The sequence below is a fragment of the Pempheris klunzingeri genome, chromosome 1, assembly GCF_042242105.1.
Source record: "Pempheris klunzingeri isolate RE-2024b chromosome 1, fPemKlu1.hap1, whole genome shotgun sequence".
Lineage (NCBI taxonomy): Eukaryota > Metazoa > Chordata > Actinopteri > Acropomatiformes > Pempheridae > Pempheris > Pempheris klunzingeri.
The window spans coordinates 9,179,841-9,251,929 of record NC_092012.1 but is presented as its reverse complement, the minus strand read 5'-3'; the positions used below and the strand labels follow the sequence as shown (position 1 = coordinate 9,251,929).

General features: G+C 40.4%; 3 protein-coding genes across 3 annotated transcripts in view; 2 read left to right on the top strand and 1 right to left on the bottom strand.

The window, feature by feature from the left end:
• Positions 1–2,240, top strand: part of LOC139199567 (uncharacterized) — a 5,747-nt gene extending 3,507 nt beyond the window's left edge. Inside the window, exon 7 of the mRNA XM_070828620.1 lies at positions 1,206–2,240. Coding sequence (XP_070684721.1) covers positions 1,206–1,424 — 219 coding nt within the window. The 3' untranslated portion in view covers positions 1,425–2,240. The remainder of the gene's footprint in view (positions 1–1,205) is intronic.
• Positions 2,241–3,099: 859 nt separating this feature from the next.
• On the bottom strand, positions 3,100–14,473 carry ace2 (angiotensin I converting enzyme 2). The gene is made up of 18 exons (XM_070834101.1): positions 14,184–14,473; positions 13,918–14,076; positions 13,610–13,703; positions 12,339–12,482; positions 12,057–12,172; positions 11,838–11,943; positions 10,645–10,742; positions 10,338–10,510; positions 8,769–8,995; positions 7,917–8,061; positions 7,639–7,737; positions 6,924–7,046; positions 6,555–6,733; positions 5,253–5,311; positions 5,033–5,130; positions 4,799–4,915; positions 3,755–3,949; positions 3,100–3,661 (listed from the first exon to the last, which is right to left on the bottom strand). The coding sequence occupies exons 1-18, from the start codon at positions 14,370–14,372 to the stop codon at positions 3,559–3,561; spliced, it is 2,424 nt and encodes an 807-aa protein (XP_070690202.1). The 5' UTR covers positions 14,373–14,473; the 3' UTR covers positions 3,100–3,558.
• A 6,424-nt stretch (positions 14,474–20,897) lies between these two features.
• On the top strand, positions 20,898–68,107 carry nhsb (Nance-Horan syndrome b (congenital cataracts and dental anomalies)). The gene is made up of 13 exons (XM_070834090.1): positions 20,898–21,177; positions 60,294–60,446; positions 60,540–60,676; positions 61,079–61,126; positions 61,371–61,430; positions 61,531–61,575; positions 61,866–61,928; positions 62,166–62,358; positions 62,599–62,730; positions 63,236–63,388; positions 63,766–66,945; positions 67,172–67,295; positions 67,486–68,107. The coding sequence occupies exons 1-13, from the start codon at positions 20,898–20,900 to the stop codon at positions 68,105–68,107; spliced, it is 5,190 nt and encodes a 1,729-aa protein (XP_070690191.1).
• The last annotated feature ends 3,982 nt before the right edge of the window (positions 68,108–72,089 follow it).

Genomic DNA, 72,089 nt, shown 5'->3' with positions numbered 1-72,089 from the left:
ATTAAACCATTTGGTACAGCCATTCATGGTCCCCAGGAGAGGAATCCTTATGACTTTGGTGATCCTACAACTGTCCCTTTGGTGCCACAATGACGTTGACATTTGTGATTTTGAGTGAAACGTCTCGACAACTATTGAAAGCGGTGCTACTGCAGATGAGGTTCCTGTGGATCCTGGTCCTCGTCCTGGTCCTGGTCCTGCTGATGTGGTTCTCTGCTTCATGAATCACTGCTGCGGATCCTTGGCCACTCGTCATGTTTTTCAATAATATCATACTGCTAATCTTTTAGTCACATTCCTATTGTCAGTGCTATAGTCACTGCTAGTACGTTGGTTGCTGTTTGTGTTGTCTCTCTCCCTCTCTGTCTCTCTCTCTGTCCAACCTCCACCCAACGTGGACCCCTACAGAAGCCGCCCACATTGAGCCTGGGTCTGTTCGAGGTTTCTTCCCGTTAAAGGGGAGTTCTTCCTGCCACTGTTGCTCAATATAATATCTGATGCTTGCTCATGTGGGAATTCTTGAATCCTTAATTTTGAATTCCTGAATCGTTGCGTCTCTCTCTAATTAAAGAGTTTGGTCTAGACCTGCTCTTTATGTAAAGCGTCTTGAGATAACGCTGTTGTGAATTGGCGCTCTATAAATAAAGATTGATTGATTGATTGAAAAGTCACCAAAGTCTGTTCGGTTAGTCCTCATGACACCATGAATGTAATTTAAAGGGCAATCCATCTAAAAGTTGTTTAGATATTCCAGTCTGGACTCTAACACTAATGACGGGAAACTTCATCACTTGAAAGATTCTGTCCTGTCTGCAAACTGAAGTGGAAAAATCTTTATTAACTGAGCAGCATATTCACATAGATGGCACATATATTCAGTATCCATTTAGCCTGTGCAGTTGAAGGTTTAACTTAGTACTGCACAGATTAAATCTTCAATCTAATGATGGCACTAGAGGAAGTGGATCACCAAAGTCAGTTGGATAATATATCGGGAAACTATGTGTAGTGCCTCAATCCAAAATTTTACTCCATCACAAGGTTTGTTGAGGTATATCAGTCTGGACCAAAGTGATGGACCAATATCCATCCTCGCTATTATTGTGTGTTATAAAGAATTTTTTTAAACTGCGAGTGTTACAGAGAGTAAATGATTGTGATGATTGCAAGCAAAGTAATGGATATTCACACGGTTGTTGTTGCAGACATGTGAAAAGCAGAGGCTGAAGCAGATCTCCAAGAAAGATGAGAGCACCATGTCCTTCATCTTCTACATGAAGGCTGATCGGTCAAAACAGCGGACGTTTGAGTCAGCTGTGCACCGTGGCTGGTTCATCCACACTGTCAACACAGACTCAGTGGGAATGGGAACCCTGGATGAAGGGAAGGAAGATCAATCATTCCTCTTCATCATTCGGAAGTGATGGAGAGTCACTTTCTTCAGGCGTATTTCCCGGTTCTCAGTCAAGTCAGCTTAACATTTAAAATTCTTTCGTGGACTTTATTTGGGACTTAAAGGTGATATTCAACAAAAGAAAAAACATGAGAGAAGCTCTTTTGTTTGAGCCACCCCACGTCACTGTGTCAAATTCTGCTATTGCAGAAGTGCGTAGATATGTATCATACAATTATATACAATTAAAAAATATTTTGTGTGTGTGTGTATATGTGTGTGATCCAGACTTAGATATGTGACAGCATCTTTGGTTATCAATTTTGTTGTTTAAAGTGAACTTTAAGGCTAATGGATTTTTACAAGTGTGAATATTTTGTGTTCCAGATACTTTATTTCAAAAAAATCATATTCAAAATAATTTTGAGAAAAACCAAGGTGATGAAACATGTGATGACTTTTAACTTTTTCTACTGTACGTTAATAAGAGATAATCAAAACTGCATATGGTATAAACTATAACTATAAACAATAGCACAAACATTTAGTTCTTAATGACTGGTTATATTATGTTTTATGTACTGTATACATGTAAACTGTCATACAAGGGATATTTGTAAAATTCTTTTGATAATACAGACTTTGAGCCTTTGATCATGTAATGCCAACATGTATAAATGTATTACTCTTCTATTAGCACATTGTGATCTTTGGCCACCTAAAATGTACACACACATATTTTAATTGAGTAATACATACTAGCATCGGTAAACCATGTATTCTACACATTCTATACAACAAGATTTTTGAAAATGCAACATTTTAGTAATATACATGAAATATTTTCAACAAATTTAATGTGATATTTCAAAATAAAAGTATCAAATAGCATTACAAAAATGTCTCACCATCAAAGCCTTTTACAGAATGTTAAATATCAAAAAGTAATATGGACGTGATTCTTGTTCATTTGATCAACTATTTTAAATGTGAGCTGTATGACACAGAGTCCACATCACAATAGTAAGATCAAAGGTAGGATATTATGAATGAGGCAAATGTAATAATCTGCAAATCAATAAATAGGGAAAATCGGAAATCAACATTAGAAAAATACTTTAGCCCTCTGAAAGGACCTGTACTGGAAATAAAGCTTGAAACTAATAAAATTAAATCACATTTTCAGGGGTGGTTTTTAAATGTACAGTGAATGTAGTAATATATTTTAATTGTACTCAAAAGTGTGGAGTGATTACTACACTTTTATTACTGTTATCCTTGGTCAAAGCAATCATACTAAAAATAACTTTATGATCCTGTTGAATGTTGTTGTGATATCATGTTATAGTACGCATTAGCTGCTAGTGGATTACTGTGGCTGCAATTAATGAAAGAAAATGACACTATGTGGAGAAAATAATAAATGCTGTATTACAGTTAAAAAACATCATCTACAGCAGTTATAGCAACTAGAGCGGTACAGGGGATATGACATCATTGACAAGCGATCAAATGAAACGGGCCGTTACCTGAAGTGAATTATTGACACATTTGAAATAAGTGTACAATAAGTACACAACTAAATTAAATATAAAACATAGGTCTAATCATTTTTAGACATTTTAATGTTACATATTACAACTTAAGTGCACCTGACTTCTCAGACACCATTAAGTCATGATAATGGTTAATGGACACACATATTAATTAATTAATTTGTCCAAAAACATCAGTTGATATAATTTAAGTATACACAAAGGACAAGATGAATTTCCATCATTATTCCAAAAAAACATATACTTAAATACACTTAATTACAACTTAATGGAGTCTCAAAATAGCCAAGTGAACTTGTTGAGTATGTTAAGTTGTACTACGTATATACTGTTAAAACATTAGTTAAAATAGCAGCACACTTTGAATACATTCACAAGAAAGTACATTTAGTATACTACAGCTAAGTGTGCTTCTCACAAAGGTGTTCACTAAACAATGACTATCTGTGAGGGTCAAAATCCTTGACAACAAACTTTCACACATTTACACGTTTACAGTTATGTTTGATAGGAGGCCTTACAACACTGGTGAAAGAAGGAAAGGCCGTACAAGAGCAAGTCTGATGTAGATAAGCACCGAGGACACCTTCCCTCTACTCTTCAGTGAGCTCAGAATCCAGTTTGTTCATCGTCACTGTCCTCGAAGGCTTTGTTAATTTGTTCATCGGTGTTTGATTCGTAGGGATTCTCCACACCTGCGTTGGCAGATTTCCTACAAACACAAAAAAAGGAACATAACATGTCTCACATGCGTGCAAATATCTGGTTTAACATAGCAAGAGATGGGTCTCAGTCTCAAACTCACTTTTTGCGCTCAATGACACCAGAGATGACAAGGTAGGCGCCCGCTATCACCACAACTCCCATGACCACCCCAAATACCACCAGCCACACCTCCACCGGCTGCTTCACGGGAGGGGCCAGTGTGGGTAGGATACCGACAAACTCCAGGGTCCAGTCATCCAGCTGGAAGGCATCGTTGATTCGGCCTCGACATAACCTGGGATCAATATCCAAATGGGTTTATTATTACTGACATCTATTAAATGTCTCCAGGGAAATGTCACACAGAGTTGATTAGATACATTAGAGCAGGAAGCAATTTAACTGTAATCATTGTGTTAGAGGTTAAAAAATGCTAGACTATGAGCCTGCAGCTCAGCTCTGTGAGGTTGTGCCATAAACACTGCAGTGCTTTGAGGTAAACGCTAGAATTGGCATATTAATGTGCTCACAATGACATCCTGATGTGTAGCAGGTAAAATATTTACCATGTTCACTATGCTAGTTTATCATGTTGACATGCTAACTCTTGTTAATTACCACTGAAGTATAGCTGAGGCTGATGGGAATGTTTGCAGGAATTGGCCATTAGCCAAGATGCTGTTTAAACTAAAAAAATTCCCCTGATGATGATGGTGTTAACAAAGTTAACAAATAAATGATTGCAGTTCAGCCTGAGGAGGACATGAACCAAAATAGTTGTCATGGTGATTCATTGTCTGGGACCTGTGTCAATCCATCTAGTAGCTGTTGAAGCAGCTGATTGAAAAGAAAAGTCAGAGCATCACCAAAGGTAACAGGATTTATCCTCCATGAATGTCTGAACAAAATGTCACGGCAATCCATCCCGTAGTTGTTGAGATATTTAAGTGTGGACCAAAGTGGTGGCCCGACCGACCAACATTGCGTTCCCTAGTGCTAATTTAATTAAAAATAAATGTAATTAGCTCAGCTAGTACAGTTGTTTAGGGGGTCTGTGAAACGTTAAGAGTAAAACAAAACAAGTATATTGCACACGTTGTTTTGGAATATTCTGTATGTATCAAAATTGAAGCGAGTGCCTCACCGTATGGCAGCCTCCACAACCGCCTTTGGAATATATATGGAGGGACTCGCTGGGCTGGTGACAACAACGTAGAAGGAGACTCTGGAGGTCTCCTCATACGTGAGGACATTCTCTGATCTGCAGGTGCAAAACGAGAAAAGCAACGCTCTCAAATAAACGTGGTAACAATAGATTGTTGGAGGAAAACAAAGCATACAGTATTTCTATATTTCTGGTTTAGCAGTTGATACTGACGTGAAGGAAATGTTCTGGTTCTTTTGGCTGTAGTATTGCCTCAGGGCATACGCAATGTTGGCCTTGAACAGGAACATCTCGTTGCTGTTCCAGGAATACTGAAACACATTTTAGTTCATACTTAACACCATAATATCAAATATCAGAATTCATCTCTAATGTAGTCAGATATTGTAACCTTTATACAGTTATAACACTGATAATCAATAATAATACTCACAGCGTGATTGCCCATGGCAGCTTTCAAACTTACTCTCACTTTTATGCCATACTTGGAATCTGTAAACAAATCAAATCATTAATTCAGTGATATAAGTTGGACATTTTTCCTTTCCTATTCTCCATATTTCATCCAATCCTCACCAAACGTGGTACTTCACATATTTTATTTTTACACAACTCACTCATTTGTTTTCAGAAATCCTCAAATGTTATGTCTATAATTTTCTAACAGAATGTTATTGATGTGGCCAAATACACACGGACTGCCAGAACTCTGATTGCAACATATTTATGGTAACCTGTACAGCAGCTACAGCTTGCAGCAATCACAGACCTTCAAGCAAGCAATCAACCATCTTCAGGAAATGTGCATTCTAGTAAATTATTGTGGCTTGATCATGAAAACACCAGTGACTAATGTCTGTGCTTTTTGTACTTCCCTGTAAATGTCCTCAGGGATTTTTTAAAACTTCAGTGCCTTTTCGTTAAGCACCACAGCAAAAGTTTCAACAGACGTAACATCAGGGTATTTTTTTTTTTTACTCACAGTTATTACGTAATGGTGAGACAGTTGTTTGTCAAGTCTAGATGAGTAAATTGTGTGTACTGTGGATAAACACGATGTGGCTCTGAAATCTCAACTCTAAAACTGTAATTTACACTTTATATCTCTATTGTTTAATGCATACAAAGACCAAGTGATGACAACACTTCAGGATATTACTGGTATGGGATAATGAACAATGAGCAAAATGAACCCCCACAGGGTGATGCAGGACGTTATCCTGCTTATTAAACAGCTTCCTACTAAAGAAATCAACAGTTTGAGACAAGATACGGACTTAAAAATTGTCTTCTTCATAGAAAAATGATTTCATGGCTTTTGTTATCAGAACGGCATCCATAGCAAGAGTCTGTCATAGAGAAATAACAGGCCGTAGAATGCTGTGATTGACCAATCAGAATCAAGTATTCAACAACACAGTATAATAAATATAGATATATAGTCCCCCCATGTTTATTCTATCATTTAATTTTTTTGTACAGATTTCACAAACAAGATATATTGTGTTTTTTTAATGAGCTTAGAGGTGATATATTGAGCCAGGCTAGCTGTTTCCCCCGTTTGTGCTAAGCTAAACTAACCAGCTGTAGCAGCTTTCATCACATTTATCTTCTCTTTTAACTCTCAGCGTCAAAAAGCAAATACGCTTGTTACTTCAAATGTCAAACTATTCCTTTAAGAACTTTGATTGTTATTTTAGCAGTAATCCTCAATCAGAGCAATTGTTGTACTCACATGGATCTACTTCTGTCTCCCAGCCTACGGTCCTGTTGTTTTTCTGATTCTCCTCCTTCAGCCAGACATGAAGTTTTTGGAAATAGTCCAACAGTGGTTGAGCGTCCATCCGAATATCACCAGATATTGTACGCAAAGCCCTGGTCCAGGACTGGGACCTTCCCAGCTCTAACATATTCCTAACAGAAAGCATTGACGATGATGGATGAGAAATTACTGCTGCATTTATACATGTGAACCACACTACTGTCATTTTCAATGCTACAGAAAAGATGCTACAAAATGCTCTCTTTTGATTTTAAATGGTTAGATTGAAGGAATAACTACAATAACTTCATCTGATTCCGTCACAGGACCCGTCTCCCATACCTCAACTTAGTTCCTGCCTCGGTAGAATTAGTGATGTCACATGTAGACAGGGCACCAGTATGGTTAGCTGCATCGCAGAGCGCTTTATGGAACTGAAACTGGTAGATGGTTCTTGTGAAGTACCTGTATTCACAAACAACACAAGTGATGTCAGATGAGATTAGGAGAAATAGTTTTCAGTCTGGATTGCATTTAAAGTGGCTTTCACACTGCCGCACAGAAACTCTCCACCTCCTGTCATTTCAATGAGGGGATGGTGGCAGAGGGCATAAAGTGATTGTCGGCCATGTGATTGCACACAGATTTTGCTCTGCTGCCTGGTAGCCACATGGCTTTGGCCAATAAAAATTTATGAGGCGAGCACTGAGGGTCAAAGAGGAGTGATGGAGGAGTTGATAATACATTCAAGCAAGAAAAATTTAATCTAGATCAACATAAAGTACATACAGGAGCTCACCCACCAGAAAATGGCAAAAAACTTTAAAAATGCTTGATTGTGAAATGTTGAGTATTGAGGAAACGGCTCTGCATCAAAAATCCATTTTTTGTTCCTCGACTTTCCATCAGTTTATACTGAAATACGTTAACAGGCTTTTGAAATATCCTGCCAACTCAAACACAAACACAACCCTCTTGGCAAAGCTGATCCAGGTTCAAAGAAGCAGGAGTTATGCTTTCATTTTCCCAAAATGCAGCTTTACAGCAGGAGTGTTACCTTATGAAAGAATAATCTCCAGATACATGGAACAGAGCAGGCGGGTCGCAGTAGGTCTCATCTCTTGGCACGGGCTCCACCACCCCTACCAGCTCCCTCCTGTTATGACAGGATAGAGAGTCAGGCCTGATGCAGCCACACATCTGCAGCGAAGCAGCTGTTGAGGTTACACAACACGAGAAGCCGCAGTACTTGTCTGCAACACGTCCACTTTTGATGTCATGACCATTCACATTAACTGGATTATTTACAGATGCTTCATCTAACTCTCTGCTTACTTCATCTCCCACCACTGCTTCATCCACTCATCCTTGGTGATGTCCCCTGCAAACACCTGCCACCTCCATTTCTCCAGCATGTAGGTGAACGGCAATGTGGACACGATAGTGAGCGCCTGTTTCAGCAGGAAGTTGATTTCCGTTTCTGCAAGGCAAAAAAACAGTTAATGATAAAGAAAACTTCCAACCAACCTATTAGAAATTATGCTCAGACCTCTTGTCTAGAAAGGGCACTGAAGCATCATTTTTACAGTGGAAAGTTAATTCTTTTTTGGGACATTTCAATGAGTTTACAGCAGTTTACAGAAGTGTTTAGCATTCTGAATTTGATATGACACCTATGTCAGACACTGTAAGTAAATGACAGGTTGTATAACAGTTAGCAGAGAGCCCCAGGTCATGTTATGCTTTATGCGTTAAAGGACAACTAAGCACAAAAACTTTTGGAATTAGTCCAATAGTAGACAATACCTGATCAAAGTATATCCACTAAAAGTGCTTGTTTTGGCCACTGTTTGTTTGACCAGAAATAGCTGTTACAGCGCTTGGTTCAAAGCCACCAGACTCCTTTGACAGAAACTGTAATATTTATGTGGCACACAACGACACAAACCAACTGACGGATACAGCATTAGACCAGCCACTCCCACGTTCTGTGAGGTAAAATTACTGTTTTTGTCAATGGAGTCCAGTGGGCTTGAAAAACTTCTCTCTCACTCATAGTTCATAAACATGATTCATGACAGTCATTTCATCCATTGTTAATTTAAACTATAATAGCAGCTATAATGTTCTGCTGAATCCATATTTCTTTGTTTTATTAACTGTCATTGTTATCTACATCAACAGTACCATTATCATAAATGAAGTCAACAGGCAGGAGGTCTAGGCTCTGCAGGTGTTTCGGCGTTGCGGCAGAGAGGGACATGATCTCTCCGACGGCCTCGTGGAAGCCCTCGTTGGCGCCGTCCCTCAGGAGGTAGGACAGCTCACGGTAAGCCATCTGGTACTGGTTGTGACCCATCTCATGGTGCACTGTGAGGAAGTCGTCCATGGTGACCTCGGTGCACATTTTGATCCTGAAGAAAGTGTTGGTGTCAGCATGTGTGACACAGACACGGCACGAGGCCATATTAGTTATACTGTACCAATAAAACAGTCAGCGCAATAACATGTTTCTGATAAGTCAGATGTAACAAACACTGAAGGCCACAGTCAATAAAATAAATGATTATAAAAGATAGAGGAGGAGGTTTCAGTCGTTTTAATCCAAACGGACACTGGAGGAGCAATAGAGTTATATTTTGCATGAGGACAAATGCTGCTGCTGGACACACTCAAACGTCCAACACAGTTAATGCTGAGGCAGCTATATGGATTAATATTTGACAACATAAAGACTTTTGGTTATCTTTATCAGCGGGAAAGAATGACTCAGAGATTAATTAACATCATGGTTCCAGAAAGTTCATATTTATGGCTCTCGTGTACTACAAATAGATTACTGATTTTTCAAAACAGCACAAGAAAACCCACATAAATCATCGCTTCTGGAAATAATTTTTTTTTTTTTTTTGGAGAATTTCTCATTCCATTTTAGAGTCCAAAATTTCAACATCTGAGACTTGTAGCAACATTTAGCTCTGTTTCTGAGACTTGTTCCAAACTGGCAGCATACACTACTCACAAGAAGTTAGAGATATTCGGCTTTCGGGTGAAATTTCAGGATGAACCTAAAATGCATTCTAACCTTTCCAGGTGAACTTAATGTGACCTTCTCTAAACCTTTGAATGCACATGTCCAACTGTTCAGTGTTTCAGTACTTTTTGCACAAGTTGCTGTTCTCTAACAAGAAGCTTAACAGCAACATTCACAACAGGTTTGATCCATGAATCCACCAATACATTTCCTGCTTCAGTTAGAATTGGTATTTAAACAGTCCTCCTCATCCTGCTGTTCACATTCTGACATCATGAGACCAAGACGACACCTAACAGTTGATCAGCAGCACCTCGCCATTGCGAGGCTTCAAACAGGAAGTCCTCAGACGGAGGTGTTCACTGAGCTTAGAGGGTCACAGAGTGTCATCAGGAGGTTGTAACAGCGATACAGAGTGACTGGAAGAGTCACAGAAAGGAGAGGAGTGGACGTCCTTTGGCCACATCCCAATTTATTGAGACACCGAAAATTTTTTGTTGTGGTATACCTACCACTGTTGTTAGCTTTTCTTTCAATAAATTGTTTAAAATGAAGAAACTACCATTGCATGCTGATACTTAAATGCCCTACTTTCATGATATAATATCACTGTCGCATTAACTTTTTCCATTTTCCATAAATTTCACCTGAAAGTCGAATATCCCTAACTTTTTGTGAGTAGTGTATGTATGTGTGTGAGAATGTCTGTGGATTTATCCTACCTAAAGTCCTCTCTGTTCCCCATGTCCCAGGCTGTGGGGTGACAGACCACCTTGCGTCCATCATCAGGCTTCACCCGCATGGAGTCATTCCAGAAGCCTGGAAACATCTCGTACAGGCCAATACTCATGAAGAACTGCTCTGCTTCTTTGAAAAACCTAAGCTCAGTCCAACCCTGAAATTCAAGTTGACATTTGTTTTCAGTGCCAATATGGAAAAATGGGTTTTAAATATCTCTTTTTCGTTTCATTGATATTAATATGATAATATTGACATACAAACAGAATAACAGAATCAACTGCATTGTACCTTCTCCACCATAGTTTTGCTGACATCAATATCTGGTCTGTCAGGATAGGGGATTGACAGAGGGTACAGGTTGGTCCAGAATCGTCCCCACATGTCACCTTAACAATCAACAGGAACGATAATTATTCTTCACTTTAAGTCCTCTAAGTACTCTGAGATGTTTTTCCTACAGTAGACCTCAGTCACATGTATGTAGTTTCTTTCTTTTTCCAATGTAACAATATTGATCTGTATTGTTGCCTTTAAACAACCAAAAAACTCACTAAATAGCATTTAAAGATGAGCATTATGTCTTTATTAGATCTAACAAGTGCACAAGACTTTTAATGCTTCAAAATACATATGTAAAGCTCAGTTCACAAGATGACTGGAATTAAAACTGTCATGAACGTTCAGATCTTACAAGTCTACCTGTTCTGAAAGTGCACTCTTTAAACTGAGACATTAACATATATGTGTTTTATCTGCAGTACTGTGATGTACTTTTATGCACTGATTATTTTGTAAAGCAATTCATGATGATATCATACCAGTGCGAATTGCTGTCACATGTTGGACTTGCTCTACTGCACAATGGACTGTTTTTGTACAATTTTGCCATTTTGACACTACCTATTGTTACCTAACAACACACAGGCGATTTAACGTGAACAGACAAGGCACAACCTACTTAAATTGAAACAAGCATTACATCAGAGGATAGGACGGGGGTTGATATGGTGCAAAGATTCACGTTTAGACATGGTGTGTGTGGCACTAAGGCCTCACTCCACCTGATGAAGTGATTTTACAAATAAAGAAAGGACATACCTAGTATGTTCATCAACAATGACTCTAATAAAGAAAGTATTCCCATTAAATAAATAATACTATTTTTATATTTAGCAAAGAAATTTTTGTTCCCCTTCTCCGCTTGTGTCCTCCATTTCTAACTTCCTCTTTTACAGTTGAGTTATTTTTATTCTTTGGATGATAATTAAAGAGGACGGCAAGTTTGTCTATACATGACAATAAAGCTCTGAATCTTTCATTATGATAAATCTCATGATGCTGTTGACTATGTCATGTTTGCTTTGCGACTATAAGGACTTTCTGCCCCAAACTCATACTTATAATATCAGTCAGGTTAATATTTGCAAGGGGATGCTTCTGACGGGACTAATTGACACTCGTGGATGAAATCCTCAACATACCCAGCAGGTGGGCTGGCAGAGGTCCTTCTGGATCAATGCCTTCTTTGTAGACCTTCATGAGTCTGGCTCTCACGTAGGCATGCAGCTCTTTATATAAGGGCAGGATCTGTGAAAAAAATGACCGAGGTTAATTACTTCACACAATCAGTAACAAACTGTACATTCTTACTCTCGTTAATGTAGATTCTCTGAAACATGAAACAATCAAAAGACCTGTACCTGGTTGTATATAGAATCGACGTCTTTCATCAGCTGATCTCCGGTGTACTTGAGCTGAGGGTCCTCTTCAATGGTCTCATAGTTATATCTCCAATAAGCTCCATAGTCTTGAAAACCTTTAAGCGTACATAAATCAGAGAGGTTTAGGGGTAAACTATCAGTTCCTTGATACACTTATGGTCAAAGTATGTCCATTATATTAATTGGATGTGTTAAGCTCCTCGTAATAATACGCTAAAGCATCACTACATCACGCAGCATCTTTTCTTTGAGATGCATCACCGTTTAGTTTGGAGGCTTCATTCTTCAGATCCACGTAGTCTTCGTACAGAGGCCTCATCCTCTTCCCCACCTCTCTCCTCCAGCCCTCCCACACGTGCAGACGCTCGGAGTAGTTTCGGCTGTTGGCCATTACGTGCTCCAGGCCTGCAAACAGAGGAACGCTTCTCAGATAAATGTTGGTCTTTTAATCAAATCAGTAAAAACAAAAAACAAAAAAACTGCAAGGAGGAAGTTTGTACTAAAACAACATTATAGCAGTGGTGGGATGTAAGTGAGTACATTTGCTCAACTCTACTGCACTTGTACTCTAATTTTAATAAGTAGTAATGACAGTTCTTCTTACTTCTTTAGTCCACTACAGTGATCACACAGTTATAGTTACCAGTTCCTTTGACAACATTAAAATGCTGCTTACATATACACATTAGTATTAATATTTCAATTATATACATGATCAATATGATAATTTGATCTGAGTCATGTTGCATAATTAGTACTTTTACGTTTGATACTTAAAGTACATTGTTCTACAAAGCATGTAAGTGTGAGGAGTTTTACTTGTGATATTGCTACTTTTACTGAAGTAAAGGGTCTCAGTACTTCTTCTACCACTGTCTGATAGTGTGTACAAGCACCCAACACTGATTTTAAAAAAATCCTAAAAAAAGTAGCATAAAATGTATCAAAGTATTAAAATTAAAAGTACTTGTTCTGCAGCAAAATGCCCTATGTTTGATATATACTTTATATGAAATAATTAGTTTGTTAATTCTAATGCATAAATCTATAAACAGGATTTTACTGCTGTAGCTGGTCGAGGTGGAACTGACTACTTAACTACTTTACATACATTCGGGTAGTTTAGTCCACTGGTTTCCAACCAGGACAGGTGATGAGATGATTAACAGGGCAGGCCAGAATAAAAGCTGTAATTTCTATAATCGTAACTCTTTGACCTTGTGAGTGAATAGTGAATAGTAGAATATTTCACTTTAAAATGTGGTGGAGTAGTTTTATCAAGTAGCATCAAATCTAAAGACCTCAAAATTGTTGAGTATAACCACCGGAAACATGCAGGTACTTCATTTTCTTTGTGTCAAAGTTCAAACATTATACAAGTTTTCACAACTTAAGTCCCATACTGGATTACTGTATCTTGGTAAATCCTCTGTTCAAAAACGTACTGTTAATTATAAACTACTTTATCTGACTCTGGCTGACAGTAGCAGGCAAGCGCGTCGACATGACTGCTCGTTACAAACAGAGTTTACCTGGCTCCAAAGTCTGGCAGTTAAAGGAGTCGTCAATGAGACACACTGTCGCTGTGCTGTAGATTGTGTTCATCTCACTCATGACCTTACTCAGCTACAAGTGGATTTAAAAGAAAACACAAGGATAAAGCATTATGGTTAGCGTGTGAACTCAAACCCACTGCAGCTGCAAAGCAATTAGGAAGTAGTCCAGAAGATGAAACGTGTGCCGTTGCAGCTTTTACAAAGATAGAAATAATATATTTTAAGACATATCCGAACACATATCTATAACAGAATGAAATCTAACAATTGAGCAAGTGTCTTACATGTGCAGCGTCATCCGGCTTAAGGGCACCAGAGCCTTTGTCTTGTAGGGAGATGAGCTGTAATTTAATTTCTGGATCCTTTATCTGGTCAACGGGGAATCTCTGGGACTCATCTGACATTTTGGTGTAGAAAGTGCTCCAATTTTTCCCCGCTTCTAACTGGGTAGAATGAAAACAGGTCACATTATATTAACCAGTAACTAACACCACAAGCGTTTTTGTGTCATTTAACTCGTGTGCACTGATCATGAATTTTAAATGTTTACCAGATTGTCTGAGTTCTCCTTTGTGATGTTTGTGTTGTAGGCCCATGATGCCAGCGAGTACTGGTAGATCTCTTTAGTTGCCTCCTCGTCGAAAACCTGCAGGAACTCCACAGCCTGGTTCTCCAAATCTGACTGAGCAGAGACAGCGCAGATCACAGCCAGCAGTGCTACAAGAATCCTAGCAGACATCTTGGGCTACTTCAGCTCCATCCACACACTCAAATAAACTCTGGCAAGGAAGGGCACCGTACTCTGTTATACAGTTTCAATAACCTTCTGTGCTGCCTTGGCCTTTGGACAGCTAAGCCATAACTGAGGGTGTATCTGAGTTTTCATTTACAGATTGGATGTTTCACACAGAAAGGTGGGGGTCAAGTCACACTTTGATATATTAGCCTATTAGAGGAAAAATACACATAATTTCTCTTGAGATGTGTGTAGTTGTATTTGTGTGTAGTCTCTGTTTTGTCTATCAGCCTGTCAAACACACAAATCAAAATCTTTTGGTATAAAATTAAATGCCTGCCGTTATGAGCAAGGCAATGAGATGGCCAATATATAAATTATAATAGATACAATGTGTCGGCACAAGTGAATGAAGAGAAAATTATACATGACAGCAATCTGATGAACATCCTGCACTTTAAAGAGCATAAAAACTACCAAAAAAAGAGAGACAAGCATGGAAGAAACTGTTTCCATTGACTGTTCTTTCAAACTATAAAATATATTGTCTTAAATCTCTTTAAACTATTTTTTATTTTTATTTTTTTCTCAGCTGATTTCTCAACTGACATTTTCTTTTTGACTGTTTGTAATTATTCAGTCTTGTTTTATTTGTTATATTATGGAAGAATTACTTTGATTTTTTTTATGTCTTAAACTGGAAACAATAGCATTAGACCAGCCTCCAACCATTGTACCTGGTGATGGTGGACTTCCCAGCAGATAAAATGCAAGTCAAGCACTGTTAAGCCCTAAATGCTGATAAGAAATCAGCCACGAGGGGCAAGGTTTATGATGATGATTTATTGCCAACACCAAAAGATTATTTCATACTATCTTTTTCTCTGTGACAAATCAACAGTCCTCTAAAACACCAGTAAAATAAAATAAAGCCATTCAAATGAATTAGAATTGTTATTGTATCCAAAGCAGCAACATAAAATCAGAATTCTCTCAATACTCTGGCTTCAGTTACCATTTTATTTGTGAGGTTGACACTCAGACGTAGGCTTGTTTTGGGATTTTATCCATTTATGTATTTGTGCTTTTGATTGTGCCATTACGCTAACTGATAATGTTTTGATCAGATCAGCAAATACACTCCAATGCAGTGGATCTGTTTTACACCTGCTTTACATCCGTCAGCAGGGAGAGTGCAGGGCAACAGGGAAAGGACACAAATGCAGACAGCCGCGTCGGACAGCAGCAGTTCAGGGATTTGTTGAAGAGGTGGAGATACATACAGTGGGTTCACTGGCAAGTCCAAACAGAAGTTGTCTTGAATCCACAGGATAGCAGGTAAAAATGTACAGAAAGGCAGACGTCGGCATGTAGCTACAGGGCACAGGATTCAAGGGCTTGAAAGCAAAGGCACAATGCAACACTGACAACCTGGCTGGGAATGAGCTGGTTATAGAATACATTGCAAGGATGATGAGGGCAAGTGGAAACAGGTGAGCAAGGGGGCCGGGAAGCTGATGTGACAGGGCAGGAGGGAGTGGCTGGATGTGAGAGTCAGGTGACTAACAGGTGGAAAAGTCTGAGGGCGTCTGGTGGTGGTAGAGGCTGGCAGTTAAGAGGTCTGGGAAGTGGAAAGGTGACCTCCGTGTGGCGTATGCTGTTAAGTAATACTGAAGACTGAGGGGAAGTGAATGAGGGGAGGAGGAAGTACTAATGAAAATCAGTGTCAACATCCCTGGGAACACAAACTTGATGCAACAGTGCCCTCCTGTGGACATTGTTGGTATTACCATGCTCATCAAAGGATAGGTTCACATTTTTTCAAGTCCGTCTAACTATTAAACAATACTTACGTCCATATGGACACTGAAATCCTTATTGGTTGCTGTAATTGTTCCCTCTGTCCATAAGAGCTGTGAAGCGATCTCCTCTTAATGTGTTTCCCAATGTAAGTGACAAAATAGTAATAATGCTGTCTAAAGTTCAGCCAAAACGAGTGAGGCTGAATTAGTCTAACTGAGTATCTTTTCTTTTCCTTTCTTTCTTTCTTTTATCATCTCATGACCCCTCAGGTTTATCTTGAGCCCTTTTAGGGGGAGCATGAACCCAAAGGTTGGGAACCACAGTACCGTCCAACTATAAATACTATAATCTACTATGAAGTAGTTCAAATGAGCTCCATGTCGACCAGCTACAACAGTAAAATGTATGCATGCAGTGTTGACAACCTAGTAACGTCCTATCTAACAATATATCAGTCACATGGGACATTTTTGAGTCCTTTTACTTTTGATAATTAAAGTAAATTTAGCTGTTAGTATTTCACTGTTATAAGACTTTGATTGCAGGAATGGGGAATTTTTTACATTGTTCTATTGCTACTTTTACTTAAGTAAAAGATCTGAATACATCTTCCACCGCTGAAGGACATATACACTTATAAACACATTACATCACCACTTTTAGTTCCAATATTTAAGAAATCAGTAAAACCCAAACCCATCCACAAGTAGGCCCTTTACAATCATTAAAATATAATGGAACTGTCAGCTTTACTAATGCATGATTCTGTTGTGTTATTGTTTTCACTAAATAATGAATATGTTAGAAGCTCCTGTTTATGAGAACTAATGTGTAAAATAGGAAACCACTGTGAATGGATTGTATTTGTTGCTAATCAGTCGGAGGCTAACCAGCAATTTGGCGCTCCGTATTTTGTCTATACGTGGACATGTGGACATACGGACTGCAGGAGACGGAATTCGATGCGGTGATCTTTGGATTAGTGGAGAACCCACTCTACCACTGATCCACAGCCACCTCATGTAACTGCTCCTGTAGCTGTGCCATAAAATAAAAGAAAAAAGTAGCAAAATGATGGTGTTAAAATATTCTGCCACAGCATGCAACAAGTAAAAAAGTGTAACAAAATAAATATACTTAATGTACTAATGTATAAGTATGCAGCCAATCAGTGTTGTGTCTTCATATATTATTGAGGTATATGATAGATAGATTATTTTTTCACTTATATTACCTGATTAGACCTCTGCAGGACTGTGCACAGACTGACATCTCCCTCACCTTTCTGTTGATTTTGTTGTACCTCATGACAGCGTGACAGTAAGCCAGCATGCACAAAACCAGCACCCTGAAACTGAAGCAGCTAAATGGAATTCAGCTATCATATATTTATTTGCTTATGCTTTTATTATCTTTTACATGCAGTTTTAATGTTTCTGTGTCTTGTTTTATGTCCCTGGAAAGCACTTTGAATTGCTTTGTGTCTGAATGGTGCTATAAAGAAATAAATTTGCCTTGCCTATTATTGTTTTGTTATTTACAGCTGTGCTTTTCCTACTGTGAAATGGCAAAATCTCTTCTGTGAAAAAGGCCGATTAGGGTACAACCAAAATGAGTAATTCGTAGAAATTAAAGCAATGGTCACCATGCCACACATACATGATGAAGGGGAAAGAGAGTGGAAATGTTCAAATTACGGAAACTTCTTTCGGTATAAATATCTAATAATGTTGTTAATTGCCATTAACTCCAGTTTTCCTGGCTTGTCATGAATTATCAGTGTATGGTTTTATTGTTTGCTGGGATGCAGACATGGAACATTTTATAATTTCTAGCATGCTTGTCTTCTTGTCAGCTCAGAATGAGGCCCGTGATAGGTTACTGTCAATCTCCGCTGCCTCAAATTTGCTGCAACAGCAAGTTTATTGCGGACATGTCTATATACAGACTGAGCCTAGAGGCTATAGGCTAATCACTGTGAATGAAACACACAACAGCCAGGCTTAGCATGCTGGAAACTCACATTCAGCAAAAAAAACTATTCTCTGGACATCGTTCAGCTACAGTATAGGCCCCCGCTGCGGATCAACTTTTTTGGAGAAGTTTACAATTTAGCAATATAGCGCCTCAGTGACCAGGCAGATATGCACTGGTACTAACTGCATCTATACTGAAATATCCCACCTGATGGGACAGGTCTATTTTTCATTGAGTTTTGAATGCATGCTGAATTGTTAATGGTCTTGAGATGTTTATCATTGCTGGGTGTTTAACAGCACCTGTCAGCAAGTTTAGCTCCTTCGTCGCTTGTTTCTGTGTCTGATGATAAAAGCCAACATACATTTCAAAAAGACAAAACGAACAAATACATAACGAAACTGGGAATGGTGCACTAGCTTAAGTCACGTTACTAGCTTTTATATATATATATATATATATATATATATATATATATATATATATATATATATATATATATATATATATATATATATATATATATATATATGCACACTGTTGCCCATAAAGTTGGAATAATTGTTCAATACCCCCAATTTTGTTAAAGCCTGAATACACAGTTTGCAAAGGTTAATTGTGGTTTAAGTTTCACTGTGAAATGTTTGGAAGAGTTTGATCAATAAAGTTGAGAAGATATACACTTTATTTATCAAGAATAAATCACAGTGTCACAATCATTTCATGAGAGGAGGTAAAAAACATTTTATTCCAACTTTATGGGCAACATTGTATATATATATTTATATGTATATGTATGTGTGTGTGTGTGTGTGTGTATATATATATATATATATATATATATATATATATATATATATATATATATAATTTATTATATATAATTTCCTCAATACAGTAGGAAATACAGTGTGTGAGCAAGTGCACACAAAATGAGATCGTAGAAATCACTGTGAGTAACATAAAATATCACTTCCTTCATAAAGTCTCTGTTAACTGGACATTCCCAAGAACAGACACATAATGTCTCTCTTTCCTCCATATTTAATGCAGTTGTCCGGGATATTTGGATTGAAAATATACTTGCAGAGGGTAAAATATAGATTCTCATTATCAATTTATGTTTAAAAATGTGGAGTACAGTAACGTTAACAGACTGCAATCAAAAGGGGGTTCCAATCTGTCTTTACTATTTATTCTCCAGAGTAATTACTCCAAGCTTCAGCTTTCAAATGAATCAAGGGAATGGAAAAGTAACAATGTATAAAGAATATATGCTATAAAAATTAGCTTTCAATAATGCATGATTTTCCTGCAGCACATACATGTAGGAATTCATTTTGAACCCATGAATTAAAAAAACATATACTGATAACTATTGTAGTTCATTAGTGAAAGCCTTAAGAAACATTAGCAGAGATGCTGTGTGTGTAAAATAACGCAACATCAATTTTTTTCCTTCCTTTTTTCTGACCACAAACTGAGCTTACACATTTGATGAAGGTGACAAAATGAAGAAATTACCATAAAGCATTGTTATTACACCAAATTAGGAATTATTTCTTGTTTTATGAACTTTTAGTTTTCCACAAAGCCATTCACTGATGTGAAGTAGAGTTTGTACTCCAACATATTGACGTTTGATTTGGTTTAATAGGTTTAATATGCACTCAACAATTAGAAAAAGTTGTGAAGTATCGAGGTGTTAAAACAACCCTTTTTGAGCTGGTGTGACACTGTATTTGGTCCATTAGATTCTGTGTCCTTCCCTGAAGTACACACTAAAACCTGACCCTCATCACCTCGTACTTAACCAATCTGATGGGTCACCAAATAAGTTGTAACACCAGTGAAGAACACCTTCTCCCCAAAGTTTTAATATCAGCAATGAACCTATTTTTCACTATTTTTCTCAGTGTTACCTGATCATCCACATCAGGATCACATGACAAAGTCTGATCAAACTCTTATCTTTCTATTAAACGCTCCTGTGTCAGTGATTCTTGGCGTTATGACAAACTTGTAGCTGTGACTATTCCCTGTACGCACACATCCACATCTCCGGGTTTTACCTGTGTCTCCTCTCTCATCCTCTCAGCCTGCTCACTGTTCATGCCACCGAGCCAGGCTGCATCAATTCCCCGAAACTCAACCACAACGGGACCGGAAAGGCAAGGACAGACCTAAAAAATAAAAGCCTACGACGTGCACACTGGGTATGACTATATTTTTGTATTTAAAGACAGGCCTTTTCAAGATACTCTGCATGGTGTTTTTTTTTTAAACAGTTTTATCAACGCTTATGTTTTGTGTATTTCATAGCAAGTTTCGCACCCTATCACTCATCATACTATATGTCTACTTGACCTCAGGTTCTTATTTTGAAAGTTTTGAGCGGCATTTCCTCTTCGTTCTGGCTGACTTGACGGCAACCCATGATCGCAGACTCAACACGCATCCTCACACCACTGACCTGAGCTTAGCTGTGTCCTGCATGTGTGTGCATGTGTGTGCGTGTGTGAGCGGGAGTGTGAGTGATCCCCAGAAACCAGCAGCAGGATGGAGGATCTCAAGGAGAATCTGGGAACTTTGGATTGACGCCCGGGGATAACGCGCGGTCGGCCTGAACCTCATCGGGTTTCTCGTGGATTTATATATTTGGATGTTGTCTGTTCCCCCCTTTTCCCTTTTTCTTCAAGGCAGTGGGAATTTACACTTGGCTTACAACTATTATTTCTGGCGTGCAAAATGCCATTCGCCAAAAGGATTGTGGAGCCGCAGCTTCTGTGCAGGCACCAGATCCCCAACGATGAAGGTCTGCTTTTCGAGGACCTGTGTGCCATCAGTAACGTGGTTCTGTCCCGGACCTTGCGACAGCTGTCCGACCTGGCCCGGCACGCCTGCTCCTTATTTCAGGAGCTGGAAAACGACATCATTACGACCAACCAGCGGGTCTGGGTCCTCCAGAACAAAATAGGCCAGATACAGCAGACTGCCAGTGCCCTAGACCCTAAAAAGGAGGCAGTGCGTAAGTAGACCACCACAAGTGCACGTACCCCCTATGAAAAAACAAATCACCCCATGTTTTACCCCTGAGTAACGCGTGATTTTATTCATTCATGTCTTACATGTGTGCCTTCATGCTTCGAAGGGCGCCCACCTTAAAATTATTTTTACCCAGCTGCACGCACGCACGCCCGCGGCCGCGCTCTCATCTCCCCCATTGAAATGTGTCACACGCTTGCTTTTGCACATTTGACCATCCAGCAGCGTCGAGATGCATTTTCACAGCGCAGGATGTGTTGACTGCTCATTGATTTGGCGGTCCAGACTTGGATGTGTGTGTCCGTCGACGAGGGGGGGGGGGGGGGATCGGTGTGTGTGTGTGCGTGTGTGTGTGTGTGTGTGTGCTCACTGGCAGGCAGCGCGGAGCGGAGCGGAGGGGCGTGTGTTGCCGCTGCATTGGCTCAGCATCGCAGCCTCGTTACTGCGGGTAGCGCACACCTGAAGCATGTTCAGGCGGTGTTTTCGGGGCCAGGAAGGGGGTCTCGTTCATGCAGCATGTGAATATATGAAGTTCAGGATTGGGATTCTGTTAAAAAAGGGTTTGAGGTGTGCGCGCGTGTGTGTGTGTGTGTGTGTGTGTTGGGGTTTTCACAGGCGACTCCCCGTGCGCCAAACCCACCCTTTCCACATGCAGCGGCACCAACACAGCATCAATAATGAATCCAGCTGTCCATGTTGCGGGGTAAATATGAACTGATCGTGGCTGGATAGTCAGGTGTCGCCATAAACTGCAGTGCAAGCGGTTGTGGACGGATCACATTAAAAAAAAGCCTGATTGGCATCAATGAGGACTCTGCAATTCAATGTAACAGCGCGTTCTGCACAGCAGCTTCATATTATTTATGTCCTCTGCAGTCCCTTCAGTATAAGGGTTCTGATTTTAGACGATCCATTTGATGATTTTAGTCCAATTCATTGCAGCAGGATTCACCCCTGCTGTAGGTGATCATAATCTGTGACAATCAAAGAACATTTTAGGGCCTAAAGCTACTGTAGGCTCATGAACTCCCTCTTTAGATTCTCCCTCCAACCCCCAACCACACACACACACACACACACACACACATCCAAGCATATGTGTCAGTGAGGATGTCTTCATTACATAAAACGGCCTCACTGTATTGCTCTGTTTACTCTCGTTTGCTGTGGATCTGGACGAATGGCTCTGATGTGCGTAAGATTGTTTGCATTTTGTCCAGCAGAAATGGACCGTATGTATATTTTGCGGGTGTTAATCCTTGTACAGTGCAACACTTCAAAGTGTCTCCGCACAAACACGCAGCAGCACACTCACTTGTCACTATTCTGAGCTCAAACCTGCCAGCAACACTAAACCCAGAAACCTGTCTGTCTGTTACACCTGTTGTGCTCAGAAAACCCTGAAATATTGATTTGTTGAGTGGATAGTGCGTCTGTATCCCTGCAGCCAGGCAAGACATGCAAGATAAGTATCACTTAGCACACGCTTCTCAAAGAGTTTTGAGAATTTCAAATCCAAGAACGCCATAGTGGGCTCATGCAATCATTTAAGACTCCTTTCAGGTGAGTGCTGTCCTGTAGAGCAGTGGTTCCCAATCAAGCTGTTAGAAACCCAACAAGGGCTAGTGAGATCAATCTAATGTGTTCTACAGATGGGAAATGAAAATGAAAATTCATAAAACAAAAACAAAAAACAGAATTTCCAGAATTTTCTAAATATTGTTCAATTGAAACAATGTGAGAGGTTAAAAATCATCCTTCACATTGCAGGATTTTGGGTGGACCCAGACCAAAGTTAACACTCCTGAGTGAAATGTGGTGAAATCTTTGGTTTTTCCGTTAAAAATGTGGTCATACTGTTGGCCAATTTACAGTTTTGTTGACCCATAGCCTGCTTTGAAATTAAAAACTCCCTTTTAAAAATAGGAATGTTATGTCCCCTCCCATGCTTCCTGTTCTGAGTTTTTTTTTTGATGGATTGAAGTGCCAGCGCTACATGGGTAAAAAAAAAAAACTGGCAAAGCAGTTTCCCAAAATTTATCATACTGTCTGCATAGATTGTGACCAAGACTTTATCATTACACAGTTACCCTATTGGCACCTTTAAAGATTACTGCCATTGTTTGAATGTGTTGTCTTTTGTTTTTACAGTGAATTATGGTACTTCATATATGTTCTTAGAAGTCAAGTTACTAGCTTTATAATTGCCATAGAATTTATAATGATATTCAATGGTAATTTGGTCAACAGATATTTCATTCAGCACATTTTGGAGGGGAAAATGATGCAAAATTACTGAAAATACTGTGGCAGTCTATGTGGGACTTCAACTTGGTTGCAGTGAGAGTTTGAGTTCTCTGTAGACCAACACTAATACTTGGATGCCCACCAAAGTTTTGCTATTTTTATTCAGCTTTCAAAAAGGCTATTATGTTCTCTCTTGCTCTCTAATGGCAGCAATAACCCCGAGGAGCTGAATATCTCTGTGTGTACACACAGACTGAGACTGAATATCACTGACAACAGAGTTTCCTCACTTCATTGTAGAGTGTATCAAGATCCCAGGCAGTCAATATGGAGCTAACTTGGATTGATCCTGAACATGGCAGTAGGCAGTGTTCAGATGGTGTTGAGACAGTTTGTGTCTGTCACATTCATGGAAAACAATGTGCTGTGTTGGACATTCATCAAAACTTGTTCAAACAGCCTGTTCTAGTGGCAACAGCAGTAGTAGGAACACTAGCTATCTATTGACACATGGCAGTAACTGTCAAAAAGTCAACTATGGTTCAACTTTCAGCTTGTCCAACAATTTGTTTTAACATTTTTCCTGCACTCTGTCCTGTGGTGCAGAGAAATATAAGTGGTTCCTCGTATGCAAAGTTTTACAGCTACCTCGGAGGGAAATTATCATTTATTTTATGATACCTGGCTCATTTTAGGTCATCTGAACTTAATTTTGGACCCATTACTTAAAGGTAAAACAAACATCCCATATCACAAAACCAACTCAAATGAAATGTATTGATATCTGGATTGTGCCTGTATATACATTTCCTTTAGGGCTGCAGCTGGTGATTCATTATCATTAATTAATATTATTATTAAATCAGTTTCTAGGATGTCAGAGGCTATAGTGAGGAATGCTCCTTTGGGTGTCAAAGGCCCAAAGATAAGAGTTTGTTATCACAGTGAATGTTGATACCGGGGGCCTGAAGCTTAAGGGGCCAATCAGACAGAGACATGTCACTAGAAATGTATCTCCAGCAAAATCATTGTTTTCCTACAGTACAGTGCGCCTGGCGTGCACTCCTCTCTTGCACTGGGAGTTGCATTTTCTAGACGCAGTTTTTAGATGCGCATAAAAATTTAAATATTCTCAACTTTTCAGTATAAGCCGCCCTACTCATCAATGTCACACTTGGCCCAGGCAGCCTATCAAATCAAGGAAGAGGCAGGCCTTATTATTTTACCACTTCCACTGTGCTACCATTACTTCTCCATTTATTTAATGTCATTTCATCTTATTTTATTTTATTAAGTGATATGGTGCGGTTATAGCAATTATAAGCGAAAGCTGGTATAAATTACTACACAGTAAAAAACAAACTAACAAAAAAACTGTATGCAATAAGTATCTAATCCCACGCATTTTCATGAATACTTCTTGGCACCACAGCCATTGAGAGAAGCCTGTGTCTTGTGTTATGTTTCAGAAAAAATGACTAAGAAATAAGCTTGTATGTTACGATTCGCCCCACCTCGCCAACGCGCCAACTGAGCAATTAGCTAATGAAGAGTCACCGCCAAGGCATCAGTTTAAGTCCGTCACTAAGACACTCTCATTTGTGGAGGAACACCACACCCCACCCATCCAACTGAGACCAGGGTCTAAGATGTTATGTTATACATTAAGGTTGGGCTTGGAGTCAAGGTTGGGTGATAGTGAGTTGTAGCAAAATCTTCACATCTTCAAAGCTCCACCAATCACTATGTTTTCAATCACATGACTGTGTGTAATGTGAGAGGGTGTCGCTCGCTGCTCACATGAACCCATGGAGAATTATCAGCTGGCTCCAAGCAACTTTTTAGCGTCTTTTAGCTCTTTTGTCCAAAAATGATTCTATGCATGGTTCAGTCTTACTGCTCTCATCAGTCCTGTTTCCAGCAAAAAAAAAAAAGAGAAGAAAAAGCTCTGATAAACTGCCTCTGTACACAATTTTATCAAATTTGTTTTGTGTGTGTCACCCAGACAGCGGTGAGTCTTACTCCTGGTCTTGGTATCATGCAAACGGCACAGTTACAGTTTCCATAGTGTGTTGAGACTTAACATGAAGAATATTCTGGCTCTGTGCTACTCACGCATATTTGGTGTTTTCACGGCCATTGTACAGATTTTAGAGACGTCTACTTCAGGAGGACAAAAATTGCTGCAGTCATTGGACCCATCTGCTGTTGGTCAACTCCAAAAAGCCGGTCCCTAAACCGGAGATTTGTTTGGTTTTTCACTATGAGTTACTTTAAGTACACAAGACACAGCGGTGGTCCCTTGAGTTTTCCTTTTTGCGCCACTGTGAAATATCTTGACAACTATTGTATAGGTTGCCATGATTTGGTGGAGCCATTCATGTCCTCCAGATGATAAATTGTGCAAACTTTGATCTGCTGATCTTTCATCTAATGCCATCATGAGGTCCAAATTTGAATAACAAATTTAGGCGAAATTTTCCTCACATCTGTGGTGACTATGATGCTACAAATAGGTGTAACCAACTTGGAATAATGCATGAAAGCTCCCAAATCAGAAAAACAGAAGGTTTACAAAGCATCCGTGGGTTTAGGTACTTGGGCTTGTTATTTATTCTTATTATATCATTATATTTTGTTGCATAAATTAGGCTACAACTTGGATAACACTCACAGTAGGGTGACAGGTTTATGTTCAGGAGTAGAACCACACATGCACCAGCCCTCCTGGCGGTGAACACATACAGACGCACACACATACACACAAAAGGTGGAAAGGGTTTTAATATGAAAATATTGGTCTGTGGCAAATATATTGTACTGCTCTGGCAACACTGGTTTCTTCCCGGTATGCCATTAAAGCAAATTTGACTTTGAATTTGAATTTGAGAGAGTATGGCCTGTGGCAGCGGGGGACTGCTCTCTCTCGCTAGTCTGCATAGTAACAGGAGAGAGAGGGAGGCCTGCTTTAACCTTTCAGCTGAGTCAATCTCTCTCTCTCTTGCTGGTCATACCTTTTTACTTGCTATTTTTATAGTGTAACTAGCATCAATTTTGCAGTACACGTCATATTGTTGAGCCAGGTATGGACAAAATTAGAAAAAAGAAGGATAGAAAGAGCTAACAGTACAGTATGTGAGCCTCAGTGGTCTGGAAGTAAGTGTGCTTTTATTCTGTCTCACACTTGCAAACACACGAAAACTCCAACATTGAAAGGAGAAATAAAGACATATTGACCGACTTTATATTGTGCGACTGGCCAACAGGCTTATTCTGTTCAGTGTGTGTTTCTGTGTGTGGTTCAGGGATACTATTTCAACCACACGAGGCAGGTTAGAATACACTCTGTCCGGGCACATCTTGTCTGTCTCACACCTAACCACAGACACCTCTCACTCCATGCGCATCAGTTCAGATGTTTCCAGAATCCAATTTGTGTGATGATTTATGTGCTTTTGTGTCTCTCTCACGGCTTCGTCAGTGTGTCTGTCTCTGCCTCCATCTGTCTTTCCCTCCATCTTTGCATATCTGTGTCCATTCTCCTCCTCCTCCTCCTCTCCATCCTTACCTCTTCCCTCACTGCCCTACTTTCCCCATCATCACCAGCATGGAGAGACTTCTGCCTCTTGACAGCATATTTAATGTTTAATGCACTTTGATTTCCACCCAGACACTTACAAGCTCGAGAGGAAAGGAGAGGAGAGGAGAGGAGAGGAGGAAGAAAGTTTGATAACAGAGTGAAAAGGAGAGACAGAAAGATAAGGGAAGGCCAGGCTAGCACAGGGCTTTTGATGTGAAAGGAGATTTAATTCTGAAAATGGTAAAAACACTCGTTTAGAACATGCTCGCTTCACATGTTCAAACAACACCTAGTCTACAGCCATGTTAGCAGCTTTGTGAGGCTGCAGTGCTTTAAGCTAAATGCTAACGTCAGCATGCTAACATGCTGCTGTGTATATGTTGAACATATTCCCACCATTCGCTGGTTGGTGCTAAACACAAAGTACAGCTGGGATTGATGGGAATGTTAAACTACAGGTCACAAACTACAGCTTATGGACGTATAATTAGGTGTTGATATCGCCAACTATATGAACCAAAAATGTTCCTGTTTCTTAGATTAGTTTCATGTTTTACGGCACAGCGCACATGTGCAATAGTGTTTCTGTCCCTGGCCCCGCCTGCTCAGCCACACTCGGCCCATTATATTCCATTATTTTTGGGATGGCGAATAAAAAAGAATGATTTTCTTGGCTCTTTAAATTTAAATCTTCAAGGTTAAAAATTTCATCATACAAAAACCGATCTTGTTTGCACTCCCTTTCAGGACTGCAGTGAATTTTCTTTTTGTTGCAATACCCAGAGTGGCCACTGGGACATATTGGCAACAAGACTAAGTGGCTCGCTTAATACATTCTGCCATGGCCCAACAGTGAATGACAGATGCTACATAGACATGACATAAACAGTTTCTGTCAAGTCACTATCACTGACTGAGTTAACATAATGGTGGTTTAGCCTGTCGCTCACTGATGAAAACCCTTGCATTTGCAGTGTTCTTTGGTATTACGAACTGGGAGTCGAGTCGGCATTCCAGGTAAAAATCACAAACTGCATCCATCACCCAGCAGTGGTTGGCCCGCCCCAGAGTGTAGGTGGAGTAACGCACTACTAGTGAAACTCAGTATGGCTTGCCTGCAGTATCTGATTGGTTTGATTGCATAGCTGTATCTTAGAGGAAATCCTGGGCTACTGGTCAGGAGGACCACAAATGAAGTATTGTCGTTCACAGTGCTCACGCTGATGGAGCCAGAAGGACCAGTCAAATGATTCACTTGCATTTGCATTATACAGTTTTTTACAAAAAATTTACAAAATACGTATTTTGTAAGTAAATACACATTTTAAATAGATTTAATTGAAATGCCGCCATATCTGGTCTATGGATGTGTTGGCCGCCATCTAAGCTGCAGGGTCATGTGATGTCCAGATTTAAAAATGACTCGTTTTCACAATTAGATCCATGAGACCACATAGATATTTGAAAGAGACCATTCATTCATGTGGGCAGTCTGCCACTCACAGCTAGTGAAAGACACTGATCTGTGTGTGCACTGGGTGACCAGCTTCAATTGAAATGAACAGGCCACCTCTTATAACGTTTAATACATGCATGGGAGTATCCAAGTGGCTCATCCTCTGGTGAGAATGAATGCCCTCGTGTACTGCGTTTTAATGATTGCACTAACACAGAACATTAGTATTGATAAATTTGTGTAAAAGGGGTACATTGAGACAAAAATCCAAATCAGATATTTTCACCATCAATGTGAAGACAGCAGGTCCAAATAAAGAGGCTGAGCACAGCAGGAGAGAGGTTCAGGGAGGGAAGGCCATAAATCATATATCATATTCTAAATTATTATCTTTATTATATTTTAATCAATAGGAATACAGTTGTACAGTCTGTCCTATTGCCGTCTTTCTTTCGCCTGGATTGTGTCTTTTTGTCGGGGTGATGTTTGTGTATGAGAGAAAGTAAGAGGCACACATGAACGGCCGCAGCTAAATCAAAGCATATGGTCAGCATATGTCCGCTTCTGTTACCACAGAAACATGTGGGCATGACATGTGGGGAGGTCACGAGAGAGTGATGCGATGGCATTGCGTGCGCAGGGATGTAAACTAACGCTGTCACACACTTTGTTAGTATGTGCACAAGACAACAGAGGGCCCAGCTGCAGGTCTGCTTAACTTACGCACACACAGAGTTTATTTTATTCAGCTCCTCATCATCTCTTATGTCATGGAGAGTAAAAATCATCACTGCACATTTTCTGTTCTCATGGCCCAATTACCTCTATGCTAATTTTGGCTAAAGTGATCCCACTGCCTCAAATACAGTAACACACACACACACGCACAGAGTTGACAGTGCTTTCAGATCAGCCTTCCCATACCAGCAAATAAACACTCACATACCACCTCACACAAACATAAACACACTTGCACAGGAAAATACACACACACACACGTGTACACACGTGCACACACACACACAAGCACAGGCTTCACAGGCGCACACCACAGGCACACACAACCCGCTGAACTCTTTCCAGCCTCTTTTTTTCTGTCTCTCATGTTATCATTTGAAATTCTGCTTTAAGTGCCCCTGTCTCTGTTGCTGCTGCAGCCTGCAATAAAACATGCATGCAGAACTTCTTGGTCTGTACATCACAGCACTCGGCCGGCTGGTTGGCTGGTATGTTCTCTTTCTAGAGATCATCCCTTGTCTGTGCAAGCTGGCCTCTGGCTTTTTCATGCTATACTTCTGCTATAGCTGGGCAGCTATGCCAAATATAAACAAAACTACCACAAAATTTGGCTCACATGATCAAAGAGAGAATATTGGCTCTGAAAGGACAGACTGAAGCAAATAGTTGCTCACAGCTCTAATGCAGGTAGTTAAATACACTGAGGTGGAAACATACATTGGAACCAAAGAATTATGAATTTATCATTATTCATATGTTGAAATTTCATCATAATGACTTCAATAATGAATAATGTTTAGTGCAGGTCTTCTAATAATTACTCAAATATGTTCTTGATCCCTTTAAGACGGAGTGTAGTTCCTATTTCTTTAATCTTTGCTTTAGTGACAGGGATACATATTCAAACATTGTGATTGGTTGTGGGTAATAGAGTGGGTAAAAGTAAACAGTTCTGTTTCCTGGTCAAATTTGATACTACAGCTCAGTGGGATGCTCCTTTTGGTGTGTGCTTGTGTGTATCCAATATGTCTGTCCATGCATAAATGCCTCTTTGCTCTGTGTGTGTGTGCACATTTGTGTGCCTCCTGTGACATGCCAAACTGAACTGTCCTGAACTGCTGTCATCTCTGTCTGGAGACCCCATCATCATCACCATTCCCCCAAAAAACCTTTGACAGATGGCTGGGGACCAAAATAATGGACATACTCAGCAATCTCTCTGGGTTAGTGTGTGTGTGTTTTTGTGTGTCCACTCGGTGCACAGACAGTGAAGTGGACACGCACTGCAATTTTACCTTGCAGAGCCTGGGAGCGGCTGGTCCTTTGCTGCCATGATCCGTTAGCTTGTCCGTGTGATTGTGTGTCACAAATATTGAATGGCATCAGACTTAACCCTTTAAAATGCTTATTTTACACAATAGCGCAAACAAACGAACTGATCGAGACAGCAGTGGACCACCAACTACAGTGTAAAATTACTATTTTTATCTGGTGGCTTTGACCTGAATGATATATTTTGTGGTTAAACAAAAAGGATCTTGCAGATCTATCTCTGTCGAGATCCTTTCTGTAATGTTGTCAGACACTTAGAATAACAACCTGAGCCAAACACAAGCACTTTTAATGGACATTCTTTGATCTGGAGCAATCCATTGTAGCTTGTTTGCCTCCATCCTCAGCTGCCTGCTGAGGAGATCGATTGGACCAATTCCAAAAGTTTTTGTACCTCCTAATATATGGAATATATATATATATATATATATATATATATAAAAAATATGAAAATCCTGTAATCCTGATTAAAATTCAAATTTGTTGACGGCTAATCACTTTGACATTACACAGAAACAGTTTGTTGCTTGTTTACCTTTAAACCAAACTGTTAATTTTCATAATTAACTCCAGTTGAAAGCTTAGACATAATTCATTCAAAATATTTCTTTCAGTTACCTTCATACCCCTTTTCTGTATAAAAAGTACATTGTGTTTGAATTGAGATTCATTTCCAGCATTTTGGAGGGCCAAACAGTTACAATGCATTCTTTCATTGTCTCTCTGTCCCTCACTCACTCAGTGATTTCCTCGCAGCATCACAACAAAGTCCCACGCAGAGGCTCTCACAGACAGCCGTGTTTGTACTTCGCAGGGGTGCTGTTGGCAAAGAGCAGTCATGTTAAAACAGGGATAAAAAGAGAGATGCAGAAAACACTGAAGTTTATCTAGAAAAAATGAGCTAATGGTGAAAAGGAACCATATAAATATAAGACGCTCTAATTTTACAAAGATGAGAACTGTTAAACCAAGTCATTTTCGAGCACTTCTTGAATTTAAGCCTGAATATATCTGCTTCTTTATGGCAGATTAATTCACATATACTGAAAATTGCACCTACACTGGCTCAGCAGGGCTGTTAATGCTACACTATAGCTGGAGTGATCTGCTCTGTCAGTTTTTGTAGCCTGGTATTAGCAGATGACAAAAATAGGATGGGAAGCCAATTATATCAATAATGTTGTGGCCATGTGCTGGAGCAAGGTTCAGAATATGGACAGCAGAGATTATGAGTATCAGCTGAGGATTTAGGAGCAAAGCATGGACGGTTGAGATGATATTCAACGGACGAGCTTCTGGTTGGACTTAGTAAACTATCAGCGTAAGATGGAAACAGATGGTGTCAGAAAAAGCTTAGGAGAGGTTGTCTGCTGCTTGTTTTAAGGACTGAGCTGCTCTTAAGGAGTTCCTTAGAAACAGATTGTCTTTTGTAAGAACCTTAGCGCGCCGTAAAGAAGAGCCACCCTAATTGGACTACAAGCAACCCCTGCCTTGAAGAAGTCAACATGCTCACCATAATGTGCAGACGCGTGTGTGTGTGTGTGTGTGTGTGTGTGTATATATATATATATATATATATATGTGTGTGTGTGCGTGTGTGAGCGCAGATTGCAGTACAGTTTAACAACATTAAAACATGTGAACACGCATTGTAGATTAAACAAAATTTGAAACACGCTTCTTTCCAAATTAGAAACAAATTTGCGCTCGTTAAAGAAACTTGCGATTGGTTGAATTCCACGGCTGATACGGTGTATTAAGGCGAGGTAAATTAATCCAATTTCACAGCGGGCTGGTGAGAGGTGAGGACAGCCGAGCCAAGGCTGCACTAATTAGCCATATATCTGTCACTATCAATTGTATCAGTGAGCCTACCACAGCCAACCACTTTCTTCTGCATCACACACAAACACATGCGTGTATGCACACACACACACACACCCCTCACAACTACAACCTAGTTTCCTTCACAAACAGGCACTCCCTTTTTTAAGGAATTTCTTTCCGTACCTGAAACCCACACAAAGGGTGCAGTGAGAAGTGGCAGTGTAAGCGTAATAGTGTGTGTGTGCACTGTGTGTAGGTTTTGCACGTGTGTTGTATGTACTGTGTCCTGCTTGACAAGTGCTCTAATGTACCTCTGGATGACAGGCCAGAGATGAGTTAGCTAAATGCTGCAGGCAACCACAGCTGTTACAGAAGAGAGGAGAGAGGAGAAGAGGGGTGAGGAGGGCTGGAGTGAGGATTTAAGGGGAAAAATGAGTGACTGGAAGAAATTGTTGAGTTGTACACTAACTAAAGAACGAGTCCACAGACATGCTAGCAGTGAGACACAGTGGTGCTTTGAGCTAAATGCGAACATGCTTGCAATGACAAGGCTATGTTAAGCAGGTTTACCATGTTCAGTTTAGCACTAAACACAGCATCCAGCTGGAGGAATGGTATTAATTTGCAGGTATGTGATGGTGTTCGATGAAAAGTTAAGAATTCTCCAAAGTTATTACACTTCATCTGGAGTAGAGCATGAATGTTTTCATTAGGTTTCGCCGTCCAGGAGCCGTGGATGTCTGTATCAAATTTCATGAAAATCCCTCCAATTGTTGTTGAGATATTGGACCAAAGTGGTGGATCAATCATCAGACCGACTGCTGCGGCGGCTCAGAATGGGAGAATTGTACCCCAGGTGAGGAAAGGAAGTAAAAAGAGTTGTTTATCCAATAGAATACAGTACTAATACTGCAGATACAATGTGTGAAATAATTACAGTATTCTGACAGATCCTGCTCCCATTCTATGATCTAGTAATTATCACAGCACAGTTGAATAATTACAGTAGCAAGAAATTACAATTAACCGATTGTGTGACTTACTGGGGACTCCCCAGCACTACTGTGTGTCTGCATGTGTGTGCCGTCCCCAGCAGATTACTCCTCTGAGGCCAAGTCCCTACAGATGACATGTGATAGCAGATTAATAGCCTAACATATTAAAGTCACAATCCCTATTATTTCCCTTTGTATCAGTGCTTAATCAGTTAATATCTAACAGCTGAGGACTTCTTCGCCACTCTGAGCTCATTTCACCTTCAGCGTAATATCAAATTAATCACAGTAGTTGGTACAAGGTTAATTTTTCATGTACAAATGCTCTCCATGTGCTGTAAAACTTTATTATTAAGGCAAGTTTATTTGCAAAATTCAATTCAAAATTCAATAATGCAATAAAAAGTCAGTTGATGCCATTTACAGCAAAAATATGAAAAAAAATCAAAAGGATCCCAATTTGCAAATTATTCAGTATACTAATCACATATCAATAAATGTATTTGAAAAATTATTATATTATCAGGAAAAACATGAATCTAGATCATCTTAAATTTAAGTTGAGTTTAAATATTGTCCTCCCAAGAAAGACAGCACTTAATGTATGTAAAAATGTCCTATAGTGGCAAAATGTAAAAATAACCATTTCTACAGAACAGTCTTGCATACAATGCAAAGCGCTTTGCATAAGATATTTACAATAAAACACTAAAGCAATAAATATAATAAAATTGCATAAAGTAGGATATAGTTATCAAACATAAATTGCATAAAGTATGATGATATACAAACAAAACAAAAAACTAATTTACTATGACTCTTGTTCATTTGGAGGAAAGCAGTACTTTGAAATTGGAGACTGCCGTTTGCATGTTGACACACAGCAACAGGAGACTTATGAGGCATAAAACCAAACATCAGTTAATTACAAATAGGCTGAAATCATTAGAAATATTCTGTAAAATCATGTTCAGTTTCAAAGTCATAATAGTGATAAATGCCTAAATCTTCCATTATTTAAATGACTTGGTGGAGGTAATTTTTCAATAGTAATCATAGTTTTGGGTTCACCTAAACTGTCACCATCAATGACGACAAAGCAGTAAAATGAGCTACTTTTCATGTTATTTTGACAGTTTTGGGGCTTTGAGGGGGCTATTTTATATGTCTTATATGTCATGTTTTCATATTTTAATTAAACGCCATTTTAAAGAAAAAAAGATAAAATAAAGAGCTCCACACACAGAGATACTGACAGCTAACCAAGTGTCTGCGGCCAGGCAAACCAGACCTTTAATCCATGCGTGTTAAAGTGAAGCAGAGCCATATGGTTTGCAGTGGATGAGAAGCAGTGATCCTGAGGATGATACGGCCCCAGCTGAACCTTTGTGCGGCGCATTTACACCATCTGATGTTTATCGTTGCAGCACGGCCCTGATAGGACTGATCTCGCACAATCACATCGCTCATTATCACATACTGTATGGTGAACGGCTTATGCATGTTGATGTAGCTCTGGTGCGTGTACCACGCGCATTACTGAGGCTCTAAGAGACATTAAAGAACACTTTGGTGTCCAGAAAACAAAAATGATGTCTAGATGAGTGATGTTCTGCCGAGTTTCATAGGTCAGTTATTCTCTTTTCCTTTCCACCGTCTCCTGTATCACAAGGTGAGCTCTCTCTCAAGTGGAGGCCAGATCCTTTCTTCTCTGTACACAGATGTATAAAAGATTGAATACAAATACACTACAACATCTACACGCATGCACGTACACACAAACGCTCGTGCGGCACACTCAGGCAAACACACATGCATAAATCCGTGACCAACACTTGGATGTCCCATGGAAACTGGCCCTCCTCTCATCCTCGGGATAAAAGGGGAGATAATGCATTATACATTTTCTCCTCTCTTCAACTGCTCATTATAGTACAGTCAGGGCCTCTGCCCAAAAACAGGTCGTTTCTAATGAGACGAAGCTTGTCTCATAACCCCGTCGTTTTCATTCAAGTGTAACTCTGACATGATTTTCTGGGTGTGTTGTCGTCTGCCTGTCCCATCTCGTACAGATGCCACAGATGTTCAGTCACTATGACCAAATGCTTTTTTTCGCAGTTGTTTGAATGCACTTTTTTCTTTTTTTCCCTGCAGTTTGCTTCTGTGATTTCAGACTAATATTTATGACTGCAGTGAACAAGCGCGCTCATTATTTACACCACATTACAGTCGAGTCTATAGGCTGTCTGGATCTTTATCTCATTCCGTGAAACGCAGTGATGAGGTGAAGCCAGGTAACGGCCATTAATCCCCACTGATTTATTACAGTAAGTCTAGACCCATCACAGACACAGATAAAGAGAAGTTGATGAATTAGGGAAGGATTTTTTCAACTTTAGGATTATTAAAATTTATATTATGCAAAAGCTCTGCTGCTCAGTATCAGGGATGTATTATTTAGTTCAACTAGTAACCATCTTATGTTTTACAATTTTTTACAGTGCTCACCGCTGAGTTCACATCTTCAAAACATTTCATGCAGTTACAGGAACGCAACTGCACTTTAGAGCATTTTTTTCAATCATTGTGACATGAAATCAGTGATGGAACCTGACTAACTACATTTATTCAAGTATTTTGTAGGCTGCTTAAGTATTTTACTTGAGTATTTCCATTTTTAGGTACTTTCATACTTCCTCCACTATATCTCAGAGGCAAATATTGTACTTTTTACTCCACTGCATCCATCTGTCAGCCCCCCCGGATTGGCTGGTAAATGCAAAAAGCTGATCAATGAACTAATACCTTAGTTCAGATCCAAGCTAACCAGTTTAAACACCAAAAGCCACACATTAACAAATGAAAACTAACCAATCAGGGCATCGGTAGACTAGCAACACCCGTGTTCTGCTAAGTAAAATTACTGTTTTTGTGAATAGAGTCTGGTGGGTTTGAAAGGTAAATTAACTATACTTGTAAAGCATTGTTTGACTTTTCAACCACTCAAAGTGCTTTAACACTGCATTCACATTCACCCATTCATACAGGAGGAACCTAATTGGAGGCTGCTCATTCATACACTCACACACAAACACAGCATCGGGAGCAATTTAGGGTTCAGTGTCTCGCACAAGGATACTTCAACATGCCAACTGGAGGAGCCAGGGATCGAACTGCCAATCTTCTGATTGGTGGTCCCTAAAGTGAGCGAAGAGGGAGAGAACAGCAGCAGTTCCCCGTTGGAAGTAGCCGTCTTACGGCAATGTAAAGCAGTGGAAATACTCTAAATATAGCATATATTTAAACTGATGATTTTTTTAGGTTGTTAAAATCTGTTTTTTTGCTGATCCACACAGGACATGTTTAGAGTGTGTGTGCTGTGATTCCTGCCTGCTCCTCCAACCTGGGGGCATGCTGACCGCAGCGTTATACACTTACTATGGATGAGTACCTCATACAACCCCACTAAAAAAACCCTGAACTATCCCTTTAACAAAACTGGGTGCCACATACCATTAAGTTTGTCATGAATAACTCAGGGATGCCATTCAGGCCTAACCTCTCTGGGTAACCCAAGCAACTAAATAAATGAAACAGGAGGTTAGGATCATTTTAAGGAATAACCATTTAAGAAAAACAACCAGGTCAAATGCAGTTTGGAGCAGAGCTTATTTCTTTCTCTTCAAAACACTTTCAGCCAAAATTCAGCATAAAAGACATCAGTTCAATCTTTTAACAAAACCCCTGTCTCACACACTTTTATCAATTTTAATCAAAACACAGAGTTACAATATCCCATTCCTCAGTCTGACGTAGTTATGTCAGTCTCTTAACAACTATCAGTTATCCAAAAGGGATTTACAGATGTGACTGAAAGGGTTGTGTTTAATAGTGTGTGTGTTAATTGTGGGTTAATTTCTCAAAATAGAGGGCTAATGAGGAAAAGCAGAGGGTTATTTCTTGGTTGGTGGAGTGATTTTACAAAGGGCAGCATTAGAAGTCAAGACAGTGTCACCAATTCCACAAGAAGATCCAATAATATGATTCTCCAGGGAACGAGCAGTTCCAATGAAAACATCCCAGGAGGGAAAAAAAAGTAAAAAGAGCAATCAAACCCGTTCGTGGTGTTTACCGGTAACAGTCTGAGAGTCCAATGCAACTCAGGGATTCTTCACTCCTCTAATAGCTTGCTTTGACTTGAATAGTTTATGTTTGGCTTCAACACTCACTGCTAAGTCATACCATTCTTCCCCCGCAGTCTGTCTGTCCTCTCCTGTCGTACACACTCTCTCACAGGTGTCAGCAATTATCACCCTCTCCTCTGCTGTGCCACACCTACTTCCTCACAGATGTCAGCAATCCAGTGCAGTGCTGTAAAGGAGCAGTCAGCTGTTTTTTTTTTGTGGCTGCTTGCTACAATAAAAAAGTGGTTAAAACTAGGAGAGCTGCAGCAAACATTTCCTAATTGATGAGTAGTTGTTAATAAAACCCCTCAGGGGCATCAGGAAAATGGTTGTAGGGCTAAGAATGGGTGTTAGAAGAACATATTGTTGATTTATTTCAAAACATCACACAACTAATGAACTTGTAACTGCAACACAATAACTTATAATGAGCCTTTAGAATATCAACTTTGTAAGTACGTGCAAGAAGCTATCAGTGGTGACACGGGCAAAAGCGGTGATGATTCTGAATTTGTCAGAACCAGTAAGGAGACGGTGACCTTCTTGGGGACGTCCTTTACCTTCTCGAAATGATCCCACACTTTGGAGTTCCTGCCCAACATAACGCTATGTGTAAATAACTATCTAACAACCTCATGGACTGCCTGTGTAAATGCTAAATGTCTATCCGTGAATCCGTGAAGTGTTTGTGTTGCCACTTCCTGTCTGTAGTTTGCCCTCCAGCATTTCTTAAATGGTTCATCCAATACGTTTTGATTTAATTTTGACAAGGCTCTAGAATGGAGTTTTTGTTTTGTTTTTTCCTGTGATCAACCTTTCAATAAAAACTTAGTCGACTAACACTGTTTTCATTAACTAACGTTTGTTCGGCTATAAGGGGGAAGCCCTGAAAATCGTACCAACCTTAAATATCTACAACAGTAAAATGTAACATACACATTAATGCTGCAGTAATGTTAATCCAAAAACAGGCAATACCACTTTTCTGTAGCACGAGTAATTTTACTTTTGATACTTTCAGTAAATTTTGCTTGTAATACTTACATGCTTTTACTTAAGTAAGTACTTTACTTATTTATTCCACCTCATCTGCAAGTCGAGAGTCTAAACCAAAAGTCACTTGAGACTTTTCATGAAGCACAGAATGTCCCTCATCGAATCTCCTTGTCATCATGTAGGATCTACCTATAAAATATTCTCACCATGATTCACAGTAACAGGTAAAGACTGGCAGACATTTTGATTCACAGCGGTTCATGGTACTTAATCATCTTGTCCCTTCAAGAACTTGAGCAATGCATTTTGTAGGGAGATCCTACATGATGACAAGGAGATACAATAAGGGGCATCCGCCGCTTCATCAAAAGTCTTGAGTGACTTTTGGTAAAGACTGTAATGGTTAGTCTATATTGAATATACTGTATGTTCTTAGAGTGACTGTGATGTGTAACCGGGGCTGTGGTTTCAAAGCCTTTGAACAGATTTGGACAGTAAATACTTGCTTAACTCCACAGTAAACAGATAGATTGGATAGGACTGACACTGATCTTGTTATGTTGTTTCCTTTTGTAGGAGAAGCAGGATGAGAGCAGGATTGAGTTTAGAGCTTGTTAACATAGTTCCATGAAAGCTTACTGTGGGAGGTTGTTCATTTTTCCTTTTTCTTCACTTTTAAGTAAAGAGTTAACCATGTAAATCTATTCTGGTACGACCTCCAAATACCAGTATGAACCTCAAAATGAGCAGAATATTGGCACTTTAAACCTTCTGTAATGTGATCGAAGTTATTAGCAAATAACTGTTGCAGTCTGAAATTGTGATTTTGATGTAATGCAAATAACCTTTTAACATCTTCCATATTTTTTAAAGGGAATACATTCAAATGTCAATGTTCTTGAGCCTCAGGAGCTGTTTAGTCAATACACCCTTTGCGTTCATGAGAGCATAATACATGAATATCAAGGCACAGCTATGCTTCTGATTCTGACTTTTAATGTCTATGAAGCAGATGGTAATGATTTTCTAAGCTTCAACATCACTATTTTTACCCTCATCTGCAGTTACAAGCGTTGCATTGTCTTGGGTGGATCAGATAGCTATCATAACTCAAAAGAAGTAAGTGTCAATGCAACAAAGAAGCATTTAAGAAGGGTTAAAAAACCACCTACGGGCATGTATATAGTCACCAGTAATCTATACTCTTTCTAACTTCTGAATTCTTAAAGGCCATTGTTGACCTTTGCTCTCCTAAAATAGTGTACGAGTCACAATGAACAGTTGAAAAAAAAAAAATACAGATTTGGGTATGTTATGCTAGTTGCAGCTAACGCAGCCTTGAGCCACTAGCGTCAAGCAGAGATGAGGAGGTGGCTGCAGACGTTTGGTAATCTCATCTTTCTACCTCCACACCCTTTTAACTTTCAAACTTCAAGTCCTCAGCCCCAAGTGACGCTGACCCAAATGACACTCACACAGTTTGACACAGCTCCCTCTGGAGACACGTTTTACCACTTTTTCACAAACACAGCAGTGCTCCCCAAAACCTGTAAACAATGTAAAATCTGTAGAATTCCCCTTTAAAGCCAAAAAGGACAAGAAATCATTTGGAAAACTTACATCTTACATCAACTTAAATCTACAATGAATGACAACTGGGTGCCTGCCTCTGCTGAAGAAGATTCTGTGATAGGATCAAAAGCTTTAGCACAGCTACTAAATGGACCTTGTAGTGAGATTGTTTTGTCACACACTTAAAGACTTTAAAAGCTGTGTTGTTTCCCCTTGTAGCCTGATTTGTTCCTCAACATCATGGATACTTCCACATGGACACACGCACACACACACATTTTACTCCACTGAAATCTACTTGAACTCAGAGGGGATTAAATGCAAGTGAAATCCCCTGGTGGGGTTTAAAATCTGTGTTTGTATCTCCAACTCCTTCAGAGCTGTCAGAATCACTCAGTAGATTCGGGAGGTGATTATCCATGCGGCCATCCTCTGCCACCTCTTCCCAGACTCAAACTGCTCACTTTGTTTTCATCTGAACTCGGAGGGGTTGTGTTGTCACTTTTATGAAACGACAAAATCTTTCAAAACTTTATTCAGTAAGATTTGAGATGGATGAGACATTGATGGCACATTTATAACACATTCAAAAGATTGGTATATTTTTCAGACATTTTTTGGTCAGTGCACCAAATGCTGTATTATATTTTGTTCCATGTGCTTCCTCGTCTTCTTCTGTTTCTCAGGGTTTATGGTAGTTTAATAGCCAGCCAGCTAAATTTGCTACAAAGCTAGTTAGCTCTGCAGCTTGCAGTAGTGTCGGGGGGAAAAAAACATCAGCTAATCCCATCACAATGTCTCTGTAACCCACTTAACTGGACCTTAATCTTGACTGACAGAAAAACAAACATATATTCTATAATCACAGCTAGTTGCTTGGAGAACAGCTAAAGCAAGCCTACACATTTAAGGGGCAGAAAAAAATATTTTCTACCATTAAGTGGGATTTATAGCTGTACCATAAGGGCTTGTGCACGAAATACTATGAATATAACAATGAAATAAATAAATGAGGCAATAACTATATAAATATATAAATAAAAAATATAGTTCTGAGGCACAAGCAGCCCAGAGATCTGCAGGGACAACAGACTGGAAGTCAACTGTAACGCACGACCTGAAGATGGCAAGAGACCCTCAGCAAATATTATTCAGTGATGAACCATGTCCATCAGTTTGATCTGCTAAAGACAGCATGGCATCTCTGAGCCCACCAACGTCTTCCATATTGACCACACAACAGTTTGGCTGACCTTTACCTCAACATTGACACATATTTAGTGCTTTGGTCTTAATCTCTGAGATCACTACACCACATTCTTTCTAATGTAACATTTCAGAATAAAATTACCTGAGAAATAAATGTGGCATTAGGGAATAAAAGTCCCTTCAAATGAATAGTGATAATCTTTTGAAAGATTTTTTAAAATAAAAAGCTATTTATCTATTTGACTATATTGACTCTTTTATATATTTATATTTGCATTTATATATACATAATTATATATTTATGGTCTATGAAGTTATTTCATAGGCTTATTTTTTCTATTTATTTACTTACTTACTTACTTATTTACTTAGTGACTTAAATGACATTCCATAGGTAACGTAGGAGTTAGCACAGAGCCCACAGTAATGGAACCAGACAAAATAGTTACTTGGATATAACTCCAGTTCCACAGGCAACACACACTGTAAATAGTTTTCACAACATCAGTATTTTGGTCAGCTGAGGAGGTGGAGTGGAGACAATGTGATCATCACAGTTGGTTGGCCTCCGGGATGCAGCCGTGGTTAAAGTGCACAGAGAAGAGAAAGGCGCGAAGGAATAAAGAAGGAGTGGTGAAGGGTACAAGAGATAAAGGGACAACGGGGCAAGAAGATGACAGAAGGAGATAAAAGGGAAGGAAACTGTAACCATTGTACAGTGTGTGTGTATGTGACAGTGAGAGACAGAGTATGTTATGTGTGTGAGGGAGCAGTACTAAGAGAAGAGCAATAAGGCCGGGGTTCTTCGAGGAGACTCACTCTCACTGTCACATCGATCAGACTACAACATCACACACACTCACGGACCCGATACCCCTGCTCTTTCTGTGCTCTCATTAGAGCCCTTGTGGAAAATATAGCATGGAAGCAATGAGGCTGTTTTTAATCTAATAGATTGTTTTTGCCCTGACTTCAAGGAATAGTTAGACATTTTAGGAAACAGGCTTGTTTGCTTTTATTTGCAGAGAGTTAGAGGAGAAAAACGATACCACCCTTGTGTGGCAGGCGGATTTTGTTACCTTTGGACAGAGCCATTGCTAGCTGTGTTTATAGTCTTAATGCTAAGCTAAGCTAAATGCTGCCTTATATTGAATGGACAGACATGAGAGTGGTATCAATCTTCTCATCTAACTCTCAGCAAGACGGCAAATAAGAATATTTACCAAAATGTCAAACTATTCCTTTAAGACTAGATCATTTGGCCATCCTTGTTCCTCTTCCCACTAAAGCCCTTAAAGCCTGAAACGTCTGCTGCAGCTCGCAACTCTTAAAAATAGACCAAGTAGGAAATTCAGAAATAACAGCATCAAATTTAAAGATTCACACAGGTACACAGGCTTTGCAAAAACTGCAGAGGTGCGAGTGTTATTTATAATGCAATGACAATATGGGTACGGAATATATTATGGTTGTTGTCTTTGTTCTGCATCAGCTCCTGGGAGGAGATTTAAAAAGGGGGCAGGGTAGATGTAAAATAAAGGAGACTGGAGTTTTTAGTTGAAAGGAAATATCTTGTATTTTAAACATGCGCACAAAATAGATAAATAACCACAAACATTAACATTACATTTATAGGCACTGGCACACACACGCACACACACACACACACACACACACACGCACGCACACACACACACACACACACACACACAGGGCTACAGGGTGTGCCCAGCATCAGTGAGAGTACTCTCTGTGCCTTCTCTCTTCCTCCTGGTGCCCTTATTGGTTCCTGCCCAATCCGGCCATCCAATCACATCAGGCAGAGCGAGTCTGTGCATAGACTTGCAAATAATCTGCGGTTTTACAATAACACTCCACAACCACCACAATCATCCCTTTTTCTTTCTACGTTCTCATTCCGTTATCCTCCAAAAAGTGATGAATGTGATGAGGTGAATGTAAATTACCAGCCAACTTCCACTTCCACTCCGAGCAACTTATATCGTTGCCCCCTTCCTTTTGTGTACTATATATATATATATATATATATATACACACACCCTTTGTTACTTACACATCCTATATTATATATGCACATCATTTTATTTATGTGGCTTTGCATCTGTGAAAACTGTTGTTGTTTTCCTGATCCTGTCATTTAGTAGAGTAGAGGCTTATAAAGCTGTAGTGAATTATTAAGCAGGGTGAATTATGGGGCTGGAGTGAGAGAGAGAGAGAGAGAGAGAGAGAGAGGTCTGGACAAAAATAGGTCAACCTAGCAGTGGCAACCCAGGGAAGTAGAAATGATTCTCTCTCTGAGGAGGAGCTTTGTGTGTATGTAAGTGTGTGTGTGTGTGTGTGTGTGCGTAAGTGAGTGTGTGTGTGTATGTGTCAGGGGAGACTGTTTATTTGTCAGCACCTCATGGTGTAATGCTAATTCACATCCTACAACAAAGCAATTTAAGAGGAAAGATGCCCCCACACTTTATAAACCACGCAAGAGAGACCTAAATGTCAATACACAAGTAGATCATTGAGCATTTCCATTTTATACTACTTCATATTTTTTATTCTACTACATTTCAGCTGGAAATACTAATTTGACAGAAGTTACTTTCTATAATTAGATACTTTTCACAGCAAGGTTTTATATTATTGAAAAAAAAAAAAATCATTGTTAAAGATTAAAGCAGCGTTTCCCAACCTATTTTGCTCAGGACCCTTTACAATAACTCAGTGTCTGTTGGGGCCTCTTGACATGTTTCAGATGTCTATGAGTTGTGAGTAGTTCCACCAAAGAGACCAAAGAGACATTTTCCCTCTAAACTTCTCAGATGGTTTCATTTAAATAAATGTTTGAGGCCCAAAGAGGTTGAATTATCCAATATTTAGAGAAAAGTCCAAAAAATGAAAACAGATTTATGTAGAACTTCTTTTCTTCCCAACACTCATGAATCATCTCACAACCCATTACATTTTTTATGTCTTGTGACCCATAAAAGAGGTCCCGAACTAAACGACTAAACTGTACATATAACAGTTAAAACTGGCTCCACTGCAACCAGCAACTTGCACGTTGATGCATTAGTATTATCAATCTAATTGTGTCATATGTCAGTCACAGAGGCCTTTCCTAAAATACTTAGATCAACAGGACCATATATTAGCTCTTAAAAAGAAAGATTCTCAGAAAGCTCCTGTTGTATGTAGATAAAAGTTACTATTTTGTTTACATGACTTCCTCTGCTGACACACCTTAAATGCTTCACATTGGCAGTAACCGAAGCCAGATTTTGATTGAGTAGGGCGGTGTTGCAGCTTTGCCCACCCCCTCTCATGTAAGTTATATCTCAGCTTTCTCAAAATGCTTCTCTAAATTGCCTGCTCCTCTTGTTGTTACCCTTTTTATGATTTAATAAGGGAAATCAATAGAGTGAGGAAGGGTGGGGCTTGCCAGACAAAACCTACTTGTGCATTGCCAGGTTTCCATAAGTAAAATACTTTTCCTTTTACTCTGTTTAAATCATCAGTACAAACAGTGCTACAAAATCCCTGTTTCAAAAAGAACTATGCAAAAGACAGAAAAAAAAAAGAAGAAATAAAAAAGAGCCATAAAGTTTAAATATTATGTTAGTGTTGCTGCTAACAGCAAAAACATATTGTTTAAAACCATGGTAAGTCTTTCCAAAGGATTTTAGCTTCAAGGATTTACTCTCATTTAGCCACAAGAGCGCTGTAACGCCTGGCTCACCATCAGAAATCATATTGAGGGGTTGAGGTCAGAGCTCTGTGTAGACCAGTCAAATTCGTCACCACCAAACTGGGACAAACATTTCTTCATGGACAGGGCATTTGTCATGTTGAGACAGGAAAGGGCATTCTCCAAACTGTTGCCAAAAATGCTCTTGTAAAAAAATATTGCATGTACTAGCATCAAGCCCCAGACCAAAAGTACACATGTGGCCATACTTTTGGTTATATAGTGTATTGTGTCAATTTACAATGAGACAAAATACTTCCTGAACGAGTGGCACCTTGTGAACTCCATAAGGTAGAAAAGCTCAGATTTTTTGGTTTTAAATTAACTTGACAGCAGAAAGATATTTACTTAAAGTTTAACTGAACAGTTACATGAGTAGGTAAGATAGGTGTAGGTGTAACTTTTCTTTACAGAGTTTGTTTGGTAGATTCAAAACATTTTAGGTAGGTGGGGTTGCACTGGGGAAATTTGGACATGACCACAATATTTCCCAAATTCTTGGCCCTGTTCATCAGTGTGCCAGTACTTAATAAAAAATATCTCTAATACAACACACTGTTGTTGCATTACTTTCTAAATCCAGTCGGACTGCTCACTTTAGCTCTCTGATTTAATATCTATATAATCTGCTGGCTCGTATGGCTGCGTTCACATCTAAGTCCTGCGTGTTCTATACTGCAGCAGACAGAAGCAGTTCAACAAGAGTTCACGGCAGGCAGGAGTAGTTTTTTGTTTCTTAGTGTGGTTTTATTCTGTAATCAATTTTTTATCATCAATGGAAATATTGTCTACAGAGGAAGAATCCCAACATCCTACGAGCCGTCCGTCCTGTGCGGAACAGATCAACCAGGTGTTACCAAACAGCTGAGTGTTACCACCGAGCAGAGTGTCACCGCACCCTGTGTGAGACAGCCAGTGTGTGGAGGGGTGAATTGTGAAATGTTAATATGAACGCACTTGTGCGTCCCTGTGGTTACGTGTATCTACCTATGGGATGAAAATACACACTTCCATATCTCTTCTCTGTATATGTGTGCATCTGTGAAGGGGTGAAGAGGTTTGTGTGTGTGTGTGTGTGTGTGTGTGTGTGTAAAAGTGAGAGAGAGAGACAGAGAGAGCGAGAGGAGAAGCATGACCTACATTTGGCAAAGCTCATCGTATGAGCATGAAACTGCCTAACATCACCCCAGAGCTCCTCAGCACAGAGCCACGCGATTGGCTGATTTCAGCTCCAGTCTGACAACAGCACTGGCATCACCCAGGGGGAGGGGGAGGGGAGAGAGAGAGAGAGAGAGAGAGAGGGAGAGGAGGACATGGGGAGGAGGCACATACATTAAATCCAAAAGAAGAAAAGATGCAAATAGATGATTGGATAGAGAGAGAAAAGAGATGGAGAGCATGAGAGTGAAGTAAAGGCTCCAGTTGGAGACAGCAATGCTTATGACAAAGTGTGTGTGAGTGTGTGTGTATTAGTTACATTTTGGGGACGGTAATATGTCTTAAATGGTAACGTATGTTTTGGTCAAAAATCTGGCCCCCACAAGGTAAAACATTACATTTTAGGGTAAAGGCTCATTGGTCGTTTCGTCACTTCAGATTTAAATTTTGTTCAAACATTCATAGTTCCCAGAGGATGCATCTTAATAACTTTGGCCATCCCCTGAATTTTCCACCAGCGCTACTATGAGGTTCACATCTGGTGGTTTTGAGAGAAATGTCTCACCAACTGTTGTATGGGTTGCCATAAAATTTGGTACACACATTCACGTCCCACCTGGGTTGAATTGCGATAAAACTTTGGTGAATTCTTTATTTTTCATTTGGTGGCATCATCAGGTCAAATTTGCCTGTATGCAAGTACAGCCTCACAGAGCCACTAGCACGGCTGTCGACTCTTAGTCGTGTTTGGTTGTGGGAAGGGTTAGGCAGATAGTAAGTAAGTCAAGAGTGTGTGTGTGTGTGTGTGTGTGTGTGTGTGTGTGTGTGTGTGTGTGTGTGTGTGTGTGTGTGTGTGTGCGTGTGCGTGCTCGCGTCCATACTATATTTGTGGGTTGGTGTATAGATGCTGATTTTGGCATCTTTGGTCATGTGAGCTGTCGCAATAGAGCAGGGATTTGTAGCACAGCACCTCTAGAGCTGACAAACACACACATGCAAACACACACTCACACACACACACTCCCTCCCTCTTCTGTCCCACTCTGTCGTTCTTTTTTGTCTCTCTCTCTCTCTCTCTTTCCCTGAGATCCCCAGGCACAAGGCATTATGGGAATCACTCTGGCATGGCTCTCGCTCTTCACAGCTTTAATCTTTAAGTTGTTTCCATAGAAACGACTATGTTCACTCAGTTGATAACTGTTGGATGGTTTCTAAAGCTATAGAAGAAAGTCCTCACCCAACATAAACCTCCCAAGCAACCTGACAACAGAGGAACGTCTTAGTCACTGTAGGCTCATTGATCCATTACTTATAAATAATGAAGAGTCAGTATTGATGATGCCAGGCACGCAGGACCAAAATAACTGCTTCCAGATGATATTTTTATTCCTGGAGTGAGAAATGTCCACCATTCATTACAAATTACATTACTGTGTCACTAGTACAGCTAGTTCTTAAATGGTGGTTTTGGTACAGAGGTGTGATATTTTAAGGAAAGATCAAACAAAAAAGGAGATCGATAATCAATAAGCCTATTAATTGAAAGCTAGGTCACACCTGAACATAGGAGACAAGGCAGGTGACATTTAGTAGGTAACGTGTTTAGTGAACTCAGCTCAGCCCAGCTTGGGTTATTTCAGGTTGAGGTAGCAGCAGCAGACCCCCTCCTGTCGTCAGGTACAGTATGTTGGTGTCTCCTCAGTTGCCTCAGAAGCCCTTTCTCCTATCTTTGCTTCTCCCTGTCTCTCTCTCTGTATGTCACTGTCTGTCTCTCTCTGGGGCTCTGACATGTCTGCACATGCACGCGCGCACACACACACACACACACACACACACACACACACCTACACACACACACACACACACACACACACACACACACACACACACACACACACACACACACACACACACACACACACACACTCAACAACACACAAGCTTAAAAACTAAACATACCAATGTAAAAATATATGTTAACTGGCTGGATTAACAAATAAGAAACGATCAAAACACACACACACACACACACACACACACACACACACACACAGACGTACATTTACCTGTGTACACACAGAAGCAGACACACACACACACCCATTCACACTATGACCAGCGGTAGGAGTCTTCCTCATCACACGCACAGCAGGAGATCACCCCCTCCCTGCATATGTGCTGGTTTCCATGGAGACACGCAGTTAAAAATAACATGGGCGATGGCTTGTCTTGTGCCATTCCACCAACATGGCTGAAGCATTCACACACACAGGCGCACACATACACACACACACACACACACAGTGGCACAGAATAATGCTGGCTGAAGTGTGTTGACAAGCACACACAGAGTACAATATGAAAACACAAACACACATGCACGCACACGGACACAAATACACACACACATACACACACACACACTCTGCCACCATCATTGTTGGCATGATAGTGCCGTTTATTCCCACCCTCCTGCTGTTGATCTATACAAAGATGATATCAGACGTTATGTTAGAGGGAGATTAAAACAAGACGCTTACTGTAGTGGTTTAAACTAAACTGCTTTTTGTCGAGTTATGTTACAGTATACTTGAGAGCTGTGTTGTTTATGGCCTTCAAGGATAACGGCGTGAGTAAAGACCAAAAGCAACAATGTGTTAGTCATTTTCTCAGTACTTAGTAACTCTTTACGCAGTCCACAGGCTTAGTGGCTCTTAGCCCCGAGACATAAATTTTTAAAATTGGCTCACAGATATATATACTTTTTAAAAAGACTTGGTAATTTCTTAAAACAGCTGGGCACTGCAGTAACTGAGTAAATAGTGCGTTTGTTGGGGACTATTTTAAGCTGTGAATTAATGCACGCTAGTGAGTATTTATGTCAGCAGGATCGTGTGTGTGGGATTGACTCAAAATAAACTACTGTGCCTGTGTTCAATGTAATGAAGGAACATGTCGGCTCTTTGATGTGTTTTTAATAGTATATAACCCTTTCACGCATGAATTATGATAACCTCAGTTAGGATTTTTTTTACTAAGTGTTTTTATTCATCTTTAGGCATGAAAAACAACCCAAATTTTATAAAGATATTTTTACATGTCCAGTAGCTGAAATATAGCCAGTGATGCATGATAATAATTTCCTCCCAATATAAAATCAATACTTGGAAAATGTAGCAATTGCATGACTCCTTAGATGTTACTTGATGTCTGTCAACCATCTTGGTTTCACTCTTTTTTTTTTCCACTTGCAATGGCTTCCCACTGAGTAGCAGTGTATGAGATGATGCCGTAGCATCCACTGTAGTGGCTGATGTGCAACTATGCCATCAAAACTCAAGCATATACAAGAAAACAGCTTTTGAATAGCTGTACACTGTAGTGACCTCTATGGATGAAAGGGTTCATTTGGACAACAGCGGAGCTCTATAGCACAGAGAAATAGGCTATAGGCTTCTTAGTAGGATCAATCACTGTGATGGTACTAATTAAAATATCATATCACTATAATAGCTATGTGTTTTTCTTTTTCTTCTTCTCCTTAGAATTTCTTTATAGTTTACTGCTTCTTGACCACCTTAAATAAAATCAAAAGAGGAAAGATTTTGTGTGCTTGACCCATCCCCCTCTGTGCTTCATGGAGGCAATGTTACACAGGTATTACAGCATGAAGATAATATGATGTTTTAAGGGAAGAACCTCTGATTCACTTCATCAAACTTCAAAAAGAAACAAGCTTAACACAGCAGGTCCGACACTTTAAGCTGCCTAGTAGAATCACAAACCCGGAGAGGACAGCATCAGTGAAACAAGCTACGGTGTCAGCCCAAACATCACAGAGCAGTTGTCAGGGAAGCTAGAAACAGAGAGAACCAAAGGATTTGTTTGTTCTACACTAGCCGTCGGGGTTATTCACTAAAATCCATGCTAAGTAACTTATGCAAGCAGACAAATGTACATCACGTCTCTTAGCAGGTATAACATTTAATCCAAACCCAAAGATCCCAGATGACCCCTCTGGTACCTCAGACGCTGTATGGGTTTGACATTGTGTGTGTGTGTGTGTGTGTGTGTGTGTGTGTGTGTGTGTGAGATGCTAATTTGTCTGCATGTTTTCAAACTAATACACCACTCAGACAAAATATACAGCAGTTACTATTGACCAAATAGAGTAGAATAAAATAATCCTGTAGTTTATGCTTCACTATTTTTCTCTCCATATTTCCCCCCCTGATTACTGCCACTTTAGGAACAATACTACAATATTCATGAGGAGTGGGAAAATACAGAAGCCTCACAAAATTTGGGCAAGCAGAGGAAGCACTACAGCGACATGATATGATAAAACATTGATCTCATGCCGTTGCTTTTCTCAGCAACCATGTACCAACTGTCGGAAATACATTGTGGGATTGTGGCTTGTTCTGTAAATGGTTTTGTGCCTCACATTGATGTGCAAAATATATAGGTCTTGAACTCATTTCCAAACAACATTTTTTTGTTTGTATATTAATTTAAGCAGTTTTTTGCTTAACTGTTTTGTGTAAGTGTTCATAGTTTTAAGTTAAAATATATACTTGGTAATCAAGTACACTTAATATTTACGTGTTTGCTTTGTAATGTCAATACTGACTCTATCCTGCATGAGGATATAAGGATAGAGGGTTTCATATGTTGTCTCTTTTCTTAGGTCCTCTGAAACAAATGTGTGAATCTTGGCTAAAAAAATTAAACTGACTTTAATTAAAGGAATGGCTCCAAATATTTGCCGGGCATTTCTTGGCCAGGTTTCCCCTTTTCCAGCGTTTGTGCCAAACTAAGCTAACCAGCTGCTGGGAGCATATTTACCTTACAGATTTGTGAGTGGTACCTTCTCAGCTACCTCAAACTCTAATGTACTAAATGTTTAAATATTTTTTGTAGTATCAAGCTGAAACCAGGATGCGATTAGCCTCCCATAAACTGGAGGCAGAGAGGAAAACTATCCCTTCTTACTCTCAAAGTTAAACAAATTGAGATACAACGTATTGATTTCTGATCTTTGAAAAATTATTTGGTAGATGATATCACTTTTGCCTAACTTTCAGATTTTTTCCAAATAGCAAATAAGTGTATTTCCCAAAATGTCAAACTATGCTCTTAAGGGAAATTAATGGATAAGTGATCAACTATGATGGAAGTGCTATTAATTAAGAAAATGTTGTTTTGTTCCATAGAATACTGACTTTCAATTAAGATGTTTACTACAGTGCGTATGCACACTGTGGCTGATTTGTTTTTCAGCTCGATCATATTCTTTCATTCTTAACCTTCAGAAACTATGTGATAAACACATGGCAGCACTCACAAATCCTTCAGTGATGTGCCTGTCAGTCCGCACAGGCACACAGTATTGTCTCTGGCTGTGTGTAGTGTGGATGTTGTGCCACTAAGGGGCAGCACAGGAGCACTTTCAGTTGAAACTGTTAATAATGGGTAGACAGCGTGTGCAGAGCGAGGAAATAATCCCTTGAACATTTAACCTGCTGTTATGTTGTTGATATTTCCTCTGGCTTGTTGGGCTCACTGTGACGTTGAGAGAGTTATAAATAAAACTTTGGCTTTATTGTCAAATACTGTAACTCACCTCTGCATGTCATTATAGACAGACCTCAAACCCTTCTAGAAATTTGCACGCAGTCACACACAAGCCTCTTATAACATGAATGTTGTGCAGGTCAGAGGGACAGAACAGAGGGACTGAGGAGGGAGGCTGAACAATAGTGCAGGTGTGCAGCTGGGGAAAGAGGGATGGGAGAAGGGAATGGGGGTAATATGATTTATTCATTTTGTGAAGAAGGAGGGCAGGGACAAAAATACAGAGAGAAACAGAGGGGGAGAGAAATAAAGGTATTTCATCCAGATTTATTTATCACGACTACTACTTCTGCCATGGCTCAGAAGCATCAAAACCAAGAGAGATCAAACTGGAATATACAAAATAATTTAGCATGGCTCCTACATAAAAACAAGTCTCCAAAAGTGTGTTTAAGTGACTTTGAAGATGATACTGAAAGTGATTTGGCCTAAGCGCCTCAGGGAAGCCATCAGGGCCCTATCCTAGGAGCTCAGGTTACGATGCAGCTCATATGCGGTTGATGTTTCATAGATCACTCAATACCACAGCTGACAAACAACCCCAGGGACAACAAGCTATTAAAGACCTCCCAGCAGTCCTCTTTAGTGAAATTGCTGTAAATAACTGAGGCAAGCCACAAGGAACATCCGTACATTTAATATTCACAACCATGTTCTCCTCCTCTGTTTGTGCTGATGTTGACCACTGCAGTGAGGAGCGCGAGGACACGTGGTGGGTCTGCGTGTGTGTGCGGATATTTTTGGTGTGTCCGTGTCGTTCCCGGCCACGGCGGGAGGCTGAAAGCTCCTTGAGCAGACTGCCAGCTCCGCCAGCTCTACTCCAAAATCAGTGAACTGCCAGAGCTCCAGATTACAGCAGATTACCGGGCAGGGTGCTCGTACACTCTCTCTGTCTCTGTCTCTGTTTGTGTGTGGGTGTGTGTGTGTGTGTGTGCGTGTGTGTGTAATGCTGTTTATTTTGCAACCACATGGGGATGTTGACTACTCATATCCAGCATAGACAAAGACGAAGTTTCCTTGATCAGGACACTGAATAATTTTCAGAATAATGTGTTTTCAGCTTTTCAAATTATGGCCCAGAAAGTTCATTTGTTCATTTCTGCCTCACAATTTTAACTTTCAGCAATTATTTGACTATAGAATGCTTTTACACCAATACAAAGTCAGGTGTTCTCACACACGCACACAAACACACACACACACCCTTAGATCATCACTCTTGGTGGCAGCAATAGAGGGATTGAACACGTGATACATATTCCCAGCATGTGGTGGATTAATACATTAATACTTTGTGGCTGTGCGCCCCCCTCCTTTCACATATTACTGCATCATAAAGAGATTACGGTCAGGGACAGGCCATGCCCAGGCAGGATTCTACCATTTGACACTGGCAGACGGGGGTGACTCGTAGAGACAACAGAGACGGGACAGAATAGTGTCCGAGTTTGTGATGGTGCATAGGTCATTCCTTGCGAGTGCGATGCAGCTCTCGGAGAGACCAAAGTGAAACTTCCACACATCATGTGGACAAAAAAAACTAAAAAAAGAAATATTCCCTTTTAGTGGTATGTTGGGTCAGCTGAAGGGAGGAGAGAGCAGGGACAGCAGGTGGGTGGGTGAGGAGGTGGAGGGGGAGGGTCTGTGTCTGCAGATGTTGCTAGTCTGGATGTTGGGCTCGCACAGGAATGTTTTAGAAAGGTCTGCAGGAGTGTGTAAGGTGGTGTTATTGGGAGACAGATGACAAGGAGTCTAGAGAAGAAAGGGAGGAGCGACAGAGAAAAACAAAAAAGAGGAGAAGAAGAGGGGAGAGTAGACAGCTGCTGACCATGGCTTTGGCTTGTCTCGGCCTAGGCTGTGTCCCTGTGCGATCCAAAGGTACTGTCTGCGACATCAGTGTGTTATTGCCTGTTCAGTTCCTGTCCTCGTTGTTTATACTGTTAAATTACTTCTAATGAAGACAGGGATGTGACTGTAGTGTCGTTGTGATGATGTTACACTTTGGCAGCGTTATAAAAAAAATTAGTCTGTCAGACATACTCACAACAGTCAATATATGTTTATGCATTTTTAAGATGCTATTTTAGCTAGTTAATCATTGTTAAGTTACTGTATGTGCACACTACAGAGTTGTGTGCACAAAGTTGTTTTGATATGACTTAAACTGGTGAAAAGAACATAAACTAGAAACATGAACTATGCCAGGCTGAATTTTAGAACAGTTTGTAGAAAATGAGGCATAAGTCATGTAGAATATTTTCATTTGATGGGACGGTGCATCCTTAAAAAAAGAAAAACTCACTCATACTTTGAATATTTAATTTTACTGCATAAGCATCTAGAACTGCAATTATTAGTCAATTAAATGATAAGCTTATGGACAGGAAATTAATCAGCAACAATGCTGATAACTAATCGGACTGTTGGTCTGCCAGAAATAGACATTGGAAGACATCCTCTTGTGTTTTGGGAAATTTGTGATCTGCATTCATCACTATTTTGTTCCATTTTATTGACCAAACATCAATTAATTGAGGAAACATTCTGTAGATGAATTGATCTTGAAAAGAATTTGTAGTTGCAGATCTATCACAATCATATAGCTTTAATGAGGAGTTAACAAGGTTATCTGACGTTGTGGAGACAGATCATTTTGACATTTTGACTTAAAGCTAGTTGTTTAGGGGGTAAATTGTGTTGCAAAAAATGCAAGAGGATGCTTACTTGATTATTATGTATTTTGTCAGCAGTTGTATTCCACTGTGTATGCGCCGCCTGTAGGGAGTTAATGTAAAACTGTTATTCTTGAAAATTATTCAGCGATGTTCCCACAAAAGCAGCAACAGTTTGAACACTGTGGCTAAAACAAACTACTGATATCACTATAAAAAAATTATTTTACTACTGTTGATGGAATAAGTGGTGTGTGGTGTGACTGCTGAGCCCACGGACAGTGCACAGTTTTCCTCTGCAGAACTGGCCAGCTAGTGTTTCTTATATAACAGCTGTCTACTATGACAAGATTCTGCAGCTACTGCCATAGGGAGTGTGCTGCCTGACCCAGATACACCCTAATACATTCCCCACTAATGACTTACATTCACTCACATCTGGACCAGATAGAGGGTTACAAAATCATATAGCTGAACCAGAAAGGGAAAGAGCAATATTAGAGCAGCGACATGTGGGGAGTCAATGTTCTCATTGCAAATGTCATGGATGATTGTGCCTGGTTGTGATGCTTGTTGGCACGGCTCTTTTTTACACTATAGTGTGTCCTCTGTGTATAACAGAGGAGACGAAGCTGTTCACTGGCTTGCTGTGGTCTGCTACCGACCCTCATACTTTTTAAATGTATATATAGATATACATACATATACACTTTTTCCTTCTTCCCTAAAAGTTTGTGGATTTCATACCATAAGGCCGACATCAGCTAAACCTCCCGGATATGTTAATAAAAACATCCACTATTCAGGTAATAAAAATCAAACCCATTAGCCAGATGAAGCTGAAGTGGCGCCATAAAAATCCTTTTACATTTTAGCCAATAACCCGCCACCTATACATCACACGCTTAAAACCTCTGCATTGACATTGACAGTTGTTACTTGTGATGGCTCGACTGACATTACACCACATAAAATGTCATTTAATCAAGCTGTCCTGATTTTACAGTGCTAAGCACACTCCTGATGACTGCCTGATCACAGTCAGCTTTGATGTGTTGTCTTGGTCAAAGTTTATTGACGCTCATTTGTTGGAAAAGATTTGGTTGCATGTTATTTTCCTATTAAATGATATGTTGCTAGTGAATTTTTTAAACTTGTGTATCCAGGCTCAGGCTCATTGACATTAACTGACAAAAATTCTGCAGCTCATAAAGGCTAATGGTAAATCTTCTTGAAACTCCCTGCTGACAGTGACTCCATCCATCCATTGATTTATCTGTCTGTCCATCTATCCCTTGCTTTTCAAGTCAAGAGCGAACAGAGCAGCCTAAATGTCCTTTTCCATAGTGGACCTTTGGGGCATCCCCAAGCACTCCTACTGCCGATTCTGGTGCTGCCTGCCAGTTGGGAATGCATTAAACACCTGCAACGGGGAAGGAGGGACATCCTTACCAGGTGTCCACACCACGTCCACTGGCATCTCTTTGTGTAAAAAAGCAGCAGTTAGTCAGTCCTTGGAGTTGCTTTTCCTCAGATAGTCAGCTGAGTCAGGCTGATTCCAGCTGTCAGCTCATTAGGTTACATCCTGGCACGGTAGGACCAAGTTTATACCTGCCTGAGCTAGTTTTGAGCCCCTGGCCTGGTTTGATAATCTTCTGGATTCTATTCTTCTCAGGCAAAGGCTTTCCCAAGTAGACTGAGTAGTGTGACTCCATGACAGTCTGAACATACTTTCCCGCCCTTAAACTCAGACTATACTTGAAAAGACCTAGTTGGTACAACATGTAGTGAAAAGGCAAAAAAATGTTTAATTAGGCAGGAGTGAAAAGCTGGTCATCATAGAGGGGATCAAGATGTGCAAATACTTTAAATATGGGAACAACTTCATATTCAGACAGTCTCTTCTTGTGGACGCACGTGGTGTTTCATTCAGTTGTTCATGAAAAGTGGCAGAAATAGTTGTGTAAAGAATGAAAAAAAGAGCTTGAGAGAAAAGTCATCCCCCCACCCCAAAATTCCAATGTCTTGGTGGAGTTTCAAACACGGTTTGACAAACAGTTCGGTTGGAGTATAGTGGAGCCTTTGGACACCTCCACAAGTATCTGCCTTTAAACTTCAAAGTGATGATACACAGAGGGCACTACGACATAGCATCTAGCTTGTTGATATCTAATCAAATTTCCTTCATCCATCCATCCATCCATCCATCCATCATTGGTCATCTCTCCTCTCATTCATATCTTTCAGAAATTCTATTGATGTCTCTCTATTTGTCTTTTTTGTCTGACCGTTTTAAACATTGAAACAAACGTTTTATTTAAGATAGAGACAGAAGTCTATCATTCCCTGTGTAGCCATCAATTGTTGATGTGAATCTAAAAACTCTGATTAGTGTTTCTCTCGTATAAGATCAACATCAAACATTTTGTGTATTCTATGTAATCTTTGAACCACTGTTTTTAGAGGGTTTGGACCCTGTAAATTGCTGCATTACTCTTTTTTATGTATTGCATTGCATTTCTTTATTATGTAGTGTTTCCTACCTTTTTTTTTTTTTTTTTACTGTGCCTCCTTTCCTCTCCTCTCCTCTCCTCTCTGGGTGCTGTTGGCATGCAAGTCCTGATGATGACACTGCAAGTTGCTGACACTGCACCTGCAGATTTCAGGATGAGGGGAAGCAGAGATGGAGGAATACAGTAAGAAGGAAAGCGATAATCGGTAAAAGACAGAGAGGGAAAGAGAGAGAGAGAGAGACGGACAGAATGTGCATTAGATGATTTGTGCTCAGCCATGTCTTGACTGGTCCTGGATGTTAGCAATGGGTAACTACCAGCATAAGCTTCATCATAGTCGAATGCAGATGAGGAAGAGGAGGTTCAGGACAGCAAGAGCAAGGCAAGAGCAGGACAATGCAGGTAGGAAAAAGCGAGATGAAACTCAAATGCTACTAATAATTTATTTTTGGGAATTTTTTTGTGCTCCTGGAGGATTTCCTGGGATATGATGATTAACTTTGAATCCAGCACTGCATAGTTCATGTTTTACTGAGCCTTTTTAGGGCTACGTGTGTTACCGCCAGAGGGAAGGTTGGCGAGGTAGTGGACGGAGTGGTCAAGAGGGAATACTGATGCAGTCTGTGTGGACCAATCTGATGTTAAATACTATTTTTTACAGGTTTGTTTGGTGAAGTTGTCGTGGCAGCCTGGCAATTGATTATAAAGCTACATCTAATGGAACTTTGCTGGTGTTTTGTTAGCCATGCAGTCCCCAAATTTTGCTTCGCTTATTGCTACATCGCTTGGATGTTTGAGCCTCCCTGTGCAGAATGATTTATGTGCAGAGAGTCAGAAGGCTGCTTTAACGTTCATCTGCTGAATGAAGGTTTCTCAGCGCTCGCCTTAAATCTGAGTTTACAACTCACACAAGCACGACTCTTACAAGTGGTGGTTCGGTTTTCAAATTTAACAAGTGTGATGTGGAAAAATGGAACCTCCAACACACATACACTGCTGCGAGACATTTTGTGTCCCACGGTTGAAATGAACAATGTTTTCATATTCACATATTTTCACTGGATTTTACAATGTGGGAGAAGGAGTAGATGTGATTTTATTGGTGGAAAAAGTCAGACACACATCTATCATTCAAAACAGGGTGTTTTTAAGTCTATGTCTAAAAATGTCTAGTGGGGATCTTTAAATAAAAAAAATCTTTGTGCAAGTTTTTTGATGACACGCAGATTAAAGAAGGTGGGAGCATTTTAGCTGAGTAACAATTTTAGCACTACAGTTTGACAATTATGATGAGAAGATACCTTCATAGCAGGATCACAAGAAAAAGTATCAAAGACGAGGAAGAAGGAAGAGAAGAAAGAAAGATCAGGGAAACAAGTGGGCTGGCAAAATCGCTAATTTAACTGTGTCACAACAACTAGGTCAGCACCTTCTACAGACTGTTTTCAAAGAAACATCTTTGTTCCAGCCTTGTTCCAATATTCTACTTCACTGTCCATCTTTTTTCACTCTTATCGATGGTAATTACCACTCACAACCGGGAGTAACAAAGTATTCAAGGCATGTTTTTTGCAGATTTTGCAGATATGTCAGTTTAATGAGCAGACTAGCTCTATGCAACTAACATGGGAATCTCGCAGAAGTCCCTTATACATCCCATCATTTCAGCCTTCAGAGAGAGTAAAAATAATGCCCAAAGCCATTATGGTAAAATTCAAGTGGGTTTGCACAGCCGCAGAGTATTTTTGTTGTATTTTATAACTATTACCTTCATGAATGTTTAACGTACAAGGTGTGCTATTCAAAATAAGAAAATAACTTTATCTGCATGTGGCAGTCTTTAGGGCAGAAAGCTGTGTAATTGTTTATTTAGTGTGAATAAGCTGTCCTGCTGCGATTCTTTAACCTTGTAGTTTAAATCAGCAGAATGCTGCTGATGTGAGCTCGCTGATTTAATTGCAGGCAAATACGAACCTTGATGAGCAATGAAAGGTTGCCTGGCTACTGATGTACAGTGTGGCTTTCAAGGACACAATTGCATTTTGAATTCGGAGTTAAAAGAGGGGAAACAGGATTTATAATAAAAGGGGCTCTGAAAGCAGATAAGAGACGTGGATAATCACAGTCTCTCTCTTTCTCCTCGCCTGTAAATCAAGCGTTTTAATCTTTGGAAATGAAAGTCAGAGATTCTCAGTTGTACATCATTCATGACGGTGTTTTGTGCTAATAATAAATTGTGGTGGCAATAAACACAGCAGACTGTGAGAAATGTGCAGTGGTCCCCAAGTATATGCAGAGCTGCAGTGGTGGCGTGTGTTTAGCTGCCACCTGCTGGCATAACATGGCCTTGTCTAGTGTTTTATTGGACAATATTGACAGAGAATTGTAATATGTCTTCCATCAAACTCTCTTGATAGTTTATATGTAACAGCTTATAATAATATTTTCCTTATTTTCCTTTGTTTTGTGTATTTTCATGTGTTGACTGGTTTTATGAGGCCTCTGCCTGTAGGTGGTAAACTGCAAAGCCTGGCCTGGATCTCAGCTTATTGCAGTGTCTCTTACTGCTGTTTTTTCTCTAATGCTGGTGGAACAGGAGAGAGTAGCGCTGAGCCACTAATGTCTGCAAAGAAATGCCTTATTGCAAGAAACTTGACTTAAAGCCACTTATGTTGGATTACCGACTGGGAAATGCATGCGACTGCAACCCCCCTCCGTTTAAAAGTCAGTCGGTGTTTGTGACATACAAAGGATTTATTTGATTAGCTGCTGTTTGGTTTGAGAATTTGCATCATTAAAGGACAATCTTAACTAATAAGGTGAATCCTGTATCATTGCCGAAAGTGGAGGACCCGTCTTATAGAGGGGTTCCATGTCAAAATGTTGTTTTAAGATCTTTAGTATTTTATTTGAAAATGTAATCATACTCTGCACATTCCTAAATAAACATGTCAAACTGACAGTCAGCCTACCTGGCGACAGGTAGCGTTCCAATACAGAAATACTGGTTGGTTATTGGGGCTGTAGGCAAACTTTTAGTTTACAGTTGTAGTCTGCAGTGGACTCTGCACTCAATGAGCTCTTTAGGGTAATGGACTAGATGTAGGACATAAAGAGAGCTGGTAGAATCAGCTGGGGCCTAGCTCAGGTTCAGCTCTGTTATCCCAGAATCATCATAGTGATTCCGTTTAACATGTTCTGTCTCTCTCCTCTCTCATCTTAGCGGTGTCAAACCTGGATATAGAGAGCAAGCTGTCGCTTCACTATCAGGCACCATGGCACCAGCAACACAACGTGTTTCATCCCTGTACCCGACCGCCATGTCTGGAGGAGCTGCACAGAAACGCTCAGCTCAGTCTCAGAGCCCTGCACCGAGGTAAGAGAAGCTGATCCAGCCTGCACAGCTGTATCACACTGTGTACAAATTACATGGGTAGTGAATTTTCATGTGCATATTCGGGTCTCACAGACGAACAGCAGCGCCACCGCTCCACGAGTCGGGAGAGAAACAGGGTGACCATCTCTATCTCTGTGGCGCCCCCCATGCCCACCTTCCCCTCACCACACTCCATCCGCCGGCAGCAGCGGAGTCGCCTCGCACGAGCGGTAAGGACAGCGCACTGTGCACACGTGAAAAGATGACATGTCTCAAAATCAACCAATCTGGGGGCAGTTATCCACAAATCATTTACTTTAAATGGTGGAAAGTAAGACTATATTATGTGATTGTTCTGATTTGTAGGCAAATAAATTATGAGCTTATGTGACCAGTGTCAGCAATATAGCACAGTTGCAAAAATAGCAAACATGTAAACAAAATGAACTTTAAGCACAGTTATCATTGAACATCTGGCCTTGTACATTTTGAGTAAGGTATGGCATAGTGAGAGAGACATTAAAGACACATTCAGAAGAACATCAGATATGTGCTTTTAGACACCTGTGGTTCTTAATAAATATGTGTTACAATAAACTGACACAGTTTCTCATTCTGATGTTGCCATGCAGCAAGAGAGAGCAGAGAGGGAGCGAGAGCTGGACTATCAACCTAGAAAGGTAAAACAGAAACTCATCTGTGTCTTTATGCTCTTTCACATCTACTCAACATGTTAAAATTAGTGTTATTTCCACCTGTGTGTAGTTACTGAGGTCTTGTGTGACAATGCACTACAGTACTACATTAGATTGTGGTTGGATTGCTACCTGTACATATACAGTATATAAGTATGTTGAGTTTAGAACTAGTCTATTTTATCACACCGACTTTACATTCATTTCTTTCCTCCTGAATCTCTTGAAGGAGAGGGCAGTGAGAGAAACAGAGATCCAGACAATACAGAAAAAAGTAAGAAAATTCAATGTAAAAATAGTCTCTAATTTATTTAGTAAAAAACGTCACCAATTTTATCTGTGTTTGAGCACACAGCAATAATTGTATGCATGTTTTCCTCCTGCCACAGGAGAGGCCAGGGAGAGAAGCAGATATTCAGACGATCCAAAGAAAGGTAAGAAGAGCACAGACTAATATCACCACCAGACTTCTACGGCCACATTTTAACTCTTTTTTCCGGATTTTCCGTAATAATTTTAATATATAAAATGAGAAATAGCCACAGCAGAGATTTTGTAAGACCTTTAGAGAGAGGAAACTGGAAAATGAAAGAATACACAGACTGTCTCATTCATCTATCATCTTTTCTTTAGACTTTTTATTTAAAATTATGTAATATTTTGGTTTACTCATGTCATGTCATCTGTTCTTTTGTTTTTCTTTTTTCGTATTTTGTGTTCATAGTTTGAGTGCTTTTACTCACTTCACCCTATTGAAGGTTGCATCTTCATTCCATGGAGTAGAAAGGTATCAAGCATCGTGTCGTTTTCACTTTCTATTTACCGTTGAATGGCATTTGTTGTATTGTTTTTGCCATTACATATCTATTGATGCTAGAAAACGTGGCTGCTTTGTGCTAAACACTGCCATTGTAAATGATCTCTTTTGGTCTCTCCAGCAAAGTAAGTTATGTATTAAAATTATAGGGTTGTATCAGCACCTACCATGTATATAATGTTGCTGCTGTCTGTCTATTTCTCCCAGGCTACCTCGACAGCAGAAGGTGAAGGCGGTGAGGTCCTGGGAGGCCACAGAGCCAAGGCCTCAGCCCCTAATGCCCCCTTGACCAAGGACAAACAGACAAACTGGTCCAAGGAAAACCAGCCACCCTCAGATCAGAAGAGCAATGCCGACTCTCTAGACATCTCCTCCTGCATCATCCCCATCAATGTCACAGGTAGGATAAAGAGAAAAATAGAAAAATTCAAATCAAGGCAGGTCCTAGTGAGGCTCAACCCAGAAATCTTCTTATTGTGACGCAAAAGTGCTACTACTATTGTATTCACACACACACACACACACACACACACACAAATATATATACATATATATATATATATATATATATATATGTGTGTGTGTGTGTATTACACTTGAGCTTTTAACATGGCTTATGGCTTCTGTGTTGTCATTGCAGGAGTTGGGTTTGACAGGGAAGCTAGCGCACGTTGCTCTCTCGTCCATTCCCAGTCAGTTCTTCAGAGGAGAAGGAAGCTGAGGAGGAGGAAAACTATCACAGGAATACCCAAAAGAGTACAACACGACATGGGTTTGTTGGTGTTATAAACACACTTCTCACTGGTGAAAAATTTAGGTTTGCTATGCTGTTGGGGGTCTCAGTTTTGTAGATTTGGCAAATTGCAAATGGTTACATTACTATTTTTATTTTTTACAGCAAAGAGGGCAAGCTAAATGAGCAGCAACAATCACATGTAGACTAAATACTAGGCAGTCTTTTAGAATTGTTAACCAAACTGAACTAGTAAGCTACTAGTACTGGGCTGTGGACAATTTTCATGTGCATTTCACATGCTTTTAGCTTTGTTTTTGCATCCAAATAATATGATCATAATCATAATCAAATAATATGATAATATTATCATTAATCAGGGATGTACCAATTTTTGGCAGTAAAGTGTAAGTAAGTGTGTAAAACATTACCATTACCTCAGGCAATAACTGCCAGTAAGATTATGTAATGGAAAAAAAAATGTATTTTAAGCCCTGTTGTTCTGTTGTATTTCACTTAACATGCTTTGTCTCTTTGCATTCAGACTCTGATGAATCACCTGTAGCAAGAGAGCGCACAGTGATCGTCCATGCCAACCCCCACCAACTCTCTCTTTGTCAGGAAGACCTCTCAATCAGTGGTCGCCTCCATCACACTCGTGATTCAGGCTGCCAGACGGATGATTTCCTGATAGCATGTACGTTTCTGAGAATGCACAAGTACATTTCCTTCTATACTGCAGTTCCTTTTAGTCTTTCAGGCATATTTGTAGTATGGAGTAGGTTGAGGAGTTTACTTAAGTAATCTCTGCTATTAACTGAATTACACAATGTTTGACGTTGCAGTTATTGTTTGCATCTACTCATTCTCAGATAGCTGGCCATTGTTAAATTTGAACAGAAAAAACAATTTGAAGGGATCAAAAAATACTTTTATCTTCAAATTAGATCCATCAAACTGCAATTCAAATTACTTATTTATGGTAAACTAGGTATAGTCCATATGGTCGACATCCATGTGAATTAAAAAATGCCTCCCTCTGTTCCACTCCCTCTTCTGTCTTTTCCTCTTCAGGTACAGGTGCTCCCTCCAGAAGGCGCATCAGAGCTCAACGTGGCCATCAGGGAATCCCTGCCTCTCTGTCCCATTCAACAGGCAACATTTCTTCCCTGGGTGACCAATCAGATTCGACATACACCAGTGCTGCAGCCCACGGAGGACGCTTGCGCTCTCGAAGCCTACCGCGAGAGGGTGGACGTCTAATGGACAGTGACGAAGATGATGATGACAATTATGATGACGATGACGAAGACGAGGAGTTGTCGCCATATGAAGCAGAAGACTTTATCCCACCCGGCCCTAGTCCAAGAATGAAGATGATGATGATGAAGGATGAAGAAGAGAGTACAGATGACCAGGCAGCACCTGAGCCACTGCAACTCGGAAGCCTAAAAAGGTTGCAGCGATCCGGGGAAAGAGAAAGGGGGGGTGGAGGAGGAGGGAGTCCAGAGCATAGCTGGATGGAGAGGGGGCGCTCACGCTTGCCCCGCAAGGCTGACATGGGCAGCTGTGAAATCTCATCGAGTTCAGATACTTTCAGCAGCCCTATTCACTCTGTGTCTACAACAGGAGTCCTCGGCAGCCATGTGGACCACAAGGAGGACCACCAGTCATCGAGTGGGAACTGGAGTGGTTCCAGCTCCACCTGCCCCTCTCAGACATCTGAAACCATCCCTCCACCCTCTTCTCCACCACTGACAGGCTCATCCCACTGCGACTCAGAGCTGTCACTCAACACTGTGCCCAATGCCATTGATGAGGGATTTTCCTTGGATCCCTCATACCACTCTGACCTCAGACCCCAGGGCCAGGGCCACAGATCAAGCTCGTTCACATCCTCAGCCACAGACCAGCTGGATGATGCAGGGGTCAGTACAGCCAGTGAGGGGGAGTGGACATACCCTCCAGACCAAGACCAGACTGATCCCGACCATGACCCTGACCAGACCCAAAACCTGAGCCAGAGCCATGGCTTGGTCCAGTACAGCTCCAAACAAGGTCTAGAAGACCAAACCTGTTTCAGTGACAACAAGACCAGCAACAGTGAAAAGGAGCCTGGCTCTCATTACCCATCTGATACAGAGGGTTTCTACTCCTCTTCTGTGCATTTTGGAGAGTGTAATCAGAGTTACAGAGGATACACGTATAACTATGCAGACCCAGGGCCTGACTGTGGCCAATCCAACACTGTGGCAGCACCACTATCCCATGCAGTTTACCCCCAGACCTCAGCTGACTTCAGAGCAGGCACTATGACCCTGGGGAGGACCTGTCGTCCACTTAGGAAACCAAAAGTCAAACCTCCACCACCCAAACGGACCTCCTCGCTGAAGGAGACCAGTGGTAGTGTTGATGTTGGAACGGACACACAGGCAGATCAGGATCAACCAAAGACGGTTAGTGAACATGAGCATACCTTGTCTTCCACAGATATGAAGCTGGAACTGGAGCTAGAGCTTGGAGGTGCTCCAGAACCTCTACAGACATCTTGTCTAGTGGCAGAGCCTTTGGGAACTTGGGGAATGGGACTGCCTGAAACAGTCGACATAGTAGAGCCCATGTCCTTCAGCTCTGCAGATACGCACTCATTTAAGGATGAAGGTGCTGTGCAATCTGACTATGCAGACCTGTGGCTTCACAACACTGAGCTGAAGTCCAACAACGGTGAGTACACCTCCATGTCCAACTCGAGCACTGCCACAGGCACCACTGTCATGGAGTGCATCAAGTCACCGGACAGCTCTTCCTCCTCCACAGAAACCCAAGCCCAGGCCCATGCCCAGGCTTCCGAGACTAGGGCAACTAGTCCACCTCTCCCACCTGGAGACTTCAAACTTGGGTCACCTGAAAAGCTGGCTGGCCTAGCCTCACCATCAAGTGGCTATTCCAGCCAATCAGAGACTCCAACGTCAACCTTGCCCTCATCTTCGGCAGCGTTCTTCCCAGGACCTCTGTCTCCCTCAACTGGCAAGAGAAAGCCCAAAGTGCCCGAGAGGAAGTCTTCTCTCTCTTCACTGCAGCACTTCCCGAGAGATGGAGCTTCCATTTCCTCTGCCTATAAGAGAGACCCAGACTTCCCACCTCCACCGTCTCAACTTGATCTCAATGTTCTTCATGGTGGTTATGTCAGACACACGCTTTCCCACCGGACGCACCATATGCATACACTCCACCATAGCAAACACAGAGTCACAAATGTTTTAGGCACTGGAACAAAGTTATTGGTCCCTGACGCATCAAGTAACCCGCCGCCAAGTTCAAACTCTGCTCCAACAATCCCCAGCCCCAATCTAATGGTGATAACTCCATCTGCTCTTCGTTCAGTGCAGCTCCATCCTGTTAGCCAATCTACAGATAGTGCTACCACTACAGACCAGGAAACAGCAAGCGGAGCAGAGACTGCTACCAGGCCGAAATGTCCTCCTAGTAGTTCTAATCTGGCTCCACCACCTATTAACACTAGGCCTCTCCCTCCTCGCAGACCACCTCCCAGACCCCCAGGTCATGACCACACCTCCTCCCCTGAGCACTTGCAACCAACTCCCCCTGGCCGCCATCCTGATGGGCCTCCATCCTATGAAAGCCTGCTACTCAGACAGGACCGTTACGGACCTGGAACCTTCTGGGCAATGACGGCCTTCAGGACCCGGATGGATCCATCATCAGAACTCTCAGAGGACAGCTCACCCTTGCATCGGCCCGTGCCGCGTGCTCCCCACCCGTCACCTGTGGATCTACACACACATATCCACTCACATACAGAGTTCAGAGGGTTCACACACTCAGCTCATGCACACCCCGAGTTAAGGGTGTTGGGGGAGCGCTCGTTCTCCCAGGATGATGATGATGATGAAGATGACGAGGAGGAAGAGGAAGAGCCGGTGAAAGAGCCACCAAGGGCTGCATGTTCCAGAGGAAGCATGCGATCGGACCACCCTCCACCCCCAGCGTATGAGTTTGCAGGGGGATCCCACTTAGACTCAGGGCCCTGGGCTAGTCCAGTCAAAGTGCCTGGTACCAAAATGGAGACATCGCATCCTTACCTAATCAGCGATGCAAGGAAAGGAGGACATGAAGAGCAGGACGAAGAAGAGGAAGTGACATCAGGTGCTACCAGAAGTGCCCATCAGCAGCAGCCACAGGAGAGCAAAGATGACTCCACCACTCCTGACACAGAGGATTACTTCAGTAAAGGTAAGCGTTTAAACTAAATTCAACTGGAGGAAGTAAATATCTTGTAAAAATTGCAGAAAACAACACAGAAACATGTTTTTATATATTTAAGTAAAAAAAAAGTTTTAAAAAGTTAATTATGTAATAACCTCTAATCATAAACAGTCAAAGGATAGTTATTTTACAGCTTGTATACTAAATGATCAGACAACCAGATGACATGTGATAGGGATGTTGTGTGCTGCAGATTCCACACCCAGTGATAATTCATTGTCCCCTATGACGGATGACACCAAAGTGGATGATGACATTATTATCACATCACCCAACAAGACCCGTACAACTGAGGACCTGTTTGCCATGATACACAGGTGCTCTAATTGTTTGACTCTCTGTCCAGTCTCTATGTACTGCATGTGCTGTATGTTGCCAGATTTTAGTGGTGATCCAGCTACTTCAAAGTAATCTTTTATTTGTGTTTATGTTATTTTGTCTATCCCCGTGTGTAGTCATGCACGGAATAAATCTTAATTAGGACTATATTGTTATTTCCTCATTCAGATCCAAGAGAAAGGTCCTGGGCCGCAAGGATTCAGGAGACTTGAACGCGAAGTCTCGTCTCTGCCCTACAGCACCAGTGGCCCCTGTCACCACCGTCATGGTCCCACCAGCCCCTCCGCTCAACACCCCAGCCACCTTAGCCACTGCTGCTGGGTCACAACGAGCCCCTGTGCCAATCTACCGCAGCGCCAAGAAATCCAGCACGTCGAACGAGGAATTTAAACTCCTGTTGCTGAAGAAAGGTAGCAGGTCTGATTCCAGCTATCGCATGTCGGCTACAGAGATTCTGAAGAGCCCCATCACACCGAAAACCCCAGGTGAGTCCCTTCAGGAAGGGGTGAGAATGGCTGAGGAGCCACCGTCCACACTACAAGAGCCCCCCATTGGCCTAGACCCAATCCAAATACCGGGCCTTTTCCCCAGGGCCAACTCTGAGAGTTTCACCCCAAAAACCCTGCCAATGTCAGCTGCATCTCGACAGGGACGTTCTCGGATCCCCCCTGTAGCTAACAGCAGTCGCTACAGTACACGCAGCCGCCTCTACACAGCCCCCATGCAAGTCATTTCCGAAGGGGAGACGGAGAACTCAGATGGGAGCCCCCACGATGACAGATCATCCTAAAACCACCTGATGAGAGATGTCCTCTATTCTTAGCTGCGTTCTACATTTGAAATGGCCCCGTCTACTTTTCTAATCTTGGATAGGTGTGTCATCTGACTGTTGCTGAAGTGCACCCATTTTTGGATCTACCATTCCATTTAAGGGTGTCAGAGTGTTGTGCGATGCTGAATCATAAAGGGATGATTATGAAAAATTTGAGGATATACCTAAATACTGCATTATCAAAAGAATAGCTCTGTCATAGTTAAAAGAGCAAGACATGAGACCTATTTTGATTGAACTGTCTGTTTTTTTTAAAGTAAAAAAAAAAAACAGTCCCAAATGTTTGGTAAATTATGATAAGAAAAGGAATTTTGTGGAGTACGGACAATGTGCGTGTGCATGAACAAGCACACGCAGCATCCACTAATATTTCTACTTCTTGTGCGTTGAATGGTGTGGGTGCGTGTGCGTCGCTGAGGAACTGCTTTCTTATTAAAAATGAAAAATTCTTATGAAATTTAATATTCTTTCAACTTTTGCTGCCCAAAGCATTGGTCAGACCTCCCAGAGTCCATACTCAATATTCCTGCCAACAAGCAAGGGTTGTTTCATTGTGGAAGTTACTAACAACACAGTACCAACTTATTATATTTCCATCTGCAGACCTAGCATAGAAAGTATATCACACAGAGCCAATCATATATTTCCTCACATTAATTATATCCAAAAAGATAACATGATGCATGTATTTTTGTAAAACTGCGCCTCATGATGATAAAGTCTCACCATGTTGCATGCCCCTATATGGAAACATCCCCTGGATCCTGGTTTCTGTAGACATTTTTGTGGTTCCTTTGTATTATAAGAATAATCTTTCACTGTGAAAGATTTTAGTGACATTTGTACCACATTGCCAGTGATCTAAATTGATTTGTCTTGGATTTAAGTGTCTAACAAGAAGGAGCAAGGGCTTGCGCCTAGATGGGGCCCATTTGTCAAAGATACAGGCTAATTTTGGACAATCGCACAGTGGCCTTTCTCAACTAGAGGTGGTTGTAAGCAGGACATTTATAAGTCCCTGCACATATACATGGACCTGAGCCATGTTCCACCAGAATTCAATCACATACTCATTTAAACTCAACCTTGAAATTTAGTATGTCTCGACTGATTAAAGCTTTTCCAGCTGCTGGCCAGTCTTGCTGTGCTGACTTGAAGTGGAAAAGGTGCATTTTAAAGCAGTTTTAAAGATACCATTGAGTGCAGACGGTGAAAATGCTTTAGAAGGTCCCCAATCGGTTTGACTAGAGGTTAATTTGGAAAGACTTCCAAGAACCAACCTCTCTTTTGCACTTCATGATTCTTCAAGAATATTCCTTGAAAAGAAAATATATCTTATAATGAAATTGCATATGTATATTTGTACTGAATATAAAAAAAGTCATATCTATATAAAACAACAAGCAGAAATTTTATAGGGAATCAACCTGAGTGTAGCAAAGAAGAACAGGTCTCACAGACAACATTACACGTGAATCTTAACAATGTACACTGTTCTCCTCTCCTTGTTGCCTCTCCTTCATTTGCACTGACCCAGTAGCATTAGACAGGTGAAAGCTCAACCCAGTGGCTGGTGTACACCATTTTGTCTTACCTTCACATCACAAAATCTGAAAAAGAGGAGAGAAAGGGAGGAAAGGGAAACATACCACCGACATTTCAAAGTCAGCGATGCATCCGTTACATTGCTGCAGCCTTTTCTATCCAACACCGGGTTGGAGTGTGACGGAAGATCTCGCTTACCCTTCAAATAAATGTTACACATGTGGAGTATCCAGCGTGTTACAGAAGCAAACGATCATCAGTGAAAAGTTTGAACTCTCACCTGCCTACCACAGCAAACACAACACATATACTTCTTACATTCAGAGACCGTACTTCAGTAGAAACCATTCACTGTATTCTGTGAATACCTCAGCAAGCATATTACTGTTTTATTGTAAATGCTAACAATAGATAGATAGATAGATAGATAAATAGATAGATAGATAGATAGATAAATAGATAGATAAACAAAACCACAACTGTTTGATACTCAGCGAATCTGAATTGCAGAACTGACACTGTGTAAGATGGGAGAGAGTAAAAAGCTGTGAAATGATTATTAGAATTTTACATTCATCATACCCATATTGCTGAAGCGCACTTGTTCCTGTTCATTGTTTTATTTGTTGTGTTTTCTATCGCATGCAATAAGTAAAGAAAAAATTAAGAAGAAGAAGAAGAAGAAGAAAAGGACACCACCATATCATTATTTTTATCTGAGGGATGTCTCCATACCACGAGAAAAGATTTTGTATTTTCCGTTCAAATGTCAAGTTCAATAGTGTGTTCTATAGATGTACAAACTGTCTGGCTAATTCTGTTCTGTATAGTCGTGATCACAAACAGGGGTTTATCTTGTACTGTATATCTACTCACTGGACAATCATACGTATAAGAGACTGTAAAGAAAATGATATAGAATCTGTTGGGATGGAGAATCTGAACACCCTTGGTGCTGGGTCTTAGTCTTGCTGGAGCTGTGGAAGTTGGGAGTGAGAGAAATATTTTCCAGGAGAAACTAACCGCTGATTCAGTTTAAAGTGCATATCTGGACGAGCAGCTTTGGATAAAATCTACAAATGGAAAAGAAAAAGAAAAAAAGACAGAAAGAAAAGAAATGGAAAAATAATATCCATTCATAGATCCAAAAACTTGTTTGATCTGATCAGAAAGTCATTGTATTTACTTTTGACTCATGGTTGAATTTTTTGATTCCCGCAAAACATTATTCCTGAACAATTAAGATAAAGAAATCTGTAGAGCTGACGCAGTATTACATGAAAAATGCAATGTGACTCTGTGAAGTAGCGTTTAAAAGTTTGAAAACAAAAAAAGTATTTGACGATTTTTTTAATGTGATTTTTCTGTACTGTACCCGTCAATGATGCTACAGAGGTATTTTAAGACTGTTTCCTTTATTTGTAAAAGCAGTGGACAGATGATTGACTGACGCAATTTGATTAGAGAGACAGACTGTGAGGTTGCCATGCAGACTCCAGTTTAGCACTTATTTAGCCCTCTCAAACCTCAGTGCTCATCAGCTTGGGAATATAAAACAAGAATCTATAGCCTTTAGAGATTCTTTTTAACCCAACCTGTTTTCAAAAGTCTGCACACAATTATGCCCTGAAAGGGAAGCGTGAACAACCACAGGATAATTTTTCTCCAAGGTGTACAGTACGGAATAACACTAAAATAAGTGACAGAGAACAGGAAAAAAAAACACAAATGTTGAAGACACAGTGTAACTATCTATTTAAAAGAGGCTCCATGTTTAAAACTAGCTAGGACTTAACAGATTTGAATCACTTTTGTATTTTTGTATAAACCTGTAAATAAGTTTTTAAAGAAAAAAATGTTTCAAATTCTTTCTTTTGTAAAATAAATCAATAAAACAATAAAAACAAAAAAAGTTTTTTTTTCAAAGTTTACATGATTATTTCCAAGCCTTTGTATATTTTGGAGCTGTGCAACACCTTCAGTCTTGTATTTATTTTTTTGGGGGGGTTACAACATTGTGAAAATTCCATTATTCTATATCTAATTCATTTTAACAGCTCATCAGGCTGCTTAGTAACTGTGCATAGAAAAAAAAGCCAATAAATGTGATTGCGTTGAAACGGACGGCCTTTTGTGTGACGCTTCATTTCCTCCCCATCAGGACCGACTGCACTGAGACAATCCCTCCACTAGATGGCTTTAATGTCTTGTTTTAACCTCAACTTCAGTTTTTTTTTCCCTCCTTGAAATGAAGGTACTGCTCTCAAAAGGATCCTGCATTCAGCAAAATACAACTCAGATTCACTGCGGTTGAACTGACAAATACAAGCAATACAAATTAACAGAAAAAGGCCAAAAGAAGAAATGTGGGATTATCTCATAGTTATGGCCAATG

Bases quoted from the DNA above. Each gene is read 5' to 3' on its own strand.
- ace2 (XM_070834101.1), bottom strand. From the start codon at position 14,372: ATGTCTGCTAGGATTCTTGTAGCACTGCTGGCTGTGATCTGCGCTGTC. The intron at 10,743-11,837 runs GTATGTTGAGGA...TTGATTGTTAAG, and splicing joins TCTGCCAGCCCACCTGCTGG to GTGACATGTGGGGACGATTC. The intron at 5,312-6,554 runs GTGAGTACAACA...ATTTGTTTACAG, and splicing joins GGAGACAGAAGTAGATCCAT to ATTCCAAGTATGGCATAAAA.
- nhsb (XM_070834090.1), top strand. From the start codon at position 20,898: ATGCCATTCGCCAAAAGGATTGTGGAGCCGCAGCTTCTGTGCAGGCAC. The intron at 63,389-63,765 runs GTACGTTTCTGA...TTTCCTCTTCAG, and splicing joins GGATGATTTCCTGATAGCAT to GTACAGGTGCTCCCTCCAGA. The intron at 67,296-67,485 runs GTGCTCTAATTG...TTCCTCATTCAG, and splicing joins CTGTTTGCCATGATACACAG to ATCCAAGAGAAAGGTCCTGG.